At 38.6% G+C, this 72,089-nt stretch overlaps 1 long non-coding RNA gene and 1 pseudogene across 1 annotated transcript; one reads left to right on the top strand and one right to left on the bottom strand.

The window, feature by feature from the left end:
- Window positions 1-34,197: 34,197 nt before the first annotated feature.
- Window positions 34,198-47,361, top strand: LOC110151791 (uncharacterized). Its single transcript, XR_011489956.1, has 3 exons — window positions 34,198-34,307; window positions 35,793-35,855; window positions 47,091-47,361. It is a non-coding gene; the product is annotated as an uncharacterized lncRNA (long non-coding RNA).
- Window positions 47,362-66,489: 19,128 nt separating this feature from the next.
- LOC110151793 (PDZ and LIM domain protein 1 pseudogene) lies at window positions 66,490-67,465 on the bottom strand (annotated as a pseudogene).
- Window positions 67,466-72,089: the final 4,624 nt, after the last annotated feature.

Below are 72,089 nucleotides of genomic sequence, written 5' to 3'. Positions count from 1 at the left end.
TGATATCATTATATTTGGTGAACTTTGAGGAGGCAATTTTCACAAAGAGGTTAAGAAGGAAAGCTGGATGGTAAAGGGATTAGAGGCACTTACTCCAGAAGAATGCATGAAAAAGAAGGAAAGAATTAGGGAGAAACCTACAGCATCAAATGTGCATTGGAAGTAACAGCAGTAGCATATATTTATAGGCAGTTACTTTAGGTCAACCCTTCTTTGAGCATATTTCACTAAATCCTAAATAGCAGTAAAATAGATTTTACTATTTATACTTGATAAATGAAGCAATTATTTCTAAAACTGTTTATTTGTCTTAAATCTCTCAGCTAATGGGAATCAGGGCCAAGAATTGAACTTGGGCATGTATCTTTCCATAGCTTATAAAACTGATAAGCAATATAACTAAACTTTAATAGATATAAAATTCACGATAACAGCTAATATGGCTAATCAAGGTTTCCTGCATATGGATGTATTCTTGAAAAATTATTCCCTCTCTCATTCCTTCATTTACAAGATAAAACTGAAAGCAAATGACTAGGATTTGTCCATCCATGGGTCCTAAGCTAATCTTCACTACTAATGAGCCCCAGGTTCCAGTCAGTGGTGGGGGAATTGAGAATGAACCTCAGAAATTTCTCATACCTAGAGATTATTTTTTAAAATGGACCTGAGGATCAAAAGAGGAAGATTAATGGACCAAAGTTGAGCTTCCCTAAGTATATTCTTGTAACCCTTAGTCAATGAATTTTCACATGCACATAAACACACTCACAATCAATACATACTACAGTTCCATGGATATAATTAATTTTTAGTAATTGCATAACATTATGTGGTGTAAAAAATTGTTTTATGTAAGTAGTAGTCTAGAAATGGTCACAAATTCTCTGCAGATGCTCCCATCAACAGCAGGATCTTCAATCATGGCAGGCCTTAAAACTTGCTTTGGCCAATAAAATGTAGTGGAAATGCTTTTAAGCAGTATCTGAGCCTTTAGCACAAGGTCTTTAGCTTCCCTCTCACCCTCTTGGACACCCCCTTGCCACTCTGTAAAGAAGTTGAGCTATCTCCTTGAGAATGAGAGGCCGCATGGAGATGGGCCCAGCTGCTGTCAGCACCAACCATCAGAGGTGTGAGTGAGACCATCAAACCCCAGTCAACAGTAGGTGATTTTACCATGTTGGTAACCATAGACAAGACCAGCAGAATTGCCCAGACGACTCATAGGATTATAAGCAAATACAAAATAAATGTATTGTTTTATGCCACGAAATTTTGGGCAAATTCGTTATACAGAAATAGTAAATGATGCAACTTTGTATTAAACATCATTTTGCAAACTGATTTCACCTTGAAATACTTGTTTCATTAAATATTTAATTAATATCTTCAGGTACATACTTTCAGGAATGGGGAGGTAGAAGCTTTCCTACACTGTCACACAGCTTAATTAGAATCTTAAGGAATATTGTCTAGGAAAATAAAAGAGAGTTCACTCCTTACTGAAGTAATCCTTCTCAAGATACTGTTCATTATGTTTGAACATAAGCCTAGTATCTGGAAGAATTATGCTAATAATGTTTTTCTTTTCAATGGAGAATCAAATATGGTCCTCATCATCAATAACTTCATAGGTATATCTGTTCATGGACTTCCCAGGTGGCTCAGTGACACAAATTCAGTTCCTGGGTTGGGAAGATCCCCTGGAGAGGGAGATGGCAACCCACTCTAGTATTCTTGCCTGGGAAACCCCGTGGATGAGGAACCTAGTGGGCTACAGTCAGTAGGGTTGCAAAAGACTTGGACATAACTTAGTGACTAAGCAACAATAACAAATATCTGTTCATACTTTTTATAGGTAAAATTTCCAGGTCTAAAAGTAAATATGAATTACCAGTTGTACAATTCTGGGAGCTATATTTATCATTTCTTGGAAAAATATATTGATATATGATTTGCTTGGCTTTTTGTTGCGTGTGCATGCTTAGTCACTTCAGTCATTTCTGACTCTTTGCAACCCCACAGATGTAGCCCACCAGGCTCCTCTCTCCATGGGATTCTCCAGGTAAGAGTACTGGAGTGGGTTGCCATTTCCATCTCTATTTGTAAATGTTTTTAAACCTCATTGGACTCTGTGGGAGAAGGCGAGGGTGGGATGTTTCGAGGGAACAGCATGTATATTATCTATAGTGAAACAGATCACCAGCCCAGGTGGGATGCATGAGACAAGTGCTTGGGCCTGGTGCACTGGGAAGACCCAGAGGGACCGGGCAGACAGGGAGGTGGGAGGGGGGATCGGGATGGGGAATACATGTAACTCCATGGCTGATTCATGTCAATGTATGACAAAACCCACTGCAATGCTGTGAAGTAATTAGCCTCCAACTAATAAAAATAAATGAAATAAATAAATAAATAAATAAAAATAAATAAAAATTTAAAAAAACTCAATTCTATTTTATTTTATCAGCAAGGATTACAATAAATGTCTCATCATTGAAATTAGATAAACACTCAAGTAAATCACTAAAAACTACGGGCAGCTACTAATAAGACACTTGAATAAGAAATTTTCATGGATTACTTTAGCATTTTTTCCAAAACTACATTACACTGACTATTCTCTGTGCTCCAGAGTCCTAGTCATTTTTCTTCACAGTAAGAGCAGTAATATGTAGCTCCAGTCTCTTTTTCCTTCTTCATCTTTTTACTTTTTGAGGAGAAAATGTTTCCAAGTTAAGAGCACTTCCGTTCTTACACAGTAATTTTGCATCTTGATTCAAATCCATATTCTAAGCTTATTTCAAAGTATTTCTCTAAAACTTTAATCTTTTTCCAACACAAGATTGCTGTTTATAATAACTTTAGTGTATTCAGTATGATTGGCTATAAATAGCAATACGGTGTGTGTTCTTCTAAATAATTTCATCTGATGGAGCACTAGACAGAACACACCCAGTCCTATCCAATTTAATTGCAATCATTGTTTACTCTCTCATTTGGATTTGTACTTTATATGCTTAATATAAAAATTCACTTAGTTCTGGAACATATTAATCCTGTTGAGGATTAACCATTGGATTAACACCTGGTTTAACTGTTAACTATATATTTGACAGTCCCATGAGACTACAGGTTTATAGAACTAAGAGGTACACAAGAGGAGGTCAAAGAACAAAGGAAATATACATTATGCACAGAAAAATATCTTAGGCAATTCTATTCCTCTTCACCTCAACTCAGCCCTTTAATTTACAAATCACCTAAAACACTGAGCCAATTTCTCTCTAAAACCTGAATTCTTAGAGAACTTTCCCCATAACGCTAAGTTCAGTTGAGTTCAGTTGCTCAGTTGTGTCTGACTCTTTGTGACCCCATGAACTGCAGCACGCCAGGCCTCCCTGTCCATCACCAACTCATGGAGCTTAGTCAAACTCAAGTCCATTGAGTCAATGATGCCATCCAATCATCTCATCCTCTGTCATCCCCTTCTCCTCCCGCCCTCAAATCTTTCCCAGCATCAGGGTCTTTTCAAATGAGTCAGCTCTTCGCAACAGGTGACCAAAGTATTGGCATTTCAGCTTCAACATCAGTCCTTCCAATGAACACCCAGGACTGATTTCCTTTAGGATGGACTGTTTGAATCTCCTTGCAATCCAAGGAATTCTCAAGAATCTTCTCCAACACCACAGTTCAAAAGCATCAATTCTTCAGTGCTCAGCTTCCTTTGCAGTCCAAATTTCACATCCATACAAGACCACTGGAAAAACCATAGCTTTGATTAGATGGACCTTTGTTGGCAAAGTAATGTCTCTGCTTTGGGATATGCTGTCTAGTTTGGTCATAACTTTCCTTCCAAGAAGCAAGTATCTTTTAATTTCATGGCTGCAATCACCATCTGCAGTGATTTTGGAGCCCCCAAAAATAAAGTCAGCCACTGTTTCCCCATCTATTTGCCATGAAGTGATGGGACCAGATGCCATGATCTTAGTTTTCTGAATGTTGAGCTTTAAGCCAACTTTTTCACTCTCCTCTTTCACTTTCATCAAGAGGCTCTTTAGTTTTTCGCCTTTTGCCATAAGGGTGGTGTCATCTGCATATCTGAGCTTATTGATATTTCTCCTGGCAATCTTCACTGCAGCTTGTGATTCATACAGCCCAGCGTTTCTCATGCTGTATACTGCATATAAGTTAAATAAGCAGGGTGCAATATACAGCCTTGATGTACTCCTTTTTCTGTTCGGAGCCTGTCTGTTGTTCCATGTTCAGTTCTGTTACTTCCTGACCTGCATACAGGTTTCTCAAGAGGCAGGTCAGGTGGTCTGGTATTCCCACCTCTTTCAGAATATTCCACAGTTTCTTGTGATCCACACAATCAAAGGTTTTGGCATAGTCAATAAAGCAGAAATAGATGTTTTTCCAGAACTCTCTTGCTTTTTCGATGATCCAGCAGATGACGACACTTTGATCTCTGGTTCCTCTGCCTTTTCTAAAACCAATTTGAACATCTGGAATTTCACAGTTCACATATTACTAAAGCCTGGTTTGGAGAATTTTGAGCATTACTTTGCTAGCGTGTGAGATGAGTGCAATTGTGTGGTAGTCTGAGATTATTTGGCATTGCCATTCTTTAGGATTGAAATGAAAACTGACTTTTCCAATCCTATGGCCACTGCTGAGTTTTCCAAATTTGCTGGCATATTGAGTGCAACATTTTCACAGCATCATCTTTTAGGATTTGAAATAGCTCAACTGCAATTCCATCACCCCCACTAGTTTTCTTTGTAGTGATGCTTCCTAAGGCCCACTTGACTTCTCATTCCAGGATGTCTGGCTCTAGGTGAGTGATCACACCATCGTGATTATCTGGGTCGTGAAGATCTTTTCTGTCCAGTTCTTCTGTGTATTCTTGCCACCTCTTCTTAATATCTTCTGCTTCTGTTAGGTCAATACCATTTCTGTCCTTTATCAAACCCATCTTTGCATGAAATGTTCCGTTGGTATCTCTAATTTTCTTGAAGAGATCTCTAGTTTTTCCTATTCTGTTGTTTTCCTCTATTTCTTTGCACTGATGGCTGAGGAAGTCTTTCTTATCTCTCCTGGCTATTCTTTGGAACTCAGCATTCAAATGGGTATATATTTCCTTTTCTCCTTTGCATTTGGCTTCTCTTGTTTTCACAGCTATTTGTAAGACCTCCTCAGAGAGCCATTTTGCTTTTTTGCATTTCTTTTCCATGGGGATGGTCTTGATCCCTGTCTCCTGTACAATGTCACGAACCTCTGTCCATAGTTCATCAGGCACTCTATCAGATCTAGTCCCTTAAATCTATTTCTCACTTCCACTGCATAATCATAAGGGATTTGATTTAGGTCATACCTGAATGGTCTTGTGGTTTTCCCTACTTTCTTCAATTTAAGTCTGGATTTTGCAATAAGGAGTTCATGATCTGAGCCACAGTCAACTCCCAGTCTTGTTTTTGCTGACTGTATAGAGATTCTCCATCCTTGGCTGCAAAGAATATAATCAATCTGATTTTGGTGTTGGCCATCTGGTGATGTTCATGTGTACAGTCTTCTTTTGTGTTGTGGAAGAGGGTGTTTGCTATGACCAGTTCTCTTGGCAAAACTCTATTAGCCTTTGCCCTGCTTCATTCCATACTCCAAAGCAAAATTTGCCTGTTACTCCAGGTGTTTCTTGACTCCCTACTTTTGCATTCCAGTCCCCTATAATGAAAAGGACCTCTTTTTTGGGTGTTAGTTCTAAAAGGCCTTGTAGGTCTTCATAGAACCATTCAACTTCAGCTTCTTCAGCATTACTACTCTAAGACAGCATATTAAATGATCACTAACTAATTCCATCACATATGAGCCCTTGATAATGCCCTGCATGGGGGTGTCACATAAGCACTTATTGATGCACATTCTCTTCTTGTCACCGTAAATCTTATAATGCAAATATATGTGTTACTGAACCTAGATTTTGGGTCCTTTTGCCTGACACCCAGCAAAGCCAATCTATTGACACAGGTTTGAGGGAAGGAAAGTGCAGAGATTATTGCAGGACACCAAGTAAGGAAAACAGGCAGCTCATGCTCAAAAGACCCAAACTTCCTAATAACTTTCAGGGAAGAGTTTTTAATAGTCTGTGGGTTGCAGACTGCCTGATGAGGGTGTGGGTTGCAGAGTGTCTAATCAGCTTGTGGACATTTTTCTTATTGGTTGGTGGTGAGGTAACAGGGTGATGTTCATGAATCAGCATCATCAACCTGGTCCCTGAGGTCTACATGCTTGTAGTCAGTAGTTTCAATCTGGTACAGGACTTATTTCTATAAATCCAGTTTGGGAATGTGTGTCATACAATATTATCTATGTCCTTCAGGGGGAACTAAAGATTCTGTGACTCTGCTGTACTGTTTAAAATAGTTGCCAGTTCTCCTGGACCAATTGTTATTCTTTGTTACGGTACATTCACATTCTTCCAATCATTAACTCCTGAGCCAGCATTTTGGGACTCCAGAGAAACCTGAAGCAAAGCCTTAAACTTCAAGAGAAGGAGGACATAGACATGTATACAAATAGGAATGGTTCATAGCCCCAAGAGATGACCCAAAGTGTCCTGCTAAGTTTCATATTCTAAGACCTTTACTATAAAATATTTTCACCATATTGAACAACATGGAAACTGAAAGAAAAATTGAAGGATATTAATGTAGTTTTGCAGCATAAAAAATATTTTCAACTGCAATTTGGCATATGGAGAAGATTAGAGTAAAGCTCAGTACTAGATTTCAAAATAAGCTTAGGATTTTGGATTTAATGCTAGAGACAAAAGTACTCATCTCAGTATAGAAAACTAAGAATAAAAACATTACTGCAGTTGGAAGCAAACCATTTTGTAAGACTATAAGTATAGGTGTAAAAGGCAACCACGGCTTCTTCTTCAAAAGGTTGAAGCCCTATGTTGTTGATTAAAGAATGAAACAATATAAGAAAGCTTTGTAAAATGTAAAATGGCCTTTGTAAAATGGATAAGTGCTAAGCATTCAGTAGTAGATGGAAGTACAAAGTGATTCAAAGAGTTTACTGGGACACTTATAAAGATTACCTGAAACTTTGTTTTCTAGATTTCTCCACTTTCTTTCCTCTCCCTATCCAAATGCTGACTGTCTTTCAAAGTTTAGTTCAAGCACCATCTTCAGAATGAAGGTTTCTCTGAACACTCTAGCCCACACCTAGTGTCCCTCCCCTGTCAACTTGCACACCATACTTATTAAATACCATCTTAGTAATTTCCACTATTAATTATTTCAGAGATATGGATCTTATCTCTAAGGGTGAAAAGTCCCTTTTGGTCAGGAATTGGCAGCCAGATGGGTGCCTGAATAGTCTATCCCACACTCTAGATACATTGTGTTATAAACCATTCCTTGGCCCAGGCATCAGATGGGTCTAAAAACATCATTACTAGATCAAACAAGTATTTGATGTTGGACCACCCACTTAGACTCTGAGCTTTGGTGTCTTCCTCCATAAATAAGTATGGAAGACCTGCACTCTGCCTTCATCAAAATGTTGTGAAGATTAAAAATATCATATTGCCTTTGATTTTGATTTCAAATCCATGAATGAAATTGCTAATGAGCTACAAATAATTTCTATGATGTAAGATTTTGCTAATATGTTTGGTACCCAGAAGTTACTGACTTGAGTAACAGTGCATGAATCTTATTGCTCTGGAGAGTTGTACAGTATATGCACAGTATACCTTCATACTAAGCAAGTTATACTGAACAATTAAGGTTATTAAAATATACAAGTTATTAACAAGAGCTTTTATTAACTCACAGAGCATTCATGACATAGTTAGCACAATTAGGCATGCCACTATAAGTGGAAGAATTAGACACCATTCTCTGAACCAGCTCCAATCCTTACTCCTTTAAGATACAGATAGTTCACCAAGGCAGAATGGTATTTATTCTTAAAGAGCTCCATACCATGAGAGAAACATTCTCTTTATCAATTCATCTCCTGACCCAGGATCACTTCATGGTTTTTGCTTTTTAATTTCTCCCTGCTTGTGTTACCTACTAGCTGTATGACTTTAGATAATATTTTTCTCTTTCAAAAGCTCAGGTTCCTATTTCAAAGAATACTATTTTAAAAGTGTATCATACAAATATAAAAAGCATTAAACTCGTAAGTGACTATAGAGACATGTCTTGCAGATATTGCAGGTTTGTTTTCAGACCACTGCAAAATAGTGAAAATCACAAAAGGCAAGTCACATGATTTTTTCAGTTTCCCCGTGCATGTAAAAGTTAGGTTTATACTATGCTATACCAACCTAGATAGCATGTTAAAAAGCAGAGACATTACTTTGCCAACAAAGGTCCGTCTGCTATGGTTTTTCCAGTGGTCACGTATGGATGTGAGAGTTGGACTATAAAGAAAGCTGAGCGCCGAAAAAATTGATGCTTTTGAACTGTGGTGTTGGAGAAGACTCTTGAGAGTCCGTTGGACTGCAAGGAGATCCAACCAGTCCATCCTAAAAGAGATCAGTCCTGGGTGTTCATTGGAAGGACTGATGCTGAAGCTGAAACTCCAGTACTTTGGCCACCTCATGCGAAGAGTTGACTCATTGGAAAAGATCCTGATGCTGGGAGGGATTGGGGGCAGGAGGAGAAGGGGATGACAGAGGATGAGATGGCTGGATGGCATCACCGACTTGATGGGCATGAGTCTGAGTAAACTTTGGGAGCTGGGGATGGACAGAGAGGCCTGGCATGCTGCGATTCATGGGGTCGCAAAGAGTCGGACACGACTGAGCGACTGAAGTGAGCTGAACTGAACTAAACTGATAGTCTCTTAAATGTGTAATAGCACTATGCCTTTAAAAAGTGTATACATTTAATTAGAAAACACCTTATTAGGAAAATCTGTTAATCATCATCTGAGCCTTCAGCAAGTGATAATCTTTTGCTGATAGAGTGTCTTGCATTGATGGTGATGGCTGCTAACTAGTGAAGGTGGTGGTTGCTGAAGGCTGGCTGCAGCAGATTCTTGAAGTAAGATAATAATGAAGTTTGCCACATTGATTGACTCTTACTTTCAAAAACAATTTCTCTGTAGTATGTGATGCTCTTTGATGGCACTTTACATACATCTTTCAAAATTAGATTCAATACTCTCAAACCCTTCCACTGCTTTATCAAATAAGTTTATGCAATATTCTAAATTCTTTGTTGTCTTTTCAAGACTCCTCACATCATTTTTGCCAGGAGTAAGTTTCATATCAAGAAACCACTTTCTTTGCTCATCCGAAAAAGCAATTCCTCATTTATTAAAGTTATATCATGAGATTATAGCAATTCAGTTACATATTCAGGATTCACTTGTTTCTTTTGCTAGTTCTACCACATCTGCAGTTACCTTCTCCATTGATGGTTTTAACCCCTCAAAGTCACCCGTGAGAGCTAGAATTAACTTCTTCCAAACTCCTCTTAATATTGATATTTGAGCCACTTCCCATGAATCATGGCTATCCTTCATGGCGTATAGAACAGTGAATCCTTTCCAAAATGTTTTCAATTAATTTTGCTCAAATCCATCAGAGGAAATACTATCCCTAGCAGATATAACTTTACAAAATATATTTATTAATAAGATGATTTGAAAGTTGAAATTATTCCTTACATAATGAATATTGTCTTAGCAGACATGAAAACAACACTAAACTCATTGCACATCTCCATCAGAGTTCTTAGGTGACCAGGTGTGTTGTCAATGAGCAGTAATATTTTGAGAAGAAATTTTGTTTCTGAGCAATAGGTCTCAACAATGGGCTTAAAATAATCAGTAGACTTTTTTGTAAACAGATGTGTTTTTCATCCAGACTTTGTGGTTCCTTTAGAGCATAGGCAGGGTAGATTAAGCATAATTATTAAGGGCCCTGTGATTGTTGAATGATAATTGAGCATTGGCTTCAACTTAAAAATCACCAACTGCATTAGCCTCTGAGAAGGAGGCAATCTGTCCTTTGCCACTTTAAAGTCAGGTATTGACTTCTCTTCTGTAGCTATAAAAGTTCTAGATGGCATCTTATTCTAATAAAAGGCTCTTTTATCTATATTGAAAAATTCATTGTTTGGAGTAGCCACTTTTATTATTTCAGCTAGATCTTCTGGATAAATTTCTGCAGCTTCTACATCAGCATTTGCTGCTCCCTCTTATATTTTTAAATTATGGAGATGACTTCTTCCCTGAAACCTCATGAACCAGCCTCTGTTATCTTTAAACTTTTCTTCTGAAACTTCCTGAGCTCTCTCAGCCTTCATAGCATTAAAGAGAGATAGAGCCTTGATCTGGATTAGGCTTTTGCTTACGGAAACGTTGTAGTTGATTTAATCTTCTATCCATAACACTAAACTTTCTCCATATCAGCAAAAAGGATGCTTCTCTTTCTTATCATTTGTGTGTTCACTGGAGTAGCATTTTTAATTTCATCCAAGAACTTTACTTTCACAACTTGGTTAACTGACAAAGGATGTTTAGCTTACTTTGTATTTCAGCAAGCCTTCTCCCCTAAGCTTAATCAATTTTAGCTTTTGATTTAAAGTGAAACACCTGTGACTCTTCCTTTCACTTGAACACTTAGAGGCCACTGTAGGGTTATTGATTGGCTTAATTTCAATGTATTTGGTGTCTTATAGAATAAGAAAGCCCAAGGAAAGGAGGAGAGACAGGTAATGTAGAGCAATAGGAACACAGACAACATTTATTGGTTAAATTCTCCATCTTACATGTGTGGGGTTTGTGGCACCCCAAACATCAAAAATCACTGATCACAGGTCACCACAACAAATATTTAATGAAAATAACTGAATTGTCCTAAGAGTTACAAAAATGTGACAAAAAGACTAGCAGTGAGCAAATGCTGTTGTAAAAATTGCATCAATAGACTTGCTTGATACAAGTTTGCCCCAAATCATCAATCTGTAAAAAATTCAATACCCATTAAGCACAATAAAATGAAGTATGCCTGTATCAGTAAGATGGTAACGCTAGTTGAAAAGCACTTGAAGATCTATTATTTATAGTCTTTTAAAATAATAAGATTAGTTAGTAATATGTATCAGGACTCAGCAATTGTAAGAATATACCACACTAATATAATGTGTTTATAGTTAGGGAAACTGGGGCATGTGGGAAAAGAAAATAAAATTCAAATAAGATTGTGAAGTTATTTATAAAACTTGTTCTACAAGACGATAATCCATATCTTTGGGTTTATCTTTTCTAGGAAAAAATTATTTACATCTCTAAGCAGATAAAATTCTACAAATTTACATATAACTTTCCATTCTCCATATTTTAGTCAAATAGTAAGTAGTAAAATCAATACAGTTTCTTATCCTTTAAAATAAAAAAATTGTGGGTTGTCCACTAAATAAGTCTACAGTTTGATACTGAAAGTATGATACTTCCAGTATCATTCCATGCTTTTGTTTAATTTTAAGTTGTCAATAAATTATTATTATTATAATCATCATCATCATCATGGCTTTCCCTCTTGGCTTTCCTATTTCCAACCATGAACTGACTTGGCTTTTCAGCTTTCTTCACATTCAAGGATGCACTCCAGCCTGGTGAGCAAATGGCTGTCACCTTGGTTTATTCACTTGGCATTGGCATCCCAGGGACACTCCTTGACTTCCATTCTTTGCTGGCCTAGTGCCCAGCCTAACCTGTCACTCAGAATCCTGAGAAACTGCAAAGTCAATATCTTAAAAGAAGGACAAGAGACAGCAAGAGCCACAAATTCAAAGAAGTGGAAAGAGCAGAATTCTACTAATTTTACTTCCTGCCCTGTTTTTATAGTCACCTGCATTTCTCCTTTCTCAAGGAAACTATTAACATCATGGACCAGGGATCCAAAGTATGAACCAAATGAAGCTGGACCTGAAATCAGTTGGTCCAATCAACTTGTTGTTGCTGTTCAGTTTCTAAGTTGTGTTCAACTGTTTTGTGAGCCCCATGGACAGTAGCCCACCAGGCTTCTCTGTCCACAGGATTTCCCAGGCAAGAATACTGGAGTAGGTTGCCATTTCCTTTTTCAGGGGGATCTTCTTGACCCAGGGATCAAATCCAAGTCTCCTGCACTGGCAGGTGGAATCTTACTCCATGCCAACTGTGTTAAATTTTTAGGAAGAGTCTATACAAAAGACCAAAATAACATTGGACATTTAATAAAAGATGAAATAGTCATGACAGAAATAGACTAAAAGTATCATGAACTGCCTGAACAAAAAAAGAGAAGATAACTAGGTTCTAGATTCTATTGCACACTAAGTTAGAGGTATAGCTTTGTGATCAAAGAGAAGTTTGTGTCCTGATTATACCAATTAGTAGATATTGAACTTAGGCAAGTTGCTTAACCTATCCACATCTGTTTTCTCAAAAGTAAGATAAGATAGCATTATTACTTAGGACTAAATGTGCTAATGAAGTGAAGTCCTTCAGACATAATAAACACTCAAATCATGTCAAGATAGTCACAAGGTTGGTCTTGAAAGGCTTTCACCATCCCTGGGCCTCATACCTCTCATTTCCCTAACAAAGATAATGTTCTCTTGACCCTCATTCAAGGCTTATATCAGGATCAAATGTGATATATTCCTCATGAGGTATCAGTCTTAAATAAGGGTTTGCGGGGGCGGGGGGGGGGGGGGGTAGTGGTATTATTATGTAATTGAACTGGTCTTTAAGAGAACCATTTCATGTTACACAAGGATGAATATCTTTTGGAACAGATCCATGCAAATATTGTTGTTGTTCATTCGCTAAGTCATGTCCAACTCTTTGCCATGCCATGGACTGCAGCAGGCCAGGGATTCCTGTCCTTCACTAGCTCCTGTAGTTTGCTCAAATTCACGTCCATTGAACTGGTGATGTTATCTAGCCATCTCATCCTCTTCCACCCTCTTTATTCGAGTGCTTTCAATCTTTCCCAGTATCAGGGTCTTTTCTAATGAGTCAGCTCTTTGCATCAAGTGGACAAAGTATTAGAGCTTCAACTTCAACATTGGTCCTTTCAGTGAATATTCAGAGCTGATTTACTTTAGGATTTATAGGTTTGATCTCCTTGCTGTCCAAGGAACTCTCAAGAGTCTTCTCCAGCATAATAATTCAACATCATCAATTCTTTAGCTGCTCTGTCTTCTTTACAGTCCATTTCTCACATCTGTACATGACTATTAGAAAAACCATAGCTTTGACAATAGGGAAACTTGTTGGCAAAGTGATGTCTTTGCTTTTTAATACACTGTTTAGGTTTGTCATGTCTTTCTTTCCAAGGAGCAAACGTCTTTTAATTTCATGGCTGCAGCCACAATCTGCAGCAATTTTGGAGGCCAAGAATATAAAATCTACAACTGATTCCACTTTATCCCCTTCTATTTGCCATGAAGTGATGGGATGGGATGACATGATCTTAGTTTTTTGAATACTGAGTTTTAAGCCAGTATTTTCATTCTCCTCTTTCAGTCTCATCAGGAGTTACTTTAGTTCCTCTTTAGTTTCTTCCATTAGAGTGGAGTTATCTGCTTATCTGAGGTTGTTGATATCTCTCCTGGCAATCTTGAGTCCAGCTTGTGCTTCATCCAGCCTTGCATTTCACATGATTCACTCTACATATAAGTTAAATAAACAGTGTGACAATATATAGCTTTGTCATACTCCTTTCCCAATTTTGAACAGTCCATTGTTTCCTTAAGGTTCTAACTGTTGTTTCTGGACCCACATACAGGTTTCTCAGGAGGCAGGTAAGGTGGTCTGGTATTCCTATCAGAATTTTCCAGTTTGTTTGATCCATACACTTGGGTTTTAGCATAGTCAATGAAACAGATGTGATGTTTTTCTGGAATTTGCTTGCTTTCTCTATGATCCAGTGAATATTGGCAATTTGATCTCTGTTTCCTCTGCCTTTTCTAAACCCAGCTTGTATATATGGAATTTCTCAATTCATGTACTGCTGAAGCCTAGCTTGAAGGATTTTGAGCATTACCTTGCTAATGTGTAAAATGATTGTGTGGTAATTTGAACATTCTTTGGTATTGCCCTTCTTTGGGATTGGAATGAACACTGATCTTTTCCAGTCCTGTGGCCACTGCTGAGTTTTCCAAATTTGCTAGCATATTGAGTTCAGCATTTTAACAACATCATTATTTAGGATTTGAAATAGCTCAGCTGGAATTCCATCACCTCCACTAGCTTTGTTCATAGTAATGCTTCCTAAGTCCCACTTGACTTCATACTCCAGTATATCTGGCTCTTGGTGAGTGACCTCACCATTGTGATTACCTGACTCATTAAGATTTTTTTGATTAGTTCTGTGTATTCTTGCTACCTCGTCTTTATTTCTTCTCCTTCTGTTAGGTCCTTCCTATTTCTGTCCTTTATCATTCCCAAGCTTGCATGAAATATTCCCTTGGTATCTCCAATTTTCTTGAAGAGATCTCCAGTCTTTCCCATTCTGTTGTTTTCCTCTACTTCTTTGCATTCTTCATTTAAGGAGGCCTTCTTATCTCTCTTTGCTATTCTCTGGAACTCTGCGTTCAGTTATGTTTTTCCATTTCTCTCTTGCTTTTCTCTTGTCATCTTTCCTCAGCTATTTGCAAAGCCTCTTCAGCCAACCACTTTGCTTTCTTACATTCTCTTTTCTTTGGAAAGATTTTGATCACTCTCTCCTTAAAACTAAGTAAGAAATCAATTGGATTTTTAACATGCTTAACATTTTTAGCACTCCTTAAAGGGTACTCTATCCTTCCTCACTCTCTCAATTTCCCTAAAGAGGATAGATTTGCTCTCTTTAACCTTTGAGAAAAGTTGTGTAGAAGAGTTTGAAAGGCAATATTTTACTGAAAGCAACTGACTACTCAAAAATATGAAGTGCTCCTAGATGCAGTATCAGAAAGCATTGAATGAGACATGACTAAATATCATGGACAAAAATAAGCCTTTTTCCCATAACTAATAGGAGTTGTCAGATAGTAGCAACTCTGAAGTCAAGTGGAAGTCAAACTGTGAAAGTGCTAGGATTTGAGGAAATGGTGAAAGCAAAATTTATCCTAAATAAATGAAGGATTTAAAAAATGGATCTTTGATATTCTGCTCTAATAATCACTTGAGTCCCAAGTGTTCATAGGACTGGTGAAATTTTAGGACAAGTAAAACCATGGGAATTTTGTTATTTTTGCTCTCATACATGTTGGTAATACCTTGATGGCATAGTGCACTGTAAATGTTGTTTTCAAGGCATATAATGCAAGGTCAAACATGATACAGCATGTAGTTTGTTTCAGAGTCTCCACTAGAACCTAACATTTTTCCTAGGTGAAATCCTCCTTTCCCAATCAGTCACACTTCACTAATAGAACTTCTCTTTCACTGTTGGATTTCTCAGTGTGACAATTAGTCTCATCATTCAACAATAAACCACCATGCCATCTACTTTAAATGGAGCAGGGTGCTTTCAGGACAGAAATCCTCAAAGTTTCAGAAAATGTACATAAAAACACTAAACAGCAAAACCCAAGTTCACACTAAAAAATGACTCAAGAGACCTTAAGAAGGCTGGATTTGGCTGTATATTCACTCTGTATACTGTCTATTTCATATGCAATACCAAGTAGAATAAGACATTCAAGGATAATGGAAGATTGGTTTAACTGGTTTGGAAAGTAAAGCATTTTGTTCCCTAAACTAACCCATTCTATCCATATGTCATTCTATCCATTGTGTGAGTAACATTATTTCCATGTATCTCACAGTCCAGGTCATACTTATATGAACCAATTCCAGGTTATCAAAGTTCTTAGAGAAAACACATTTTGTCATAAAACCTTAAATAACATATTATCAGCTTTATATTAACCATCCAGAAAAAGTCCAATTAATATCAATTATAGCTAGGAAATTTATGACATTGTGATATCAAGATCACATATCTTTTGCCATATGATGATCTGATTAACGAAAATCAGACCTTCCATTGTGCAAACTTAATTAGAAATCAACACCAGAGAGCAGTAAAGTTTAAAGATCAGAAGCAACAGATTTAAGAACCACATGACTCATAACTGGAGAAGTTTATCTACTTTCTTGAAAGATATTTTCTCTAAATATATAATTCTGGGTTGACAGTCTTTTACCTCTAGCACTCATAAAGATACTGTTTCACTGTCTTTTAGTCTCTGTGTTTTTTGATAAGAAAATCACAGTAATTGGAATTGTTGTTCCCCTATATATTAGTAATTTTTCTCTACCTGCTTTCCTTGTTTTTCTATACTTTTGGTTTTTAAGAAATGTGATGACTTGGTTTTCTTAAAATTTCATCTATTTGGCATTTATCAAGCTTTTAAGATCTATAAATTAGTGTCTTCCGTCAAATTTGAAATGTTTACAGCTATTATTTCATCAGTATTTTTTTCAGCACCAATCTTTTTCTCTTCCTCTGTGACACAAATGATCTGTTTGTTAAACTTTTGATATTGTTCCACAGGTTTCTGTGTCTGCACATTTTTATTCAATATTTTATCTCTGTTTTTCAGACTGAATAATTAATATTGCTCTATCTTCAAGTTAAATGATTTTTTCTTTCATTCTTTGTTGAGCTAATCAGGTGAAGTCTTTAAATTTCCATTTTCCAGTTTTAAATTTTATGTTCAGCTCTTTGTTTTAGTGTCAGTGTATCTTCTGAAAATTTCTATTTTTTAATTCATTTCAGGTGTGTTTATCTTATTAAGCATATTTGAAGTAGCTACTTTAAAGACTTTGTATAATAATTCTAATACATGGGTCACTTCAGAGATAGCATCTAATAAATGCTAATTTTTTTCTTAAAATTAAGTCATGTGTTTTCTGTTATTTTTATATTTCAAATAATTTTGGATTTATATTGATAATTTAAAATATAAGGTTATACAGATTTTTTTACTAAATATAGTTTATTTACAATATCATGTTAGTTTCAAGTGTACCACAATGTGAATTTGTTATACAAATACATATATCCTCTCTTTTTTAGATTCTTTTCCCATATAGGCTATTACATAGTATTGAGTAGAGTTCTCTGTGCTAAACAACAGGTCATTATTAGTTTCCTGTTTTATAGATAGCAGTGTGCATGTGTTGATCCCAATCTTCCCATTCATCCCTTCACTTCCCACTTACTCTACTCTAGTACCTATAAATTTGTTTTCCACATCTGTAACTCTATTTTGTTTTCTAGATAAGTTCATTTGTAGCCTTCTTTTAGATTCCACATATAAGCAATATCATATGATATTTGTCTTTCTATGCCTTAGTTACTTCACTCAGTATGAGAATCTCTAGGTTCATTCATGTTGCTGTAAATGGCATTATTTTCTCCTTTTTATGGTTGAGTAATATTCCATTGTATATACGTATATAGGTATCACAACTCTTTTACCCACTCCTCTGTTCATGGACATTTAGGCTGCTTCCATGCTATTGTACAATGAACACTGGGATGCATGCATCTTTTCAAATTATGCTTTTCTTTTTAAAGATGACAAGGAGTGTGATTCCTGGATCATATGGTAGCTCTATGGATCATGGTAGCTTTATTTTCAGTTTTGTAAGGAATCTCCATACTGTTCTCCACAATAGCTATATCAATTTACATTCCCACCAACAGTGTAGGAGTGTTCCTTTATCTCCACACCCTCTCCAGCATTTATTATTTGTAGGCTTTTCAATGATGGTCATTCTAATGGGTGTGAGGTGATACCTCATTATGGTTTTGATTTGCATTTCACCAATAATGAGTTATGTTGAGCATCTTTTGTGTGCTTTCATATGTCTTCTTTGGAGAAATGTTTATTTAGATCTTCTGCTCATTTTTTCATTTTTTTTTTTTTAGCTTCATGAGCTATATCTTTTGAAGATTAATCCCTTCATTTGCAAATAGCAAAAAGGGGATCACAAGAACAGTAAGGTAGAATGATGTATAGATTGTTAGTCCTACTAAAATCTTACCAAAAGTGTCATTCTACTGCTTTCATTGTTGTGTAGTTATTGTTTTATTTTCATTCAGAGTGCAACCTATGCCTTATCTATTGTGGACCATGGCTCTACTCTCAGTTCAGTTTGTAAAACCTTTGTTCTGTTGTCTTGCTCTCTTCAAATATATGCCACTTAGGGCTCAATCTGAAACTTGGATGGTGACATAAAACTTAGTTTAGTTCTTGCAGCCTTATCTTTGCTGATTTGGCCTGTCTTGTGAATGTATAGTTCAGTGAGCCTGGTACCTGTACAGATTCATGTAAAGAATTGGTTGATCTTCTTCTTCAAATTTCTCCTTACTAGAATTCTCCCAATATTCCCTGACCTGCAGAAACCCATTTTCACAGTTCATTTTTTGATTAGACAGATGAGGATTCAATCAGAGCTTAATTTGCTATGCTGCCACTTCCTGCAACTTTGCTACTGTATCTTGTCTTTGTGGAATGCCAGGAGTAAAAAAAAAAAGAAGAAGAAGAAAATTTAACATGATTTGGACCACAGCAGTGCTTTTGCCCAGTCCCTTTGAACATAGAATTTCCATAAGAATTTTTGCTTCCATACATATCCATTTCTGGGGCCTTCCATTAGAAGTCAAGTCAGAAGAAATAATAGAGTGGGAAATTCACCTAAAACAGGCATGTTCTGATATTTAACTTTTGACTCTTGTGTACAACTCATCTGCTTTTGTTTCTTTTAGTGTTCTCAGGTCATCGTTTTTCCATTTTAAAGAAAATTTTTAGTTTTAATTAAGAAAGAAAATGGGTTTCCCTGGTGACTCAGATGGTAAAGAATCTGCCCACAATGCAGAAGACCTGGGTTCCATCCATGGGTCAGGAAGATCCCCTGGAGAAGGCAGTGGCTGCCCACTCCAGTATTCTTGCCTGGAAAATCCCATGGACAAAGGGGTGTGGCGGGCTATGGTTCATAGCATCAAAAAGAGTTGGACACAGCTGAGCACAACTAATACCCAATAAGGAAAACACACTTTCTGGGCTAACTCTATCTTGGTCAGAACTGAGTAGTATTTTTTAAATTTTATAAAGATCTAGCAAATCAATGATCACTTTGCATGTAATTTCTTGAAAATTAAATGGAGATATTTACCTAAAAACCTTTCTGATTGACCAATGGAAGTCAGCAAGGAAGAGGAAAAATGTTGTTTAGGCGCTAAGTAGTGTCTGACTCTTTTGCAACCCCATGGACTGTAGCCTACCCAGATTCTCTGTCCATGGGATTCTCCAGACAAGAATACTGGAGTGGGTTGCCATATCCTTTTTCAGGGGATCTTCCTGACCCACAGATCAAACCTGTATCTCCTCTTTGGCAAGCAAATTCTTTTCCTCTGAGCCACCTAAGAAGTCCCATGTCCTCTAGGACAGGAAGAGACAACTAAATAGATTAGCTAGTGATGAGAGATTATGTATAATCCTACTCTGAGGCCATAGGTCAGGGAAAGGACTTGGGAAATCAGGTTGGGTAGAGTAGTATAGAGTCCATAGGACTCTGGTATTGATAAGTTAAAGAGTAAAGCTTCTGTTTCCTGTGTCAAGATTTTACATATGATCTGTATTTTCACTCGGCAGTAGAATTATTATTTTCATCTTGAACTCTAATGAAGAAATTATTGTTGCTGCTAAAGCAGTGGCTCTAAACAAGAGCTAACTGTGCCCTGGGGCATGTCTGACAATGTCTAAGCTCAGTTGGCACAATGGGAGAGGGTACTGCTACTCACATCTAGTATGTGGAGGCCAAGGATGCAGCTAAACATCTTACACTGCTCAGAACAGTGCTCCACAAGAATCTTACCTCACCCAAAATGCTGATAATGCCAAGACTCAGAAAATTTTTCTAGAGTAAACAGCATTCAAAGTCTCTGATCTCCAAAGACATAGTTTTCAGATAGCCAACAAAATAGAATAAATTATGACATTCTAGAAAAGACAAAACTATGGAGACAATAAAAAGGTCAGTGGCTTCTAGGAGTTGAGCAAGGGATAAATAGAGCATAGAGAATTTTCAGCCAGTCAAAATATTATGTATGATATTATAATGATGGATATACACTTGTGCAAACCCATAAAATGTACAATACTAAGAGGAAATCCTAACATAAACCATGGACTTTGCATGATTATTATGTGTCAGTGTATTGATAGGGTCACTCAGTAAAAAATTTATTGTTCCAGTGGGTGATGATGATAATGTGAGGGCATGTAAGTTGATGATAATGTATGAGGGCAAGAGGTATGTAGGAAATTTCTGTACCTGCCTCTCAAACTTGTGGTAAACCTAAAACTTCTTAAAAAATAAAATCTTGGAACAGAAAAAAACAAGTAGGCAGCACATAACTTAGGAAAGAGCTCAGAAAAAAAGGAATAAGGGCACCATTCCCAGGAATTTGAAGCTGGAAGTCCACACCGCACATAATGTATTGGAAAGAACCAAAATTCCTGTTGAATGACAGTTATAAAGATGGTAAATAAAGTGAATGTTGGACACATGTGAATGAAAACTATAGTTTTCTACAGAAAATAAATACATTGTGATATAAAAGTGATATCCTATAACAAATAGTTATGGAACAAGTCAAGTACCACATGGGGCAGGAAAATTCACAGAATATCACTGTGCAAGAAGAGACACAAGGCCAGTTAAATCATCATTCATTATTTGGGGCTTCCCTGCTGACTCAGACAGTAAAGGTTTTGCCTGCAATTCAGAGTCGGGAAGATCCCCTAGAGAAGCAAATGGCTATCTACTCCAGTGTTCTTGCCTGGAGAATTCCATGGATAGATTCATTCTTTAAGAGGTGGGAAATGAGAGTGTATGCTGAAGTTTATTGTATATATTTTTGTGTACATTCCCATAGACTTCTACAGTTAGTACCATGGAGGGTAAAGATGGTTGCAAATTCTTTGACTCTTCATTTAGAGATGGGTTCATGTCAATTCCACTTGATATTCAGAGAGGTTTGTGATTGTTTAACCAATGAATCACAGTTTCTGGGTCCAGGCCTTCTACTGAATCATGCTTATTGATTTTGAGTATCTTTTCATGTCTGTTGGACATCTGAATGCTTTCTTGGAAAAATGTCTCTTCACATCCTCTGTCCACTTTTTAAAATTCAGGTTAGGTTTATTTATGTTGAGTTGTATGAGTTCATTGTATATTTTGGATATTAACCCCTTATCAGATATATTGCTTGTAAATATCTTCTCCCATTCACTTGGATGGCTATTCATTTTGTTGAATGTTTCCTTCACCATTCAAAGGGTTTTTAGTTTTATTAGATCCCATTTGTTTATTTTGCTTTGTTGCCCTTGCCTGAGAAGACAGAGCAAAAAATTACTGCTAAAACTGATGTCAAAGCGCATACTGCCTATGCTTTCTTCTGAGTTTTATGGTTTCAGTTCTTACTCTTACATTTAAGTATTTAGTCCATTTTAAGTTAATCAGTTTTTCAGGTTGTATGATATTTGACCAAGATTTGTGAATACAGAGGATAGTCATCACCTAGAAGTTAAATATGGATCATTACAGAGGAATATAAAGATTCTCAGGTTATCACCTAGCAGTGGAAACAACTTTGGTCCCCACCAGCTTTTCTATGAGAAGGGCTTCTTCTATAAAATAGAAACTTTAATAACAGAGTTTTTACCCAAGCTCTTCCTCCTGGAAACATTAATGATTAATGATTTTGAGTCTGAAAACTGTCACAGTTCATTTTTTTATTTTTTAAAGAAAATAGCTTTTGATGGTTTGTGAATATCCTTAAGGAAACTTTTTTTTTCTTTTTCTGTTTTTAAAGTGTGAGATGAAACAGGATTTGTGGTTTAAAAAACTATCTTATTTGGGGTAATATTTCAATTTTAGTTTGTTTCCCAGATTTTTCTTAGAAATGAGGGGATTTGGGTTTTTTTGTTTATTTGGTTGGTTGGTTGATTGGTTGGTTTTAGAGGGTACATAAGATTTTGTGTGTTCCCTCCATGGGCAGAGTCCCTGTTTCCTATAATCCTAGGGTTCTTCATAAAGTAAGCTGTTGACTTTCAAATCCCAACTTTCTGATCTTTCTGATGCAGAACCCCTGGAGTAGGAAACCCAATACGCAGCTTGGCTAACTCATGCCTCAGAGGATATCCCCACATAACCTTCTTCATGTTTTCAGGTTGCTAACCTGGGAGTTTGGGCCCTGATTAGACTATGTCTCTACCCCTCCTACCTATCTGGTTGTCGCTCCTATAGTCATGGAAAATCTCAGCTAGTTTTCAGGCCATCTCATAGATAGTTCCTCTGTAAATAAATTTAATTTTGATGTGCCTGTGGCAGATGAGTTCAGGATCTTCATACTCTGTGATCTTGATCCCCTCGCTCTCTGAGTCTTTTATGCAAACTATTTGGGAAATGTTAATAGATAGTCTTTAGTGTTATTCTTTGTAACACTATCCTTTTCACTTCTAAACTTTGCCAGATCTTGATTTATCTTTGATCTTAACCCCAAAACAGACAAAACAAAAACTTCTTTTTATATTTTCCCATGCTTGTGACTTATGCAAAGCAGTGGTCCTCTCCTAGTTTGTTTGTACTGATGGGGAAATTGATTGTATTCTGGACACCAGAAAAAAGAACCCAAAGAGCACTGGGTGAGATGAGGTGATTGGAACAGCCAAAGAGGTATAGCTGTGAAGCCACTGGCGATAATAACTCTTCTTGCTTTGGCTTGTCCATTGCAATAACTCCACATCTGTAATATATTCCAATTTTACCCACTAGAGATGCCCAGAATAAATTTATTCTCTCTTCTGCCTATAAGAAATTCAGAATCATATTCTCCTTGAATGTTTTCTGCCTAGGCGAAACATTCTTTTTCCCTTGAGGTATTGTTTATGCACCTTAATATTTTAATTGTCACATTTTTTTTTTTTAGAAGCATGAGGTTCATTACTTAGTTGGCCAGTATAGAGTAGAGCAGTATTACCATCTTCCATTTTTTAGCCACAATACATAGGTTAATGTAATGTAAGGTTGGGCTTTGTATTTAATGAGCACACTGCTAACCAATAATAAGTCAAAGTTACCATATACTTTTACACTTTTGTATTTTCCTTCACTATGTATGCAGGAATCTGAAAGGATATCTAAATAAGTAAGGACTTTGTTCTGAGAAGTGATTTTTGAAGCCAGTGTGTCGGGGAAAAGGCAATAAGACAAACTCAGTTCTTGATCCTCAGTTCTGCTGGAAAGACCTGACTACTTCAAGCAGGAGGATAGTTCTTTCAGTTTCTGCACCATGGCTTTCATGTGAGTCAAAAGATATAAAACAAATAAATAAAAATGTAATTAGCATCCATGGCTGTCTTAAGTAGCCACATATAGTTGCAAGCAAATTTTTATTGAATTAATGTAGAATTAATTTTGTAAACAAAAAAAATTTGTAAAAAAATAAAAAGAGGAATGAATAGGTCAGATCTACTATCATGTGTGCTTTATAGATGCAAGCTAGTCAGCATCCACATAGAAGGAAAACTTCTTACCTTCAAGTGGGCAACTGATTAAGTTCAGTTCAGTCACTCAGTCATGTCCGACTCTTTACAACCCCATGACTGCAGCACACCAGGCTTCCCTGTCCATTACCAACTCCCAGAGTTTACTCAAATGCATATCCATTGCATCAGTGATGTCATCCAACCATTTCATCCTCTGTCGTCCCTTTCTCCTCCCACCTTCAATCTTTCCCAGCATCAAGGTCTTTTCTAATGAGTCAGTTCTTTGCATCAGGTGGCCAAAGTATTGGAGTTTCAGCTTTAGCAACAGTCCTTCCAATGAATATTCAGGACTGATTTACTTTAGGATGGACTGGTTGGATCTCCTTGCAGTCCAAGGGACTCTCAAGAGTCTTCTCCAATACCACAGTTCAAAAGCATCAATTCTTCAGCACTCAGCTTTCTTTATAGTCCAACTCTCAAGTCCATACATGACCACTGGAAAAACCATAGCTTTGACTAGACAGACCTTTGTTGACAGAGTAATGCCTCTGCTTTTTAATATGCTGTCTAGGTTGATTTAATAAGCTGTCTAGGTTGGCAGCTGATAGTAAAATGAAATTTTGCTTCTCCTGCTAGATTTATATTTGCTAAGCAGAGGGTGAAAAAAAAAAAAACACACTTACTCTTATAGATAGGTAGAAAGATGGATAACTATAGATAAATAGGGATAAATATGTAAGTTAATATAAATATGTAATAGAATACATAGGCAGTAAGAAATTTTGCTGCTACTTTCACTTCTTGGCCAAAGATGAAAGAAAAGGTTTTAAATGAAACTGTAGGCTAACTTGGCTAGGAATGATGATTAACAATAATTTAAAAGATCCCAAAGACTCTTTAACCAGTTGGAAGGCAATGAAGGTCAATTTCTTTATGTATGCACATACCTTAACTCTTTATGTCTACTAACAATTGAAGTGCTCGGGGCTGGTGCACTGGGAAGACCCAGACAGATCGGGTGGAAGGGGAGGTGGGACAGGGGATCCGGATGGGGAATACATGTAAATCCATGGCTGATTCATGTCAATGTATGGCAAAAACCACTACAATAGTGGTTACAATGTAACATAATTAGCCTCCAACTAATAAAAATAAATGGAAAAAAAATTGTGAATTTCACCATCATCAATATCCTCTAACACTAAGGGATGTGCTTACATAATTGTCTTCTTTATGAAATCTTCCCTCATCTACAGTGTATTGTAGTATTTTAAAACCAACATTGTAACATCATGTTAGAAATGAAGAATAAATGTGTTTACCTTTCTCAATAGTCTTCATTACAATGTTTCTAGGTCCCCAGTAGAGAGCAACACCTTACGTGTTGAATTGACTACAGACGTATTGGCAGAGGGAAAACCAATAATATGGAATGGTTATAACTTACATTTGGAAAAGTTTTAATATTGGTCATTTAATGAACATTTTACAACTAAACACTTTAAATGGATGTTAAAACAATGTAACCAAGTGTATCTGGTGAGGCCACTGTCTCCTGAAACACCTTGTGAAATGTATTCACAAAATAACAAAGTTGAGACTTACCTGGCAGTGCAGTTGTTAAGACACTGAAATTCCACTACAGAAGGCATGAGTTCGATCCCTAATTGGGGAGCCAGAATCCCATATGCCATGTGGCATGGCCAAAAAATAGAAAAATGAATATTAGGGTCTCCTGAACAACCTCAACATATAGCAATCCTTTTGAAGCAGCCAAAAGTCTTTGGAGTTTATTTGAGAAAATGTAATAGTCATCAAATTACGTTCTGATGTTTGGGGGAAAAAACCTAGGATACATACAGACACTGAAGAGACTTTACTGTGTGTGACTCTTCAGATGATTCAAAAGGCAGTTCAAAAATTGATGTTCAAAATACTTGAACTATGGTAACAGCATTTAAATGTAGCCTGCTTCCATGGACTAACGATTTATATGGCTACATTCTGAACTTTTCAAAACTTGTAATTATTTTCAAGCAGTTTCTAAATATACTTCAGAGTCATAACTGCCAAAGCCCAAATCATATATTTCTATTAAAAAAAAAAAAACTGTAGTGTCAGATGACACAGACAGTAAGGAACAGGCAGTACATTAACCAGGTATTAAAGAAAATAATCTCTATGCTCAATGAATAAATCATTTCATTATCAGCCTTGATGCCAGGTTATCTGTATCACACTCTTAGGTAGTGAAATTATTTTCACTTTCTGTTACCTGTAATTTTACTTTGTCTCTTTTGTTCCATTAAATAACACATGTCTTAAGGTCTAAATCTGCTGTAGCTTTTTAGCTTCATTTGCCCAGGTCAATACATTTTTATAGAGCATGTGTTGTCAGTCATTGTTCTGATAGACATACAGCTGAGTTATATAGATTAGGTCTTGCCCTTCTCAAGGAGAGTAAATATTTGTGATCTGATTCAGGCAATAGACAAATGAACAAGGCAACCTCATACTATGAAAAGTATGTAAGAAAGAAATATTATGCCACTAAGGAGAATAATGGTGGATGCTAACCATTCACTGCTCTGTGTATAATTTTACCATGAGTGTTCTGGATGTATTCTCCTACTGGAAATTTGTTCTCTAGTATCAATGGGAAGTTGTGAGATTTTTTTTAATCTGTCTTCAAGACTTAGGATGTATTACTCAAACATCATTAATTTCCATTAATATATTTTAAGAACTTTTAATAATGTTTGATTAACATTCTTTGAATGAATCTACTTTATGTATTCTCTATCAGATTCTGTGATCTATAAAGCCAAGTGATCACAAGTCCTTCAGCCTTCTGAGAATATGATTTCCTTTAATATTTAAAGAAAACAAATGAATCGAATACCCTAATAACTGGCCCAACCAGGAAACTGAGTCTCCTCCCAGATTTTCTCATTATTCCCAGGTTATCTTGTGCATCCTAGTTGTCATTTGTTCACTCATACTCTGAGCTCCAGTGACTACTGTTTTCTCCATTTTCTATCATCTTTTCATTCACTTCTTTACATCTTATCATGTCTCCAGGGTGGTTTAGGTCTCATTACTCTATTTCCCTCAAAGTCATTTTGTTATACCTAAAGGAGGGGCTAACTCAAAGCTGATATGATATTGACTAATAAATCTTTGCTGGATATGAAGATGAATCTGGCCTCTGTACCCCAACACTGAATTAAATCTTGGAACAGAGTTTTTCATGAAGTAGAAAATAATAGCTCCATCCCTTTGCCAGGCAGAAGGGTCCATAGTGTGCTAATGTCCTTAAAACTGTGTGTCCCAACCTGGAGGGAAGTACTAAAGAATTTTCTAGTAATGGTTCAAAAAGGATGCAATCCACTCATAGAGCATTTAGTGAGGACATAATCCATAGGTCATATGGATGTAATCCACTCATATAGTGGATGTAATCCACTCATTTCACCACAATATGGTGGTGAGGTAAGTGAAAGTCAGCATCTGTCAACCTTCTGGTTCCAACCAGTTTACATGCTTGTGGGATGTTTGTGGGCAGCATACTTTTGTTAACTTCTCTTACCTGATGGGAATTTCAGTATAAGCAAAATAACTCAGATATTGTGTGTATACCTTAATGGGGAACCAGGACCTTGCCCCAAGGTTGCACTATTGTTTCTCTTAATGTTTTCCCCCTTGTTTCACATCCCCTCCCTTCGCTAATTAACAACTGTTTGAACCTGCTTAATGGAACTCAGGTAAATTCATGTATGCTGAATGAAGCCTGCTTCCTATAATCAAAGAAATGGAAGACACAAAAAGGTTTTGTGCCCAGGAGCCCCACAGGGTCCTGCTCAGTATCTGATACTTGGAAAGAAAATGAAGGGAAATTACAGGGTAGGGTAGGTGCATATCTGACATCAATAGTCTTAAATTCTGTCAGCCTCGCCCTGTCACTCTTCTAATATAGTGCCTTTCTGGCACTCCTTTCCTCAACAATATTAAGAACTCATTCATAGTTTTGTTTTTTATTAAAATCAAGTTTCTTTTAAGGCAGATTTTCTTGATCTGTCCTCAAAACACCAAGGATCATTTTATATTAGGTCAGCTTCTCCTTAATTTTATAACTTTCAGGGCAAGTTATCTCTGTTTTTCCTTGACCAAAAAACTTAATAAATATTTTCCTAATTGAAAGACTAAATTTATTCCTCATGTAAGTTCTAGAGCTTCCTTTGAATATGAAAACATCAGTAGTTAATTCTTTTCGTTGTTTTAAATTGTGATTTTCTTTTCTGCTACATGCCCAGTAATGCTACTAGATAACTCTGTGGTCCTTTCTTCTAGTGCTTCACCCTAGAAGGTGAGAGAATGCAGAAGGATCAGGTCAGCTGGAAAACATCTGGCAACCACTGTGGGCACACCCCAGACACCCTGCTCACCAGAGTACAAAGGGCTATCACACAGGGAGAATTAATCAAGAAAATTTTGCCCTGGGGCCACAGATTGGAAAATACTAGTAGAGAAGGTAGAAACATTTGAAAAAGAATCTAAGATATACGCAGGAAAGGCCCAAGACTTGGGCAAATGTGGTTCCCGGAAACTATGGAATGCAAACTTCATCATGATACACAGTTGGTACCCCACCAAGATATCACAGCCATGAGAGATATTGGGAAAAAAAAAAAAAATCACCCAGGAGACCTGTTCAAAAGTGGGTTAGTAGATAACCATGTCTCTGTAGGGAGTGTCAGCATATACCAACGATGCCCAATAAACACAGGACCACCCTTGAATATGTTGGGGGCAAAGGCCATGTCCAAGACTACTAATTAGTGGAGTGTGAGTAAATGAGAGAGCCAGGCTTTCATGAATCCCAGGGAGAAAAGGGGCTAGTTGCATAAGGCCTGATGTTACCATTAAACAGTGAGGGATGGGTTAGGACTGGGGCAAGAATTCACACAATGACCTTCCTTCCAGTCGGGCTTAGCTATATCAAGCTATTATCAATCAATTGCCTCACTTTTCCCTGTTTATTATTCCTAACCACAATAGATTATCAAGATAGAGCAAATCATTCATTCTTAAAGCGGACCCTCAAAAAATGCTTCATTGTCTATACAATCAAACCAAATTATTTTTTTTAATGGCTATTTGGCTTGAAACATTTTAAACAAAGAAAAAGGTAGACTTGTGGACAGTTTTAACCTATTAATTTTCTGAAGAGCCTGATTTCTCCAATTTTTAGATCTGTTTGACTATTGCAACTAGTGCTCTAAACCTCAGTTTCCTCATTTCTAAAATTTGGATAGTAACAATATCTAACTTAGAAAGCTTTTGTTGAAAATAAATGAGATAAAATGTTTAAATTTATAGCCAACTTAGTGCTGATATGTAGTTTGTAGTCAACAAATATTAGCTATCATCATCAGCATCATGAAACCGTATCACTTTTTCTGTGTTCAGTTAATTTAACTAAACATGCTTGGTCTTTCCCTATGAAAAACTGGAAATCATAATGTATTCTGCAATGACATCATGATTCCAAATTAAACAGAACAATAACAGTTTCACTGTGGATGAAACTATCTTTATAAAACTCAAGAATATTAGGAAACTATGGTGGTAGGTTTTTTGAAGTAGGAAATAGGCAAATTTAAATTAACAAGAGATTTCAATAAAACTCCAAGGGCAAATATGACTTTCTCCCAGAGAAGACCTTGAAAATAATCTAATAATAAAACTGAACTAGTGAAAAATATTGAATATATGAAGTTCAACAAAACTGTCATTAAAATTGACATCTTAAAACCATGTATGTGTGCCTTAAGATTATACCTAACATCTATTTAGAAAGCCAGTCATCTTTATTTCTAAAAAGTATCATTTAACATATTTACAAATGCTATTACTTACAAAAGGCTTTACACCATTTGTCTACATTTCCTCAAACAACAAATACAAAAGGCAGTAAATATGACTTTTCAGCAGAGGAAATGTAAGTAGAGGGAGGTCAAGTGACATATGTAGGGTTATGTGACTTAAGAAAAGCAAGAATCTGAAGCTCTAGGACTGGGATATTATTAGCCCATGTCTTAATCCTTATAAGTCATGGTTTCTGCCTCTGTGAGTGATGATGATTTAAACTACACCAAAAGGGCTATAATTCAGGAAGGTTGTCCAAATGTTCTTGCTTTAAAGGCTTGGGGGATAGAGGGAAAATAATTTTTCTGAAATTGAAACATATCACACATCAAGTCTTCTTATCATAGTCCAACCATTTATAAGCTCTCATCTTCCAAGAGTCGCTAATTTTTGTTGAAGAAATCCAGGACATTCCGTCATAAGAGAAAATTTGTTATTTTTACTTAGAAGGGCTAGAGCAAGCAAAAATGGGTAATTGTTTGAGTTTAAGACAGCACTTTCAAAAACCAAACAAAAACTATACAACAACCAAAGCAACACCACTACCTACAATTTCACCATTAGAGACACATTTATTTGAATTTTAAATATTTGTGGTTGTATTGAATGTCAACTATACACTAAATGTATTCCTAGACCTTTTGAATATACTACCCTCATATTTCTCTAAAGAAAATATTTTCAATTTATATATGTTGAAAATAAGGCATACAGAGGTTATTTGGTGTGCCTAAGGCCACAAAATCCCATGTCTATAAAAATGTCCATGAACATTTTCCAGATCAAGATGGTGGAGTAGAAGGATGTGTGCTCATCTCCTCCTGCAAAAGCACCAAAGTTGCAAATAGTTGTTGAATAATCATCAACAGGAGGACACTGGAACACACCAAAAAAATGATACCTTGTGTCCAAAAACAAAGAAGAAGCTGCAGCAAGACTGAAGAGAGGCACTATCATGATACAACCAAATCCCATAGCTGTCAGGTAGGTGACTCACAGACCAGAAGACTGGAGAACAATAATATCAAAGAAGGTCTCACACAATCTTAAATGTTCCAAACCCCACATCAGGCTTCTCAGCCTGGGGACCCGACAAAGGGACTGGGAATCTCCAGGGAATCTGGCCTTGAGGGTCAATAGGATTTGATTACAGGCCTTCCAAAGGACTGAGGGAAACAGAGACTCCAGGCTTGGAGGGCACAAACAAAATTTTTCATGATCCAAGACCCAGAGGAGAGGAGTAGTACCCCACAGGAGACAGAACCAAAACTACTTGCTAATGTTTGAATGCCTCCTATGGAAGCATGGGTTGACAGGGGCTCACCACAGGGATACAGGCATTGGAAGGTCCCCGTTGGCATAAACCCTCTTGAAGTTCACCATTAACCCTGCAATAGACCCAGCCCTGGGTCTGGATTGCCTCAGGCCAAGCAACTACCAGGGAGGGAATGCAGCCCCACCCATCAGGAGATAGTTGGTTTAAAGATTTGCTGAGTAAGGCCCTGCCTACTAGATAACCTCATCCATCCGAGGGCAGACAGAAGAAACCAGAAGCACAGTCTAACAGCAGCTAAAACAAAAACCATATTACAGAAAGTTAATCATGATAAAAAAGCAGACAGTTATGTCCCAGATGAAGGGGCAAGATAAAATTCCAGGAAAACAACTAAATGAAGTGGAGATGGGCAACCTTCCAGAAAAAGAATTCAGAATAATGATAGTGAAGATGAGTCAGGATCTCGGGAAAAGAATGGAGGTGAAGACTGAGAAGATGCAAAAAATGTTTACCAAAGACCTAGAAGAAGTTAAGAACAAACAAACCGAGAACAACAACACACTAGAAGGAATCAATAGCAGAATAACTGAGGCAGAAAAACAGATAAATGAACTGGAGGACAAAACAGTAGAAATCACTGCCACAAACCAGAATATAGAAAAAAGAATGAAAAGAAATGAAGACATCCTAAGAGATCTCTGGGTCAACATTAAATGCTCCAACATTTGTATTATAGGGGTCCCAGAAGGAGACAAGAGAGGAAAAGAACCTGAAAAAATATTTGAAGAGATAATAGCTAAAAATTTCCTGAATATGGGAAAGGAAATAGTCAACCAAGTGCAGGAGGCACAGGGCATCCCAGGCAGGAAAAACCCGAGGAGGACACACCAAGGCACATAATAATCAAACAGAAAAAATTATAGACAAAGATAAAATATTAAAAGCAAGAAGGGGAAAATGGCCAATAACATACAAAGGAAGTCCCATCAGGCTGCCAGCTGATTTCTCAACAGAAACTCTACAAGCAGGAAGGGAATGGCATGATATATTTAAAGTGATGAAAGAGAAGAACCTACAACTAAGAATATTCTACCCAGCAAGACTCTCTTTCAGATTTGATGGAGAAATCAAAAGCTTTTCAGACAAGCAAAAGTTAAGAGAATTCAGCACCACCAAACCAGCTCTACAACAAATGCTAAAGGAACTTCTCTAGACAGGAAACACAAGAGAAGGAAAAAACCTACAGAAAATAAACCCAAAACAATCAAGAAAATGGTAATAAAGTCATACATATGGATAATTACTTTATGTAAATGGATTAAATACAACAACCAAAAGATATAGACTGACTGGGTAGAGGAAAACATCCACGTACACACACTTACCACATCACACTGCTTGCCCTCCCCCAAATTGTATGCAATTATTTTATATTGTTATGTTAATCATGTTCCCATTATGGCTTGCAATTGTAATTATCTTTTGTTTTTTGTCTGGCTATTGACTGTAAAAACTGGTAAACATCTTTTACTATCGTGATTACGTAAATATTACTCATTTAATACCATCATATCATGATTGGTCAACAGAAAAATAATAGAACTCTATATCGCCAAAACTAGGACCTAATAGAAAAATCTATAATCACTTTTTAAAATCCAGAAGCAAAAAAATAAAAAAATAAAATAAATAAAATAAAATCCAGAAGCATATCAGAATTATCTTCAAATTTTTTGAAAAATACAAATGCTCAGGTATTGCTTTTTTCTCCAGAGCTCCAGATGTTTCTAATGAGCATTCATATTTAAAAACAATTGGACTATATGATGATCTTTTACTTTTATCTAGTTTTTTCACTTTTTCTATTTCATTTTCGGCGCTCCCATTTCATTTAGTTTATGTTCTCCAATTTATCCATCTCTTTTTTGTGTGTGTTCTTTCTCAGGTCTTTATCAAGTGTAGCAGAAAAGCTTTTGTATACATATATATAAATATATATAATATATATTTTAAAAAACATGAATTTTTGCCTAACTAAAAAAATTATGACAGTTTGATTCCACTTGTTTGTCTTAGCATGAATAGAATGTTAGATTTCTAATTATGAAATAGATATGCAACAAGCAACAAAGGTTTACTTTACTATAGGGAACTATAGTCAACTTCTTGTAATAACATGATGGAAATTAATTTCAAAAGTAATATATGTGTATTTGTATAACTGCATCACCTTGCTGTGCACATGAAACATTGTAAGTCAACAATACTTCAATAAAATATATATACTTAAAGAGAAAAAAATATTTTTAATGTCCATGAAGAGTTTTATTCCTTCTCCACTAATTCCTGATTATGCCTACAGTACTTCTCAAGATTCAGTGAAAGACAGCAGCACTCCAGACAAGAAATGCCATAAAGAAGTCATTACATGTAGACTCCATTATACTGTATGTGATATTTTATATATGTCTTTGATATATTAAATGATAAAAGTGCCATGCTTCATTATCATATTTTTATCATTTGTGTGAAGATTTCCTTGTCTGTACCCCTATTAAATGGAAGGCAAGCATTGCTGAAAGACTGAGATTGTCCCTAGTAGTAATGACCAAGGATTAAGAAAGTACTCAGAGAGAAAACAAGAATTATGAAGAGGGTCCTATAAGGCTTGAGAGAAAATTGGGCCTCTCTGAGGATGGATTTGAGGGGTTCAAATAATTAAATATATACTCCCTATTAAGTAAGCTTAAGATTATACCCACCACTTTATCATAACACAAATGATTAAACCCACATTGTGTGTCACACACTTTTCTAGAAACTGGTAAATACTGCTATTTTATTTGATATTCACAATAGCCTCAACTATTGTATCAATCAACTTAGTCTAGGTGATACTGAATGGAACTGAGTTGAACCTTGCAGGACCTCTCTACCTACTTAGCAAATTTGCAGGCAGACTATGCAGGAAAGAGCACATCCAAAAGATCAGGAGAAGTCAGCAGGACTGCACACAATGGAAAAATGATAAGGAATCTGACCTCTTAACTTAATGACTAACTGAGATTATCTCCTCTTTTTCCTTTTAAAAATTGTCATGACTGTGCATAATCTTCAGAGTTGATCTCTGGACGTGAGTCCACCTTCTCCCTAAATTGCCAACTTTTCTGAAAAAGCATCTTTCTACAGACATTTGTCCCTTGATTATTGACTTCTAAGTGGTGAGCAATTGAACCTGAGTTCAGTAACATGAAGAAGGAAAAGACCCAAAACTTAGTTACATACAACATACAATACAAAGGTTTGTTTTTTATTCTACTCTATATCTAATTCAGATCAGTGTTAGCTCTGCTCCACATTGTTTTGTTATTGTTGCTTTTCTGGAATCCAGATTAGTGTTCCGGAATGTAAGCAGAAAGAACACCTTCTGACTAGAAAACTGCAGAGAAGTGAGAGACACAGTAAATATGTGTTGATTCTTAAACTTCTGCTCATATTTGACACAACACTTCTGCCTTTATTTTGTTGGACAAGTGAGTCAGATAGTCACTCCCAAGTTCTATAGGGAGGAGAAGCATAACCCTTTTGCAGATAAGGAGGTGGGGGGGGGAAATGGAGTACATGGCCAACAGAAATACAATTGGCAGTGCCCTATTCAGTTACTATATACTTGATTCCCCTGTTACATGCAATATACACCCCTTTCCCTAAGGAGACAACCTGAAAGTCCCATTTGGTCACCACTGTTAGCTCAAAATCCAGGATGTCTAGGTGATGCTCAATTTTCTTACCATAAGCCTAGGTTAGTCCTCTTATGAACAAAAAGATATTATCTTCTTTTCCTGATATATAATATAGTATCAACTGTGGAACAAAGAGAATAATTGCGATAGAGCCTGGCATGTGAAAATGTGATACTGTAAGGCACATAGAAGTAACGGGTCCATAGTAATCCCAAAACAGCAGTGGGAAAATATGGGGAACTTTAAACTGGAGATGTGGAATGTTCTTGAGTGGGTCCTCATTCATTAGTTTAGTGCTTTTATTTTGGTTAGCAACCCAGTTTCTCTTGCTTCCCAGGTGGTACAGTGGTAAAGAATCTACCTGCTAAGGCAGGAGATGCAAGAGACATGGTTTCAATCACTGGGTTGGGAAGAGTCCCCTGAAGGAGGAAATGGCTCCAGTATTCTCGCCTAGAAAATTTCATGGATAGAGGATCCTGGCAGGCAGTTCATGGAGTCCCAAAATAAGACACAACTGAGTAACTGAGCATGCACACATCCACCATAGGCTATTTTTTGCTCTGGTAATAGCTGGAAAATCTCCAAAGATGACTTTATAACAATGGATATGGATTAGAATACCAAGTGGAATGCCTGGCAAATAGGATTATGATCAACCACAACTAAAATAAAGTACACTTTGTTATGATGACCACTTAAGCTTGAGAAGATGGTAGCTCAATGAAGTTGTGTGTGTTTAGTCGCTCAGCAGAGTCTGACTCTTTGTGACCCATTGGACTGTAGCCCACCAGGCTCCTCTGTCCATGGGATTTTTCAGGCAAAAATAGTGTAGTGGGTTGCTGTTTCCTACTCCAGGTGATCTTCCTGACCCAGGGATAAAACCTGAGTCTCCTGTGTTTCCTACATTGCAGATACATTCTTTACTCATTTAGCCATCAAGGAAGCCATCAATGAAGTTAACTACCTCATTCAAGGTTAGATAGCCAGAACCAATATTCTGACCCAAATCTGCCTGACTCTAAAATTTATGTCTATTCCACTATACAATGTTTCAGCTACATGGTGAAATATCAATAGTTCTCTGGAGTCCTCTAGAGTAAACTACAAGATAGTTATGGTAACTTTTACAGTGTTAGTTGGAATTATCTAGATTTATGTTGTTACTCTTTTTTCATCTTCTAGTTTTGGGTGAAGCGTCGCTTGAAGGCTTTGGCTATACCTTAGTTGTACTTTCATGGAATTTTCCATTTTTTTCACTTCCTTTTTTTTTGCCAGAGCATTAAAAAAGTACCTCATTGTGGAGGAGACTGGAAACAACAGTCAGGAGAGTTCACAAAGGTAAGGCTAGAAAAGTTTCAGAGTCAAAGATCAACTGTCCCTTCCCACCAGTGTGTTTCTGCTTTAGTGCCAACTTTGGAGATCTGCAGGTTTATTTTCACTTAGGAAGGCTGTGGTGCTGCCAGGAAGTCATCCGAAAGAAACTTATCATCTGTCATAGTTTTATCAGGGGTCAGCTCTGATAAAATTCAAAGTGTTTTTGTATTTTCACCCACTCCCTAATAAGAGAGGTTCTCTTTGACCAATTTAATCTTCAACAGAAAATTGTATCACTATTTAAGAGAGCCTCTAGCCAAACCTAATTGGTCTATGGGAAACAAATGGCAAAGTTGGATAAAGACAACCTGGATTCTTCCTGTTTGTCAGCAAGCCTGTTTTCAAACAGTAATTGGAGTGGAAGCTTCAACTGCAGCTTACACAGAGGATGATGCCAGCATGTGGCATGTGGAAAACTGAGCCAGCTTTCCCGAGATTGTTCCAATGGCTGGATGCCATCCTCCAGTTCACAGCTCACTCTCCTTAGCACCAGCCCTGAAGTTTTTATAGAAATTTACGCTTGCTTCTCATGTTGATTGTGTTTTCAAATCTAGAAACTCTTCCACATCATTCTTTCACTTTGAAAAAGGAACATGTCCTTAGTAAACCTAATTTTTTTAAAATTTTAACCACTTTTTTACAGTTTTGCAAGCAATACAATGCAAAATGTTCATTGCAGACAACTAGAAATACACAAAAATATAAAGTAATTAATAGCCATTCATAATTCCCAGTCTCCCATAGATATCTTTCATTAGCCTTTTGATGTATTTCTTTCTAGCATTTACATACTTTTTTACATGCTGCTGCTACTGCTGCTAAGTCGCTTCAGTCGTGTCCAACTCTGTGCGACCCCATAGACGGCAGCCCACCAGGCTTCCCCATCCCTGGGATTCTGCAGGCAAGAATACTGTAGTGGGTTGCCATTTCCTTCTCCAATGCATGAAAGTAAAAAGTGAGAGTGAAGTTGCTCAGTCATGTCCAACTCTTAGCAACCCCATGGACTGCAGCCTACCAGACTCCTCTGTCCATGGGATTTTCCAGGCAAGAGTACTGGAGTGGGTTGCCATTGTCTTCTCTGATACCAGTTTATTTATTATATGAATCAAATTTTATGTTTCATTTGTAGGTGTCTAATATTTGATTTAAAAAAAGAACACTAGAAGTTATTTTCAACCCAATTCAATTTTATAAAGCTATTCTTTTCTAAGTAATCTAAGATAATTAAAGACTTTCAAAATGTAATTGCTTCAGAAATCAATTTACCTCCCCAGAACACCATTACTGTTTGGCTTTTTGTTTTGCTTTGTTTTATAGAAGTACAGTTGATGTATAATGTTGTATTATTAATAGCTTCCAGAGTACAGCAAAGTGATTCTTTTTCAGATTCTTTTCTATTATAGGTTATTATAAGATATTGAATATAGGTCCCTGTAATTGTTGTTTATCTACATGGGAACAGGACCAAGTCAGGAAGGAACCACTCCTGAGTCTCACATGGAAGGTTCGCTCACAAGCATCAGAGCAAGATTTTAGCTGCAGCAGATACCATGCAGGGCTCCCTGGAAGGTTGCTCCAGTGAGTCACCCTGTACCTAACAGAGAAACTTAATCATATGTGGTTGTTTGCTGCTTTGCTTGTTTTGAAACTACTTATAGACCTTCAGGCCTATGGTAATAAAAGTCTCCTATGATGCTGTTTGAAGCCAATGAGACAAATTATATTTTTGTGAGTTGTTTCATTCCTCTGTACTGAAAAATCACCTCCAAGAGCTTACTCTATGCCTCAGAAGAAAAATAATCTCTTGTCCCAAGAAGAGAACATAAACTGATGCAAGAAAACTTGTAGAAAACTTATAACCAGAAACTTGCAATATTATTGGGGAAACAAGAAAACTTTAAAATGAAAATAAAACTACAAGAGGCCACAGAATGTAGACACTTCGACTCCATGAACCTTTCACTGGTAACAACAAATACAGCTGGAAACTGGAGTCTGGGGATAGTACCCAGAAAATCTAGAGAGGCTGGACAGCAGGGAGGAATGTGGCAGACTGACTCAGGCCTTGGCTTTTGCCTAGGCACCAAAGATATACCTGTCTAGCCTCTTCTGAGGGAGCTGAGAACACACTCACCAATGTGAAGTTCTCAATTCATGCACTTGAGCTGAACATTTTCTAGATACCAAGTTTACCACAAGTTCAATAAAGCTGAGGAAGGGGATGAAGGTATATCTGAAGGTCTAGGTCAGTAGTGTTGTTATATGCATCAGAATCACTTGGATTTTGTCTGAAACAAAGCAGGTCCCCAAACACATCCCAAATCTTCTGTTTCAACAGTCTATGGTGGCACCTGGAGTCAGCATTTTTAAGAAGCACCACAAGTGATATTGAAGTGGTCTAGCCTCAGACTTGAATAACATTCATCATAGATGTTAGAGGTGATGCTACTTTCCACCTGCACTGGAACCAAGAGAGGAAACTTGGACAAAAGTTCGAGAAAATGGAGTAGATTATTGAGCAGGAGGAGGACAAATGGTGTGACTCCAAGTTCAAAGCAAGTGGTTGGTTGAAAATTTGGAGGCAATCGTGAGACAGCTGATGGAGCAGGTACGCAGAGTATCCTGGTAGACCCCTGGATTTGACTGGTGAGGTCAACTGTATTTAAAACAGAGGGTTTAAAACATAGCCACACTGAAATCACCTAGAGATTCTAAGAACACAGTACCAGAGGTTCTGATTTAATTGAACTGGGGTATATCCTGGGTTGTTATTGTTACTTAGTCACTACATTGTGTCTGACTCTTTTGTGACCCCCATGGTCTATATAGCCCACCAGGCTCCTCTGTCCATGGAATTTCCCAGGCAAGAATACTGGAGTGGTTTGCCATTTCCTTCTCCAGGGGATCTTCCTGACCCAGGGATTGAACTTGCACCTCTTGCATTGGCAGGAAGATCATTTACCACTGAGTCACCCAGGAAGCCCATATCTGAGTAGGGGCCTTTCCAGATCTCTTCAAATGATGCTACAGTGTAGTCAGCCTCTGGTTTAGAGGATTAGCCAAAGCATGGGCTCCAGGATTAAATAACCTTCACATCACTTCTGACACTTTAATGTGCACACAATTAAACCAGGGATATTGTCAAAATGCAGATGTTTCAGGGGGCCTGAGAGTCTTCATTTCTCACAACTCCCAGACGATGTGGATGTTCCTGGCCCAGGCTCAACACACTGAGTAGCAAGAATTGGAAAGGCCAGAATCCCTCACCCTTCTCCAGGGCTGGGAAACTTTTAGAAATTTAATTCTCAGCTTTTGCCCCAGATCTACTGAATCAGAAGCCTTGAGTGGGACGCTGGGTTTAAACAAGCCCAGCAGGTGGTTCTGCTCCACACTCAAGTTTGGGAACCTCTGCTCTGTTCCATGACAGAACCATCTGTCGGTGTTTGGCCTGGCTGAGCTGGGTCACAAACACTTCAGTCTCTAAATGTGACTGAACTTTCCCCAGTGGGGCATCTAGGATTTATTTATAAAGGAAAGGGTTTGCTTCTCTTTCTCCATCCTGATGATTGGAAGGCATTATTCTCATACTACCCCCACAGGGTAATGAATTCAACCCACTGCTCTTTGTTCAAGCACTGAGCTGTACAGGCTCCATGAAATGAGAGGTTGAACCCACTCTCCAGGGCCTTTTCTGCTTCTGACAGCCCGTTATCCCACCCTTCTCCAACCAGAGAGGCTGTGATGGTTTCTTTGCTTGTGTCCCTGGACTCCACTCAGCCCACCCCGGGCTGTATTGTGTCTATTATTATACCTCTTTCTAAAGAAAGAACAAGAGAAGCAAAGGCGTCAGCAGGTCTAAAATGTAGGCAGCGGCCAGGCAGTTTCCTTGAAGTCAGTAACCGCTGACAGCTGAGCCCAGCTCACAGTGTGTGGAGACATAGAGAGAAGTCTCTGTGAAGCTCTGATTCCCTGCAGGGGCCTGGTTGGCAGGAAGCACCCTAAAACTCAGAAGGATGAGTGTTAGTGAGTCCATGACAAACTGCCTTTCCATTCCCAGTCTTTATTTCACAGTGTGGGCTTCCTTTCATCCAATGTTTTAAACATCTGAAAGCCTAGGATGACCCCAGCCCTGTGAAGTGGAGTGGTCAACCATCCTGGTTTGCCAGCTGTGTTCCCATGTTTAGCAGTGAAAGTCTCATAACCTGGGAAGCACCCTAGATTCTGGCAAAGAGGATGGCTGGATACCCTAGATCAGGATTTTGTTGTTGTTTTACAATGCTGTCATTATTTGCAATGTGGTCTGGATAATGCTTTCTTGTGAAAGTCTAGCCTGTGTTGTTCATCTCTGGTCTCTATCCACTTGTTGCCAGTTGGACTCCTCCTATTTGTGACGATCAAAAATGTCTCTTGAAGTTGTCAGATGTCCTTTTGGAGGGCAAAATCATCCCTATTTGAGAGTAACTGTCCTAGGTGTAAGTAAAGTCGCTCAGTCGTGTCTGACTCTTTGCAACCCCATGGACTGTATCCTACCAGGTTCCTCCATCCATGGGATTTTCCAGGCAAGTGTACTGGAGTGGGTTGCCATTTCTTTCTCCAGAGGATCTTCCCAACCCAAGGACTGAACCCGGGTCTCCCGCATTATAGGCAGACGCTTTACCGTCTAAGCCACCAGGGAAGTCCTAGGTATAAGTGACTGTGTAATCTGAAACCTCTCCTAGGAGAGATCTTCTCAAATTTTAATGTACACAAAAATCATTTGGGGTTTGGATAGACATTTCTCCAATGAATACAGAAAATGGCCAGAAAATGCATTAAAAAATGTTCAAGCTCATCAGTATTTAGCAAAATGTAAATAAAAATCAAAATGAGATACTACTTCTCATATCCTAGGGCAACTAAAATTTAAAAAGACAATTATAAGCATTGTCAAGGGCATAGAGAAATTGAAACCCTTATACATTGCTAGCATGATTGTTAACTAGAGGAACTACTTTGGAAAATAGTTTAAAAGGTCCTAAAAATGTTAAACATAGAGATATTATATGGTTCAACAATCCTGCTTCTAGGTATGTACCCAAGAGACTGTAAAGCCCAAGTCCAGACAGCACCTGTACACAAATACTAATAACAGGATTACTTATAATAGATAATTGAAACAATCATTAAGTCCATCAACAAATGAACAGGTAAACAACTAGTATGGAATATTGTTGTTGCTCAGTCACCCAGTCATGTCTGACTCATTGTGACCCCCATGGACTGCAGCACTGTAAGCCTCTTATCCCTCACCATCTCCCGAAATTTGCCCAAGTTATGTCCATTGCATCGGTGATGCCATCCAAGCATCTCATCCTCTGATGCCTTCTTCTCCTTCTACCCTCAATCTTTCCCAGCATTTAAGACATTTCCAGTGAGTCAGCTGCTCACATCAGATGACCAAAATACTGAAGCTTCAACTTTAGCATCAGCCTTTCTAATGAGTTTTCAGGGTTGATTTCCCTTAAGATTGACTACTTTGATCTCCTTGCTCTCCAAGGGACTCTCAGGAGTCTTCTCCAGCACCACAGTTTGAAGGGATCAGTTCTTCAGCACTCCGCCTTCTCTATGGTCCAGCTCTCACAACCATATGTGACCACTGGGAAGACCATAGCTTTGAATATTATGCAACCATAAAAAAAGAATGAAGTACTTATGCATGATACAACATGATGCTTCTTTAAAATATTAATATGAGACAGAAACAAGACACAAAAGACCCCATATTGTATGATTTCATTTATATGCAATGCCTAAAATAGACAAATTCCTAGAAATAGAGTAAATCTGTAGTTTCCAAGCTCAAGGAGGGAGAGAAGAGGTGCAGTGTGTCGCTGGTAATGGATTTGAGGTTTCCTTTGAGAATTATGAAAGTGTTCTAAAATTAGATAGAGGTGAGATTTTCCCATTTCTGTGGACATACAAAAACCCACTGAATGGTACATTTTAAATGGGTGAATTGTGTGGCAGGTGAATTACCAATAAAGTTGCTATTTTAAAAGAAGAATTGCTTTATTCACTCATTAAAATGTGCATTCTGATTCACTAAGCCTGGGTTGGGACCTGACTTTCTAGAGAACACATTTTTAGAAACCAGTTCCTAGATGAGTGGTTTCTGAGTATGCTCCCTGACTGGCAGCATAAGAATCACCTGTATACTTACCAGAAACACAGATTCTCAGACTTCACCCAAACCTACTAAATCGGATACTGCAGAGGTGGAGCCCTGCAGTGACCTACATGTGCTATCTAGGTCATTTTGATGTGTGCTAATATTTGAGAACTACTGCCCATACTATCCCCACCTGGATTCTCTTCACCTTGTATGCAAACACACTTTGAGATAAATATTTGAATTTTTATTAAGAAAAAGCAAATTCCTGGAGTAAATCATTAAGTTTAGTAAAGTTTAGTAAATCATATTACTGTAAAGAAATAACCTTCATAACTAAAGAAACCTTAATATAAAGATATTTTATCCTTACAATTTGGGGATCCCAGATTGGCCCCATAATTTTTTTTTCCTACTGTATAGTATAAGACTCTATTGAAAATTACAACTTCCTTGTTTCAAATTTGCTAAATGAGAAAGCATATTTGACTTCCTCTTTGCATAGTGGTATGTGTACTAACATCACATATATGATATTAACTTATGATATGCTGCTTGGTATGAGCAGAGAACAAGAAATGTATAGAGAAGAACGCTTAGAAAGGAAGGGGAAAATGAGAATATTTTGAAGAGAAATGAGAGACTGAGATACTGTCTCTCTCTGGAATAAATTCTCCGCTCTGGAATCAGGGAACTGGAGAGTTCTATCTCTTAGTCATAACATCTTTTTTGTATGTGATGGCTCAGTACTTGATTATTCCTTCCATGCAAGGAAAAGAGAATTTCTATTTTTAATATTAGATCTACTATTATTTTCATTATAAAAAGAAAAAAAATGTTTTGTTTGTTATGTGTTTGTTTTCTGGGTAAGACTGGGGCTGTAATACAGAGATGTAGTACTTAGGGATTCAGTTCCATAGAGAGGAATACATCTGGAATCTCAATAGCAGTCATCCATGCTTCTAAGTGTCCTCACAGCCTAAGTGAGACATCCACTTCATTAAGGCATCCTGAGCTCTTTATTCACTAAAGAGGCTTCTCCTGCCCTGGAGAGTGAGTGTGCTCCACTACATCTCTAATGTGTTGCCAGAGAAGAACTTTAGCTTTGAGAAGACTTGGATGGGTCTGCTCATCATTGACTGACAGCCCCACAAATTGGATAGAACTCCACAACACACAGCCACACGCGACCAGTTTCAAGCTTTGCCCCTCTTAGTCTCTTGGCTTTCCATGAAGCACCATAACGAGATTCATATTTTCCACTTCATTGAAACACAAGCTTCATCTTTTAATAAATTCATTCAAATTCTTTGTACAAGTTAGAGTAACAAGTGGTTTAGTGCCAAGCAATGTTCTCCTGAGAGAAGACTCTGAGAGAAGACTCCAAGCAGGAACTGGCTGATGTAAAAATGTTCACACACTCCAGGATGGACCAATTCACTTCCTGAGCAAGTGCTTTCTAGTTCAGTGAGCTGAGCTAATTTAAATATGAGTATTAGACTATCCCATTCAAGGAATGTTACTCCTCCTGTTGTCTGTGAGGTATCCATCACCTCCTTTAGACTGTGGCTAAGTATCACCTCCTTCAGAAACTATACCAAATTCAACTTTGCAAAGATCTGATATATATGACCTCTGTAACTCAAAACATTTCCATGATTATTATATTTTTATAATTGTATGTAGTGTGTAATATTTGTATTATAAATGTTAACATAATATATTTGAATTCCTAATAATCCTCTACCATGCACATATCTTCAGTTCAGTGAATGATGCTATCATACACTTAGGTACTAAATCATAAAACTTGGAAACAATTTTTTGATTTGTTTTCTTTATCTGATTCAAAGCAGCAGCAAGTCCTAGCAGTTACACTTACTAACATATTTTGAATCTATCCCTTTTGCCCATGGCCAGCACCACCACTTAGACTAAACTACTACCATCTTTTGCCTAGATATCTTCAAAGGTCTGGTCCTATCTTCAGAGCAATCTTCCATGATCAATTATTTCTTACTTTTCTCTATTACTGGCTTCCTTGGTGACTCAGATGGTAAAGAGAAGAGAAGCCTTAGATGCTCAGTTGTTTTCAACTCTTTGCAACTCCACAGACTGTAGCCCGCCAGGGTCCTCTGTCCTGGGATTTCCCAGGCAAGAATACTGGAGTGAGTTGCCGTTTCCTCCTCCAGGGGATTTTTCCAACCCTGGGATTGAACCTGGGTCTCCCTCATTGGAGGTGGGTTCTTTCCCATGGTAAAGAATCTGCCTGCAATGTGGGAGACCCAGGTTCAATCCCTTGGACAGGCATGCACCACACAATTTATTTTTCTTCATTGCACTTTAGTATGATCTATTTTAAATATATATTTGTTTGCTTGTTCATATGTATTTTCCTTACATTAACATATGCTTCACAAGAGAAGGAACTTGTCAATATTTTTTATTTTTTATCCTTGATGATTAGTTCAAATAGCTATCATAAAATAAGCTCTCAATAAATATATATTTAACAAATGAATCAACATATATTTTTGTTCCCCATAAGCTCCTGAAGAAAAACAGTGGTCTATTTATAGTTCAGCACTCCAAGGGTACATATAGTACCACTGGTATAAAGCATATGCTAATTAGTGAACTGACATAAGGAGCGCTCATAGAAGCTGTCAAGGCAATAACGCAAAACCTAATTCTCAAAACTGACTCTGATTTTTGCTCTGCTTTTCCTCTTTTTTGAAAACCATTATAAATATATATGTTCTGTTGTTACAAAATGGTTTACAATGTAGTGTGAGAAATTAAGAACTAGTTTATCTACATCCTTCTTAATCTATGTGGTTAAATTGAAATAAGTATTATTAATGTCACACACTTTAAAAAGGGGTCAGGAACCTATTACTATTAGCTGCAATCGTCAAAATCTAATCAAATAACTGAATCGTTTCTCTTTTCACCCTTGATTATAAAATAAGAGACTCAAAAGAAACATTGTCTCTCAGAACATCATCCATTTTATGTTCAGTGACAACAAGCCTATTTGGACCCTATTTGATTGTTTCGCATGTTTATACAAGGCATGTTACAAAAGGTTGAAAGGCCTGCTATGCACTGCTGTGGCCTGCTATGCACTGCTGCTGCTGCTAAGTCACGTCAGTCGTGTCCAACTCTGTGTGACCCCATAGACGGCAGCCCACCAGGCTCCCATCCCTGGGATTCTCCAGGCAAGAGTACTGGAGTGGGCTGCCATTTCCTTCTCCAGTGCATGAAAGTGAAAAGTGAAAGTGAAGTCACTCAGTCGTATCCGACTCTTCGCGACCCCATGGACTGTAGCCTACCAGGCTCCTCCGTGCACTGAACTTGGCCTTTCTGCAGGACTGTTCCATCATCTCCCAGAGAACTGCCACTTGCATCACACACACATTTATAATCCTGACAATCAAAAACTGGGACAACTCTTTATGGATCCATCCTCATCAGGGCTAATACATGAGAAATGAGGACTTGTCCCTCTTTGACATATTTCATCCTATCAGAGGAGTTGGGGATAGGCTATATTTTCCAATAGTTTATCAGTCTTAACTTCTTTAGAGAGAGAGAATTTGACTAATTGTAGGGTTCAAAATCTTCCCTGACAAAATTGAATTGTCAAATACACATTTCTCTCATATGTATATTTTAAGTAAAACACACTTGCTAGCTAAAACCCAAGCACACTGTGGTAGACAGCTTCTGATCTAGTCCAAAGGTTTCCCACCTTCTGACTTTCAAACCTTTGTGTAATCTCTTTCCTGGAGTGTGAACTGGACCTAGTGACTTTTTTTTTTTTTTAATGAATAGAGTACTGAATAGATGACTGATGTCACTTTCATGAACAGCTTACAAAAGATGGTGAACTTGGTCTTGTTCTCTCTCTCTGAATCTTTTTTTAAATTAATTTTTATTGGAGCATAGTTCCTGTACAATGACGCGCTCATTTCTATTGTGCAGAAAGAGAAATGACCAAACGTGCATAAATATTCCCTTGCTTTTGGACTTCCTTCTCATCCAGGTCCTCACAGAGCATCAAGCAGTAGAGTTCCCTGTGCTGTATGCTGTGTTCTCATTAGTTACCTATTTTATACATAGGATCAATAGTATATACCTGTCAGTCCCAATTTCAGTTCCTCCCACCCCTCTCTCCCCCCTGGTATCCATACATGTGTTCACGTCTGTGTCTCGATTTCTGCTTTGCATAGAAAATAATCTATGCCGTTTTTCTAGACTTCACATATATGCATTAATATATATTTGTTTTCTCTTTCTGACTTACTTCACTATATGTGACTTTCCATGTGTCCATCCACATGTCTACAAATGACCCAATTTTGTTATTTTTTTGGCTTAGTAATATCCAATTATATATATGTACCACATCTTCTCTATCCATTCCTCTATTGATGGACATTTAGGTTGGTTCCATGCACTGGTTACTGTAAATAGTGCTGCAATGAACATTGGGGTGCAAGTATCTTTCTGAATTATGGTTTTCTCTGGGTATATGCTCAGTAGTGGAACTGCTGGGTCATATGGTAGTTCTATTTTTAGTTTCTTAAGTTACCTCCATATTGTTTTCCATAGTGACTGAATCAATTTATACTCCCACCAACAGTGCATAAGGGTTCCCTTTTCCTCACATCCTCTCCAGCATTTACTGTTTGTAGATTTTTTGATGATAACCATCCTGACTGGTGTCAGGTGATACCTCAGTGTAGTTTTGATTTGTATTTCTCTAATAATGAGTCATGTTGAGTATCTTTTCATGTGTTTGTTTGTCATCTCTCTCTCTTTCGAAATATGTCTGTTTAGGTCTTCTACCTATTTTTTAATTGGGTTCTTTGTTTTTCTGATATTGAACTGTATGCTCTGTGTATATATTTTGGATATTGATCCTTTGTCAGTTGCTTTGTTTCCAATTATTTTCTCCCATTCTGAGGGCTGCCTTTTCATCTTATTTTTTCCTTTGCTGTGTGAAAGCTTTTAAGTTCCATTTGTTTATTTTTGTTTTTAACCAGAGCAAACTTGAGAAAGAAAAGTAGAGCTGGAAGACTACAACTTCAGATTATACTACAAAGCTACAGTAATCAAGACAAAATGGTACTGGGCACTGAAACAGAAATATACACCAATGGAACAATATAGAAATCTCAGAGATAAACCCATACGTGTATGGTCACCTAATCTATGACAAAGGAAGCAAGAGTCGACAATGGAGAAAAGACAATCTTCAGTAAATGGTGGTGGGAACACTAGACAGCTACATGTGAAAGAACTAAGAACACTCCCTAACCTGTACACAGAAATAAACTCAAAATGCTAAGCATGCTAAGTTACTTCAGTTGTGTCCAACTCTTTGCTACCCAAAGGACCATAGCCTGCCGGATTCCTCTGTCCATGTGCCCGGCACCTGGGAAAACCTGCTATAAAGTTTTAGAGGAAAACACAGGCAGAATACTCAGAAATAAATTTCAGCAAGATCTTTTTTGACCCACCTGCTAGAGCAATGAAAATAAAAACAAAAATAAACAAATGAAATCTCTTTTGTTCTTCTCACAAGCTTACTCTGATAAAATAACCTAGGGAGACTTACCTGGCAAGAAACTTAAGGCAGCAATAAGTAGTGAGGAACCAAGCCTATCAGTCCATCAGCTCTCAAGAAACTAAGTGAGTGAGTTTGGAAGCTGGCCTTTGTCCAATTGAGCCTTCAGATGAGACCAAAGCTCCAGCTGACATCCTTCTTGCTGTCTATGAGAGACCCTAAAGCACAGGACCTTGCTAAACTGTCCTCAGATTTTTGACCCACAGTATGATTAAATATTAATAATAAATCAGCTACTTTAAGCTGATACATTTAGTAATAAGTTGATCCACAGCAATAAATAACTAATATATATATTATTAATAACTAACATGTACATATATATACATATATATAATGAGGCTTAGCTTTTTTTAAAGGGGATAAAGATATAATAATATTCCATTGGAAAATTTCATGCATAGCTACATAGTCATAAAGAGGAACTTAAGAAATGTTTTATAACAATATGTGCAATTCAAGGAAACAGATGTAACTGTCCCAAAAGGAGGAGTGGAGTAAAAGGGGCAGAGTGTACAGGAACAGAAGTAACTACAAAAATTTCCTTTCCTGTGGCAATTCACAAGGTACCAATAGACACTCTACAAGTGTTACTTTTACTTCTGCTGCTGTCCTCTCTGCCTGGTCTGCCTCTCCATCCCCTTCCTTACCTTATGAGCTCTCTGGGTGGTCTCCAAGAATTTTTTCCTTCTCTAGCTAGCCCTAGTGATCATTTGTCTCCCAAGCACTCTAAATGTGAATATGGGTCAAATAACAAGGTCGTACACAAATCATCTGCAATCTGGTCCAAAAGAGATTGAGAGGAACATGAATATCTCTCCATAGAGAAAAGGGGGGATTAAACCATCACTTTGGGGCTTCCTATAGCCCAACTCTCACATCCATACATGGCTACTGGAAAAACCATAGCTCTGACTAGATGTACCTTTGTTGGCAAAGTAATGTCTCTGCTTTTTAATATACTGTCTAGGTTGGTCATAACTTTTCTCCCAAGAAGCAAGCGTCTTTTAATTTCATGGCTGCAATTACCGTCTGCAGTGATTTTGGAACCCCCCAAAAATAAAGTCTCTATCTGTTTCCACTGTTTCCCCATCTATTTGCCATAAGTGATGGGCCCAGATGCCATGAACTTAGTTTTCTGAATGTTGAGTTTTAAGCCAACTTTTTTACTCTCCTCTTTCACTTTCATCAAGAGGCTCTTTATAAAGAAAGCTGAGTGCCAAAGAATTGATGCTTTTGAAATGTGGTATTGGAGAAGACTCTTGAGAGTCCCTTGGACAGCAAGGAGATCCAACCAGTCCATCCTAAAGGAAATCAGTCCTGAATACTCACTGGAAGGACTGATGCTGAAGCTGAAACTCCAACACTTTGGCCACCTGATGTGAGGAGCTGACTCATTTGTAAAGACCCTGATGCTGGGAAAGATTGAAGGCAAGAGGAGAAGGGGATGACAGAGGATGAGATGGTTGGATGGCATCATCGACTCAATGTACAAGAATTTGAGTAAACTCCAGGAGTTGGTGATGGACAGGGAAGCCTGGCATGCTGCAGTCCATGGGGTCGCAAAGAGTCAGACACGAATGAACAACTGAACTAACTGAACTGAGATCATCACTTAGATGTTCATGATTAAAGTTTTATTGTCACTTGTTTACCTTTGCCCTGGAGTTACATTAGAAAAATGTAAGAACTTGCTTCTTCTCTGAAAAGTTAATTTGTTGACCTGTCTTCCTTGAAAGAAGGGACTAAAAAATGTTGATCCTGGCTAGGTTCTTCTCAATGTTCAACTAGGAGTTATGGTCAAAAAATGTTGCCAGCTACATCAGTACACAAAGGATGTTGTGGCCACCAGGCCAGCAGCCACTGTAGCCGCCCCAAGATGGGCACCATGAAGGACTTTAGAATGAAGAAAAGGAGGATACTGGCCCTAGATAGTTGAGGTGCATATCAAAGGAATGATTTCAATGTGCTCAGACTCTTACATATTTCCATACATAAAAAGGTACTAAATTAACTAACTTGAGATGTCTGGTTTTCTTTAATTAGTAGTAATCTTTTGATGTTTCAACTGCCAGGTTTTTGTTGCAAAACTCCTATATAGCCAGGCTCCTCCCTTACCTCTTCAGAATAGGCCCTCAGAGCTAACTGAGAGACTGCTTCCCAGATTTGATTTCTCAGAAAGTCCACTAAGACATAATTTTCAGCTTTTAGGTTGTGCTTTTTTTCTTGAGTCAACCCAGTACACTAGAATACTGTTGGGATAATTTTAAATGTTATACTTTGCCAAATAAAGCCGTACAACAGCTGGTTAAGAATCCATCTGCAATGCAGGAGACTTCAGTTCGATTCCTGGGTCAGAAAGATCCACTGGAGAAGTGATAGGCTACCACTCTGGTATTCTTGGGCTTCCCTTGTGTCTCAGCTGGTGAAGAATCTGCCAGCAATGCGGGAGACCTGGGCTTGATCCCTGGGTTGGGAAAATCCCCTGGAGAAGGGAACAGCTACCCACTCCAGTATTCTGGCCTGGAGAATGCCATGAACTGTATAGTCCATGAGGTCACAAAGAGTCAGACACTACTAAGCAACTTTCACTTTCATTGGTTGTGAGGATCCTAGACAGGCGTAGTTAATAGATAAATCAGGGGTATAGTACTCTGTATCAGTTTAGTTTCCACTGTGATTCTTTGATACCCTATCTCCCATCCCCCATGTCTTTTGGAAAGTAGGGAGTCTCCAAACAACCTGAAATACAAGTCAGAAAGTTTTGATTTGCAAAGGCCATGGGGACTTTACCAAGGAGCCTAGCTTTTCAAAGACTAGGTCAATTTACAATATGCATTGTCCTCAAAGCAGAGAATTCAAAAGGATCCAAGCTTGCAGAGTTCTGATCTCTACTCTGATACTGAGTTTTTACATGGCCTGGGGCCAGATGTTGAACCTCCCATGGTTCTTCTCCTACTTATCTGTGAAATGGATATGAAAATTCTGAGCTTCAAAGTGACTCAGTGGGAATTAAATAATATCTTAGAGGCCTTTGAAAGAGTGAAGTGATAAGTGTTCCTTTTAAGCTTCTATCAGATGTTATACAATTTTCCATTTAGGTGAAAATTAACTTCAAACATATCAAGCTTCAGTTTCAACCTAATCACTTTTTGACCAGTGGTTCTAAAAATTCAACTGTGGGATGTTTGAAAGAGCAAATATGAGTGACCACACTGCAAGCTAATGTCCAGAGTAGCCTAGGATAAAACTGTGACTTTGATGGCACCCTCCCCCACAGTCCCTCTCACAAATTCTGTCCTCCCAAGAAGATGGTTCATGGAGTTTGCCTGAAATTTAAAATAATGTCTTCTTGGTGATTTAATCATTCCTAGGCAAAACTAGAGTATGTATTTTGAAATTTCCACTAACAGCACAAAATAAAACAAGAGCCATTATGTATTCTATTAGCATTTTTCTTCAAATAATTGTTTTCATTTACATTGTTGAGTAATTCCTATCCATCAAGCCAAGGGAATTCTTTAAATGTTAGAACACAACCCATAGGCAAATTCAAAAGAAGCTAGAAAGACTTTGAGAAGGTGAGGTTCTGATACTTCACTTAAAAGCAGAATAGCAGAGCAGTTAAGACTTTGGATTCTAGGATCAGACTCTGAGCTCAAATCAGTTATACAGGTAGTGTGTACTTAGACAAAGTGTCAGGCGAGTGTATGCTCCTCTATTTTTGTCTGGTCACAACAAAATTTGGAGTGATGGACATTAAAGCTCCCTCAGCATGTTACAGCTCTCGGGTCTTGGACAGACCTCTCAGGTCTCAAACGGACTGTTTTATAGCTCTTAAATAAATCAGTGTTACAGCTCTGTTTTATTTAGATAATAGCAGGAAAATCCATCTTCGAGGCATGAGGGCACGTCGATCCAAAGACGCAAAGAGAAGAGCGCCCCATCGCATGGGAGAGAGAGCGAGAGAAGAGCTTTGGCTCCTATATTTATATGTTTCTCTCTCCCTGGGCCTGTCCTATGTAAATTGGGCCAGCCCAGGAGTGTTTGTTTTACCTGAGGTTCTCACTCCAGTCCTCGGACCTTCCTTTGTTCTATTTTCTTGGGCTTTTCCCTCCCAGGTCTTTGAGCCACCATTCTGGACTCCTTTTCCCTATTCTAACTACCTAACAAAAGGAAACGCTGATATTTTTATTTTATTCTTTTCAGTAGAGAATTTAATGAGGTCCACAAACATGTCTAATTGCTGCTATATCTGAAATATAACACAAACTTGGGCCTTGATAAGCATTTGCAGAACATACTAGATTAATGAATTAGGACTGTGCTGCTTCACAATATTCTTTAAAAAAAAAGAGTGGATTAATTTGACCGCCTAGAGAGACCCAGCATTCAAGATTGGAAAAGGGAAAATGGCTCTCCAGGGTTTTCCCCAAATCTCACAGGCAGTTTTCTAACTATTTGCTTCACCTGGATTTAGAAGAAGCTTCTATCCAGAAGCACATTTGTAACAGATGCAGAATTGCTGCTGAGGAAATCATGTGCCCTAGTAGAGAACACCACAGTGGTTTCTTGAGCAAGCCAGTTTGCTGAGGGAAGTACAAATCTCTCATACAGAAACAGAATAACATTATCCTCAGTCTCGCATAAAACTTAAGTGTAAGCCAAGGCCTCCCAAAGCCTTCTGCTGGCCTATTCCCTTCAGCGATGGAGAATGGTTTCAACGTACCCACAAGGCTGATGTAATGTAATATGCAATTGACTTCTACAGTTCAAAGGGACTCCAGCTTTCAGTTCTGGGAACAAGCTAGGTGGGAAAGGACCTGCAAAACAAACCCGAAACTAATTATGCTGCAGCTGAATACTAATTAAGGCTGAAGCTGTGCCAAAACCTCTAATGCCAACTAAGTCCTATGCCAAGAATCAGAGATGGAGAAGGAAATGGCAACCCACTCCGGTGTTCTTGCCTGGAGAATCCCATGAACAGAGGAGCCTGGCGGGCTACAGTCCATGGGGTCGCAAGAGTCAGACACGACTGAGCGACTAAACCACCGATAATCAGAGAAAGCTCTGTGGGTTACTTTCAGTCAGTTCCGTTCAGTTCAGTCGCTCAGTCGTGTCCGACTTTTTGCGACCCCATGAACAGCAGCACACCAGGTCTCCCTGTCCATCACCAACTCCCGGAGTCCACCCAAACCCATGTTCATTGAGTCGGTGATGCCATCCAACCATCTCATTCTCTGTCATCCCCTTCTCCTCCTGCCCCCCATCCCTCCCAGCATCAGGGTCTTTTCCAATGAGTCCGCTCTTCGCATCAGGTGGCCAAAGCATTGGAGTTTCAGCTTCAGCGTCAGTCCTTCCAGTGAACACCCAGGACTGATCTCCTTTAGAATGGACCGGCTGGATCTTCTTGCAGTCCAAGGGACTCTCAAGAGTCTTCTCCAACACCACAGTTCAAAAGCATCAATTATTCGGTGCTCAGCTTTCTTTATAGTCCAATTCCCACATCCATACATGACCACTGGAAAAACTATAGCCTTGACTAGACGGACCTTTGTTGTCAAAGTAATGTCTCTGCTTTTTAATATGCTATCTAGGTTGGGCATAACTTTCCTTCCAAGGAGTAAGCATCTTTTAATTTCATGGCTGCAATCACCATCTGCAGTGATTTTGGAGCCCAGAAAAATAAAGTCAGCCACTGTTTCCACTGTTTCCCCATCTATTTGCCATGAAATTATGGGACTGGATCCCATGATCTTAAGTCTAATTTTTAAAGCTACTGTTTGGTTTTTTCCTCCAAGTGGAATTAAAGAAAATAAACTTCCAGTTGTTTGTTATCAAATCTGTATTTTGACTCTGTAATGGCTTTGTGAAATAATTCCTAAAAATATAGATGCTCAATTTTAAATAAGAGAACCAACATACTCTTAGAGATCCACTTATACAAAGAGCAATATTGGGTCAACCAATTAAGAAAAAGTCTCATCAGGCAGTCAGGAGTCCTCAGTCTGGGTCCTTGTACCAGCTTTATCCAAGCCATTCTTACAAACTCTCACTGAAGGGACATTTGATTTGTTATAAAAATAATTTTCCAGAAATGCCCGCATTTCATCTTCATGCTCAGTTCTAAAGTAGCACAGCTTTAGGAATGGTATTCCTGCTGTCTTCCCCAAAGACAAGGTAGTTAGACAGTAAGTACCTGAAGAAAGAAAACCAAAAATGTTTTAAGTAGGAGGTCAGCAAAGAAACTGCCTAATATACTGGGGCTATAAAGCAAGCTTTCAAGATTAAGTCTTTTGCTTCCTAGTTAGTTCCTCAAGCAGTTTACCCTCTGCTGTCCAAGATTTTCCCTCTGAATGGGAACTCCAGAAATGCCAAAGACACTGGTTTTCCAATCCCAGGCCTGCCACTCACTACCTGTGACCTCATTTGAAAAGAGAGCAGGAGAACTAATTTACTTGATGCCGGTGAGGGTTGGAAACCACATTCTATAGAAAAGCAATCAGCTAGCAATAGAGCACCAGCACATTTGAATCTAAATCCAGTAAATTCCATTTCCATCACTACTTCTAAACCAGAACTTGTACTGTAAGAGTTTCTGTCAGCATTGATCTAATTGGAGAAAGAGGGAAGAACTTAAATCTCTGTCCCACAGCACTTCTGTAAATAATGCCAAAGAATTTTTGGTCCCAGCAGGGGTTGGGCAATTCTATAGTTGTGGTATAACTGAGAAAGGAGGATAATTTTTGACACAATGTCCTGAAGTTAAACTTCCAGAGTTGCTAGGCTAGGAATATTTCACTAGATTTTTTATTAAACAATTCAAATGATGTTCCTAGATGTATAGAGCACCAATTTAAGATTTGTGGCAATAAAAATAATTTTTTAAATTCTCATAATAGTCCTGATGAGAGCCTGATAAATTTCAAATAAGTGATGCTAAACCCTATCACATATTATTGTAGATTTACATTAAAGAAAACTTTCTCCATATTTTCAGACCTTGATTTCTTCTAAAATCATTTATTATACAATACCTGTATTCTTTGTGAACTGTTTCTTCAAATTCTAGTAGATTTTTCTTATTGGAAGTAAGTAATATTTTGTGTGTAAACTATGTTTTGAAGTATTTATACATTTATTCTATAACTTAGGGAGTAGTAACAATGATTGCTCTAATCATCAAAGGCTTTCAAGTTCTTTCATTTGTGTTCAGAGCATTATTCATTCTTTTTTTGATGACCCAAATGAATATAAAGTGTTATGTCATGCCCATCAAATTAGAAGTTGGTATAGAACAGAAGGAGGAGGGCATGGCAACCCACTCCAGTATTCTTGCCTGGAGAATTCCATGACCAGAGGAGCCTGGTGGACTACAGTCCATGGGGTTGCAAAGAGTCGGACACAACTGAGCAACTAAATACAGCACACAGCACAGCATAGAACAGAAGACCCTAGACCTCCAGTGTGACTGTCAAAAAAAAAAAAAAAAGTATAGCCACAAATAAGACCAGTGACAAGCAGTTCTTAGTTACAGCAGCTGGTTGGTTTCTATTAGTGCCAATATGTGGTGGTTAGAATAGGTTGACAGTATAGTAAGTCTAAGAATACAGAAATAAACAATATTCAGAAATGGAGATAGGCAGTTGGTGATTGACAACTTTGGTTCTCATGACAACTGTTCTGGTACCCCGAAGTGTTATGAGAATTTGATAACTGATTCAAAGGAGTCAATGGATCATGAACTGAGAGCTCAGATTCCATGGATTTAGACTTGTCTGAGTAAGCTTCAAAATACTGTTGAAGTGGGCCCACTAAATGTATATGTGTATCATTAGTCAAGGGGCCTGATGGGAAGTTATCCTAAGGGAGAAGGGTCAACAGCACAGTTTTGACTCACTATCAGTAGATTCTTTTTTTTATTGTTATTAAGTGTTTATTGGAGTCTAGTTGCTCTACAACATTGTGTTAGTGTGCTGTACAGCAAAGTGAATCAGCTATATCTTACACTTCCCCCTCTTTTTTAGCCTTCTTTCACATTTAAGTCACCTCACAGCATTGAGTAGAGTTTCCTGTACTATACAGTAGATTCCCATTAATTATCTATTTTATACATGGTATCAATAGTGTCAGTCACTTCAGTAGATTCTGACTGCAGCAGAGGGCCAATTTAAGGCCAAAGGATGCATTCTATTCATTTTGGCCCACAAAGACAGTTACTGCGACTCATTCCTCAGTGTTTTGAGAAGACTATCAACAATAATTAAAAAAATAATTTTAGAATTAAAGGTCTATCCCACAAAAATCTTTAAAGGAAATTGGGAGTACATGGGAGCAGGACTTCTGACCTTATTAATTAAGTGAAAAGAGATCATTTTTCCCACTTCACTACAAGCAATAAGAAATTGAAAAAAAACATCATTTTTTGGAGTAGAAAAAAGGCAGAAGGTCTTCTGTATATGAATAACAGTATTCTCCAGGGGGCTTGGAGGGAATGAGCTGCATGCCAACACTGGAAGCAAAATGGCAGCACACTGGAGGCATCACCAGTGGGCTGGAATAGCCTTACCTTCCAGCATGTGAGGATGGGGATTGGTGAATCAAGTCTTTTTCCATTGTAAGTCTAGACATCCATTCAGACAAGCACAAGGAACAGGAGGAATGCATTGGCAGATATAGGGGTAGCTCCTGAAAGTTAAATGGGAGAAGGGCCACCAAAATTTACTGGAATGAGAAAATAAAAGAGTTCAGAAGACTGTTCTGTTTTTACCTTTTTTTTCTTCTTCTCAATATAGGATATTTTATTCTCTTTGCAAAATGGCCATTTTTCTTTCAACGAGAGTATTGTAGAAAAGGAGCAACACCATGCACTTCCACATCAACATCTAGCTCCAGAGCCATTAATCCATCAGTATCCCAGTGATGCAAAGAAAAATTCCTATGAGGGAAAATCTAATTATGAGTACAGATGCTACAACATTTACCATCCAGATTTTTCCTATAGTGGTTTCTTCTAGCACCAGTTTAGAGAAAATGGGGGATGGAAAGAATCGGAGGTTTTGCATGCTATAGTTGATGTCTGAAAGAAAGAAAGAAAGTGAAGTTGCTCAGTCGTGTCTAACTCTTTGGGACCCTATAGACTGTAGTCCAGCAGGCTCCTCTGTCCGTGGGATTTTCCAGGTAAGAATACTGCAGTAGGTTAACATTCCCTTCTCCAGAGGATCTTCCTGGCCCAGGGATCGAACCCACAGATCTTACCTCTTCTGCATTGGCAGGTGGGCTCTTTATAACTAATGCTACCTGATACTGAGCACTAATTAAGTAACACATGTTTCTAGAATGATGATCCTCAGAAACATACCATAGAGCTGAGGTCCAGGGGAGGTAGAAAAATCTTTTTTTTTTCTCTTTTTTATTTTTTCTCATAAGTCAAAAAGAAATTAGATACCAGTCTTGAAAAAGTCTGATTATTGTTTAGATATTAAAATGTTAAATAAAGGAATAATTATAAGATTAAACATTAAAGAATCATGCCTTGGTCCCCTTGCATGAAAGTCATATATAAACAAGTGGTTGCTCTATAGACACTAAACAAACCTTCCCATATTTTAGATACATGCTTCACTATATTTTCATGTCAAACATTATGAATATAATAGACCAAGAGATTTTCTAGCATGGTCATTACCATCGTGGCAAACAAAGTTCATATTTTGAGTCTCAGAGAGCATGTATTACACAGCTATTTCATAAAATAGAGTTCACTGGGCCAGGTTTACTTTTCATTTGAATCAAGCCATGGTAGAAATGATGAAATTATCTTCAAATCATATTTATGTTAGAAGTGATTTGAAAGATAATATCTTCAAGTGATTACCAGACTTGTTCAAATATGAGGCACTCTTTCTAAGATCAAAACAAAACAAACTTGTGGATGAGCAGGTGCTGATAGCAATGTAATTGACTGAGAAATTACGTTGTGTGAAATAGCTATCATGAATTGAGAAATGCTTTTCAAAAATTTTTATTATGTTAAATATACTTCATTGAATTGTGCTTAAGTGAGTAAATCATTAGTGAAAATGAAAGTTGCTCAGTCATGTCCAACTCTTTGCGACCCCATGGACTGTAGCCTGCCAAGCTGCTCTGTCCGTGGGATTCTCCAGGCAAGAACACTGGAGTGGATTGCCATTTCCTTCTCCAGAGGGATCTTCCCAACCCACAGATCAAACTAGGGTCTCCTGCATTGTGGACAGAGCCATCAGGGAAACACCCCTCCAAACCTCAACCACTAGACATATCCTCAGATGAAAGTCCACAAGTTACCATACCTCCACCCTCCTCTTGGGAAAAAAAAATGCTTTGAACTAAACTAAGCTTTTCTCCTAGTATTTATTGCCAAGACATCTATATACTAGCAAAATATAATATGATACATAATTTACTTTTATAATAGAAATAATTGCCCAGATATTGAAGATTTTTTTCCTTTCTTTCAAAATGAAAATCAACATTTGGCTCTAATATTTTAAACCCTGCTTTACTATTTGAACCAATTTTGCAAAACTACACATCATCAGAATCATTCACTTCACCACTTGGTAAGCTGCATTCATATCTGCAGCTTATTTTAAAAGATAAGCTTTATGTAATGGCCATGCTGAGTTATAGAGCCTTAAAACATATGAAGGGCAGTGTGGTGAGGCTCCACTTGACTGAACAAGACATTCACATCCTGTTTGTCAAGGTTCCTAATGCATTTTTCATTATCATTCCAGTCACTCATTGACTCCCAGTATAACATATTGATTCGATTTTCAGAAGGAGTCTGGAGATGAGATAATGAAGCAATTAAGTAGTTTTTCAAAGGATAACCACTATCACCTAAAATCATTAAAGAAGAATAAAATACCTACAATCCTCTACCATATCAAAGCTAATTTGTAACTGATTAAAGAGTCAGCTTCCTGAAACACTGAGACTTGGAAAATCAAAAAAATTTGGAAACATATACTAACTGAAATACTTTTTAGAAATGTCTATAGACAGTTAGGATTTGTTGTGAATTCACTTCTGTCCTGGATATGTTCCAATAATAGCTGCAGCTCTGTACCACATCCTTGAAATGTGTTCTTTAAAAATTAATGCCCTATATAAATTCTCTGGGCTTCCCAGGTGGCGCTAGTGGTAAAGAACCCATCTGCCAATGCAGGAGACATAAGAGACACAGGTTCCTGGATTGGGAAGATCACCTGGAGGAGGATATGACAACCCACTCCATTATTCTTGCCTGGAGAATCCCATGAACGGAGGAACCTGGAGGGCTATTGTCAATAGCATCGCAAAGAGTCAGACATGACTGAAGTGACTTAGCACGCATAAATACTTTACACTCTTTGGGCATATTCCTGTAGTAGGGTGTTGCTTTGTGGAAAATTGATGTGAATTTTAAAGCATCCAAATAAGGCTGACTCAGGAGACCAAAAAAAGAAAACAATTATCTCTCCCTAAAAGAAATAGTGAGGCAGAGAGTCTGTTTTAAATAGAAAGTTCCAATATGACTCCTGACCCTGGTACGTTAATTCAAGTCATTGACATGGTTTAAATGTGACAATGAAATGCATAAACAGGAGAAGTAAAAATTTACAAGCTGTCAAAAATGTGTACAACCAGATGAGTTAAAAATCATCCATCCTCTGTAGAATTGCAAGAGAACCCGACTGACCCAGAAGTAAATCTGCTCAGAGCAAGTCCCATGTGACTCTACAAAATTAAGTCTGTTTGACTTTCTGTAAGAGGTAGGGGTTCAGGTACTTCCTTTTCTCAGATGTGGGCAATAATTTACAGGACTGATAACACACATTTTTTAACAAAAGAGAAGGGTGGGTTTCTGTCTAATCAAGACTGAGGCAAGCTTCCATTTAGTCAAACTCTTCCTGCTCTATTCCAAGAATCTTATTCTGAAAAAAATGTCTTAAATCACTAGTAAAGTGGCTTTCAATGTAATCTTTGGATGTGTATTCCAAGAAGTCATGGAAACAAGAATAGGAAAGTAGAGGTAGTTAGAATAGGTAACTGTGCCATGACTCAAACAAGAGCAGTCACCCCAACTGTGGGCTTCTATATAAGATAATAAAGAATGCAGTTGCAAGCATAAGTTTCAAAACCCATTTTTATTATCTTATTATAGATGAAACCTAGACAGCATATTAAAAAGCAGAGACATTACTTTGCCAACAAAGGTCTGTCTAATCAAGGCTATGGTTTTTCCAGTAGTCATGTATGGATGTGAGAGTTGGACTATAAAGGAAGCTGAGCACCAAAGAATTGATGCTTTTGAAATTTCGTGTTGGAGAAGACTCTTGAGAGTCCCCTGGACTGCAAGGAGATCCAACCAGTCCATCCTAAAGGAGATCAGTCCTGGGTATTCATTGGAAGGACTGATGTTGAAGCTGAAATTCCAATACTTTGGCTACCTGATGCGAAGAGCTGACTCATTGGAAAAGACCCTGATGCTGGGAGAGATTGAGGGCAGGAGGAGAAGGGGACAACAAAGGATGCGATGATTGGATGGCATCACCAACTCAATGGACATGAGTTTGAGTAAACTCTGGGAGTTGGTGATGGACAGGGAGGCTTGGTGTGCTGTGGTCCATAATGTCACAAAGAGTTGGACACTGATAGTGACTGAACTGAACCAAATAGATGAAACTTCAGTTCTAGAAGAAAGAAGTTGCACAAAGTCTATTAAGTTATTAGAAAGAGGATCAGGAACAGACGCTAATCCCAGATCATACAGGTAAGTGAGATGGTACAAGGTATGTATATCATCTTTCATGGCCCTAATAGTCTTCAAGTGCAGAACTGTTCCTTTAAGTCCTAGGGAAACTGCAGAAAGCTTTTTGGGACTGAGTAGAGTATAAGTTTTTCTGTCTTGGTGCAGGAAGAATTAAGCAAAAGGCAGAGTGAAAAGTAAGAGTTCATTAGAATAGGATGCTTGTGAGATAGAAGTAGGCAGGCATGGGAGATCTACCCTAAGAACTTCAGTTCAGTTCAATTCAGTTCAGTTGCTCTGTCGTCTCCGACTCTTTGTGACCCCCAGGGACTGTAGCATGCCAGGCTTCCCTGTCCATCACCAACTCCCAGAGCTTGATTAAACTCATGTCCTTCGAGTCGGTGGTGCCATCTAACCATCTCATCCTCTGTTGTCCCCTTCTCCTCCTGCCTTCAATCTTTCCCAGCATTAGGGTCTTGTCAAATGAGTCAGTTCTTCCCATCAGGTGGCCAAAGTATTGGAGTTTCAGCTTCAGCATCAGTCCTTCCAATGAATATTCAGGACTGATTTCCTTTAGGATGGACTGGTTGGATCTCCTTGCTGTCCAAGGGACTCTCAAGAGTCTTCTCCAACACCACAGTTCAAAAGCATCAATTCTTTGGCACTCAGCTTTATAGTCCAACTCTCACATCCATACAGGACTACTGGAAAAACCATAGCTTTGACTGGCCTGACTTTTGTCGGTAAAGTAATATCTCTGCTTTTTAATAGGCTGTCTAGGAACTCAGTGGGCTATAGTTTTATAATCAAAGGAAAAGTGGGGAGGGAGAAAAGACCACCTTCTTCCTCATCCTTGAGTAAACATCAGGCTTAAACCATCAGCTCTTGTTAGGGAATTTAAATATATAGTCTTCTTTAGGCTTCAGAGGCAAAGCAGAGCAGGCCTCTGACCTTGCTTCTAACCTGGCTGGACAAGCCCTGACTGTTAGTGCCCTGACTGCCTGCTGTGAGTGCAAGCCTTGCAACACCATAGATAAGATAAGTGACAAATCTTGAAATTGTTGAGCCCCTGGAAGGACCCTGGTCAACCAAGCCCCAGGCTTAACAACATTCCAAGGTTTACATGACAAAACAAACAGCATTAGCATAAAATCAGAGCTGCAGTTTGCTCACAAGTAGATGATAATATCAGTTTGCATCCTGGGATTGTAAGTGGGAAAATTGAGCTGCAGATTTTGAAATTTCACCCATGGAGCAGACCCACTGCCTGAAACTCTTTCCCAACTGGGACTCCAGATGTGCTTGACATGGGACTTCCCAGCACTGTTTAAGTCTGGATGTTGGTCAAAACAGAATTTGTTGATGTGTCCTGCGCCGCTTCTATTTCTCTTTTCTTTTAATGTTAGTATATTGAAAGTAAGCTAGAAAATTTTCTAATAATTACTGGAATTAATTGTTTATATATAATTAGTGGCTTATTTTGTTAACAAATCCTTTGAACTTGAGACAAAAGTGAAAACTTTTGCAAAACAGCTCCTCCTCAGTGTCAGGTGGTGGAGTCTTCTTGTCCTTACTTGGTCAAACTGGGACTGTCAAGGTGCTGTGGAAATGAGTGAAAAGGGGGTAGCCAGTGCTTAAATATGGTAAATCATGTCAGGTTTCATTATAATGTCACCTTTCACCTATTCTTCCCCATAGTTAGTACATGTAGAACAAGCCCTTTCTCAAGGATCCTTAACTTGCTAACTTCAACAGGCAAGATGCAGGTCATATTCCAACATTGCTTGGTTGTTCGGAGCCATGTCTTGTGTTTCTTTTACATGGTTTTGTCGCCAAGCAAGTCAGCTTGGTTTTGTTGCTAGGCAAGCTTGCTTGGCTTTGTTGTTAAGCAAGACTGTTTTCTTGAGTGATCATTAACTTACAGGGGTCTCCTATATTTTTTCCCTATTTATACTACCCTAGTGGAGAAGGAAATGGCAACCCACTCCAGTATTCTTGCCTGGAGAATCCTGTGGACAGAGGAGCCTGCTGGGCTGCTGTCTGTGGGGTCACAGAGTTGGACACAACTGAAGCGACTTAGCATGCACGCATGCATTGGAGAGGGAAACGGCAACTCACTTCAGTATTCTTGCCTGGAGAATCCCAGGGACAGAAGAGCCTGATGGGCTGCCATCTATGGGGTCAGACATGACTAAAGTGACTTAACAGCAACAACAGTGGAATTAACTATTTAAATAACTTACTCTCTCCCTGTTACTAGGATATAATAATGTCTATCCAACTTCTCCCATGGCTCGCTTGGTTTTATTTTAAATTTTCTTTTGTGAATAATTTCAACCTCATATTCTGATTTATGACTGAATTATGACATATCATTCACAATTTATGTCATTAATTTAATAAAATTTGACAATTCTTAGCTCATTTCCAGTCTCCCACACCCCACTCCTCCAATTTCTCTTTTACACACCTCATATTTCTCTCTTATATACACACACAAACACATGCATTTTATAATTTCATAACTCTCCCATGCCTCTTGCATGTTGTGTTGATAGTATAATAATCTTAACAATAAATTAATATGCTGCAATGTTGGAGAGTATGTGCACTTATTTGGAAAGCATTTGCACATTTTCTCCTAAAAGACTACTGAAAATGGCCTAAAGTTTCTTAGGTAAAACACCCTCCTCAGGATCCTACTCCACTCTTCAAGTCTCAAAATATCACCACTTTAAAGTTATATCTATCTTTCCAGTATGAACTCACACTCACTTCACTTCAGTTCAGTTCAGTTGCTCAGTCGTGTCTGACTCTTTGCGACCCCATGGACTGCAGCACACCAGGCCTCCCTGTCCATCACCAACTTCCAAGTTTACTCAAATGCATGTCCATTGAGTTGGTGATGCCATCCAACCATCTCATTCTCTGTCTTCCCCTTCTCTGCCCTCAATCATTCCCAGCATCAGGGTCTTTACAAATGAGTTAGTTCTTCCCATCAGGTTGCCAAAGTATTGGAGCTTCAGCCTCAGCATCAGTACTTCCTATGAATATTCAGGACTGATTTCCTTTAGGATGGACTGGTTGGATCTCCTTGCAGTCCAAGGGACTCTCAAGAGTCTTATCCAATACCACAGTTCAAAAGCATCAATTATTTGGCTCTCAGCTTTCTTTTTAGTACAACTCTCACATCCATACATGACCGCTGGAAAAAACATAGCCTTGACTAGATGGACCTTTGGTGGCAAAGCAATGAATCTGCTTTTTAATATGCTATCTAGGTTGGTCGTAACTTTTCTTCCAAGGAGTAAGCGTCTTTTAATTTTATGGCTGCAGTCACCATCTACAGTGATTTTGGAGCCCCCAAAAATAAAGTCTGACACTGTTTCCACTGTTTCCCCATCTATTTCCCATGAAGTGATGGGACCAGATGCCATGATCTCAGTTTTCTGAATGTTGAGCTTAAGCCAACTTTTTCACTCTCCTCTTTCACTTTCATCAAGAGGGTTTTTAGTTCCTCTTCACTTTCTGCCATAAGGGTGGTGTCATCTACATATCTGAGGTTATTGATATTTCTCCCGGCAATCTTGATTCCAGCTTGTGCTTCTTCCAGCCCAGCATTTCTCATGATGTACTCTGCATATAAGTTAAATAAGCAAGGTGACAACATACAGCCTTGACGTACTCCTTTTCCTATTTGGAACCAGTCTGTTGCTCCACGTCCAGTTCTAACTGTTGCTTCCTGACCTGCATACAGGTTTCTCAAGAGGCGGGTCAGGTGGCCTAGTATTCCCATCTCTTTCAGAATTTTCCACAGTTTATTGTGATCCACACTGTAAAACACTTTGGCATAGTCAATAAAGCAGAAATAGATGTTTTTCTGAAATTCTCTTGCTTTTTCGGTGATCCAGCAGATGTTGGTAATTTGACCTCTGTTTCCTCTGCCTTTTCTAAAACCAGCTGAACATCTGGACATTCAAGATTCATGCACTGTTTAAGCCTGTCTTGGAGAATTTTGAGCATTACTTTGCTAGTGTGTGAGATGAATGCAATCGTGCAGTAGTTTGAGCATTCTTTGGCATTGCCTTTCTTTGGGATTGGAAGGAAAACTGACCTTTTCCAGTCCTGCGCCACTGCTGAATTTTCCAAATTTGCTTGCATATTGAGTGTAGAACATTCACAGCATCATCTTTTAGGATTTGAAATTGCTCAACTGCAATTCTATCACCTCCACTAGATTTGTTCATAGTGATGCCCTCTAAGGTCCACTTGACTTCACATTCCAGGATGTCTGGCTCTAGGTGAGTGATCACACCATCGTGATTATCTGGGTCGTGAAGATCTTTTCTGTCCAGTTCTTCTGTGTATTCTTGCCACCTCTTCTTAATATCTTCTGCTTCTGTTAGGTCCATACCATTTCTGTCCTTTATCGAACCCATCTTTGCATGAAATGTTCTGTTGGTATCTCTAATTTTCTTGAAGAGATCTCTAGTCTTTCCTATTCTATTGTTTTCTTCTATTTCTTTGCACTGATGGCTGAGGAAGTCTTTCTTATCTCTCCTGGCTATTCTTTGGAATTCATTTGCATTCATATGGGAATATCTTTCCTTTTCTCCTTTGCTTTTCCCTTCTATTCTTTTCACAGCTATTTGTAAGGCCTCCTCAGACAGTCATTTTGCTTTTTTGCATTTCTTTTCCATGGGGATGGTCTTGATCCCTGTCTCCTGTACAATGTCAGAACCTCCGTCCATCAGGCACTCTGTCTATTAGACCTAGTCCCTTAAACCTATTTCTCCCTTCCACTGCATAAGTAAATCTTTAATTCAATATTCTGTTGATAGGTGAAGCTGTGTTCCCTCCCTGCTATTTACCTGGGGCCAAAATATGGTGGAGGTAATGAAGATAACGGCGACCTCCTTCAAAAGATCCCACGCATGTAGTGCTGTATTCAGCATCTCCAACCCTGCAGCAGGCTACCACCAACCCACACCTCTGCTGGAAACTCCTGGATACTCCCGGGCAAGTCTGAGTCAGTCTCTTGTGGGGTCACTGCTGCTTTCTCCTGTGTCCTGGTGTGCACAAGATTCTGTTATATCCTCCAAGAGTGTACTTCCCAGTCCTGGTGGTCTATGGTGGGGTTAATGGTGATCTCCTCAAAGAAGCCTGATGGCATGCCCACGTCTGCTGCACCCAGAGCCCCTGTCCCTGCGTCAGTCCACTACTGACCCGTGCCTCCACAGGAGATGCTCAGACACAGTTCTGTCTCAGCCTCTCAAGGTTTGTTTGCGCCCTCCGAGCACAATGGGATGGGAATGGGGTTTTACTCTAAACATGAATTCGCCTCTCCTACCATCTTGCTGCAGCGTCTCCTTTGCCCTTGGACGTGGGGTATCTCCACATGGCCGATCACCCAGCCGCAGCCGCGGCTCACCGCTGTAGCACCACACTTAGTCAACTCACACTAACTAAACTCAAATGAAAAAACTCTCTCGAGCTTCTGTAATTTAGTCTCCATTGTGAGCCTGTATGTTTTTCACATACAGAGTCTCAGTGAGAGGAGGTAAATGGGTCCCCAGGCTGAGCAGCTGGAGCTTGTTTCCTGCTGACACGCTTGAAGGAAAAGATTAAGGCGGGAACAGAGAGGAGCTGAACTCTGCTTGAGTGAAAAGACAAGACGACTCCACTTTTCCTTTTTTGAAGTCTATTAATTTATTGAGTAAAAACAAGTCATTGTCAAACATATTAAATTCAGTTTTATTCAAATTTGGCTGATGTCCGTTTGCAGCAGAGGTGAATGGGGGGAAAGAAAAGACACAGTGATGCTGGCAAAGGGACACCGAACAAGACCATCTTCCCTTAATTATAAAAGCGGGCATCACACAGCCAGCATGAGCCGTTAGCAAAAGGGAACGTGGTGTTGAATGAACAGCAATAAAACCAAAGTAAGCGCAAGCTCGGGAGAAGAGAAAGGCCAGAGCTTCTAGAAGGCAAAATGCGGCAGGGGCTGCTTGGAGAGCAGCATTGGGCAAGAACTGCCGGCTCACTTGGGGGACACTGTGACCACGTCATAGCCTTCGGGTGGAGTGACCCGCTTCCAGGAATGCTTTTCACAGTAGATCTGATCCTCCACGAAGAAATGGCCCTTCTCTTTCAGGTTGGTGCCACAGACAGTGCACAGGTAACACAAGGTGGCGGTGATGGTCCCGCAGTGTCATGAACACGCCAACGTGGGTGCCACATCTGTCACACATGGGCAGCTTCTGGGCATTTCCAATCGATGCAACCACTTTGGTGACCAGAGCCTTAACACTTCTGAATCCCGAGGACTTGTTGGGATCCCCTTTCTCCTCAGACTCCAGAATTTCCTGCAATACCAGGAACAAAGTGGACTGTTTCAGAGGCTCATTTAACTCCTGTTTCTCCCGGAGCATCTTGTAAACTTCAGATTCTTTGTCGATGAGGAGTCCGCTTGGAAGCTGAGAATGGTCTAAGGCTTTGCCATTTGTCTCCTGCCCTCTGGCTGCTGTCTTTGACTCCAAGGCATTGTTGAAGCTGGAGATATTTTCAAAGGAGTAGGGGCCAGCTGGGTTGTTGTACTGGTTTGTGATGACCCTAGGGGCAGAGCTGGAAGCAAGTGAGGCGGTAAAGGGCCCAGCACTGCGGCTGGGGGTGCTTCCTACATGGAGGGCCTCTTGGGGCTCAGAGGCTGAATTCATCTTGTTTGGGTGACGTCTCTGTCACCAGAGGAGACCAGATTTTCTGTTCAGGTCTGGCTGCTGGGAGAGTCATGTTGTCTGTGCAGCCCTTGATTTTGTTCTGACCTTCCAACTTGTCATATTGCTGGTATGTTCCCCATGGATGGCTGTGGTTACATCTCCAACACATAAATTACCTACAGCAGCCTTCCTTCCAGGAGTGACCCAGGAAATGGAGAGAGGCTGTTCGAAGTCCTTTCCCACCAGGAGGTGGAAGCCCCAGGGTCCTGGGCCCTGGAGGACTGTTTGCTGGGTTGTCATGGAATGGGGACAGTGGGTGGCAACCCGAGGGGACGGGTGGGGCAGGACGCGGAAGGGTGCACTGGGCTCCCTGGGAGCTGCTGGAGAAAGAGCACATGGTGTGGGCCTAGGGAACCTGGGGCGTGTGGGAGCCGGGCAGGAGGAGCCCACATTTTTTTTTTCTTTAGGTCAAAGAGATCTCCCTAACTACCCATTTGCCTAAAGGTTCCTCAGGGGTCAAAAAAGGGAGGAGGCACTAGCCCACATTATGTCTACCAACCTCACAGAGAACCTCATGCTGGAATTCATTTTGGCTAAAAGATGTGAGTGCATATCAGAGAGGGCCCTGAGTCAGACAAAATATGGGCACAAAACAAGATGAAACAACATGGTTGGCCAGAGAGAACTAGGAAAACTGCCCTCTTATAAGCAATTTAAGCCACCACAAAAACACAGCTCTCTCTGAGCCTGCCAGTATGTCTTTCCACATGTACTTTGCTTCTAGTAAATGATTTACTTGCTTCACCACCTTTTGTCTCTTTGATAAATTCTTTCTTCAAAGGAGACAAGCACCAAGGTCCTGCATCAAACCAATGGGTTCTCATGGTCTAATGGTTAGGATTTGGCACTCTCACCTCCATGGCCTGGGTTTGATCTCTGGTCAGGGAACTAAGATCCTGCTTCAAGCTGCCACATCCCATGCCTCCAACCACCCCCTGCAATCAATAGAAGGCCTAATTATAATCAGTTTTCCATTTTATTAATTTAAAGAGAAATATATTGCCTTGAGTGTAGACTCAAGTCTTTTTGGTATTCTGTGAAATAGGCTGCAAAGTTGACACCTTACAGATATAGGTCTATGAAGCTTTGTTCATACCTTTTTTGTTACTCCACAATATTGGGGAATTTCATCTCTGTATTTGTCTTGTCCACCAGACAGTGCAGTGGCAAGATTGGGTCACATAATCTCCTCACCAACAGACCTAAGACTGTTTCTCAACCACAGATTGAGCTCAGTACCTATCACTAAATGAGGTAAAAGTAGAAAAGTTAATTTGAAAGTTAAAGTGGTTAGATATAAAGGGATGCCAGATTAGGTGAGAGTAGAAGGATGAGAGATTTAAAAATCACTATGCTTACCATGCAATACAAGACATAACTAAAAATATGAGTATGAGGCCAGAAAACAAAATTCTTCAGTCATATTTACTCCATATCCAGTCAAAATCTAGAGCACGGGAGCTGTGGCATTTTAAAATTGAGGATGTGCTGAGTCTCTTTTTTATGAACCTGTGTATCTATTCTCCAGTATACAACACAGCACTTTGAGTTGGTTTCAGCCAATAGAGGGCATAGCAGACGATTCAAGGAAAGCAGAAGAATGAGGTTATTGTACCTATTCCTGAGATACCTGGTGAGGGAGCAGGTGGGGAGGGCTCCATGGGCTGGATTTGGCTCATAGCCAATGGTCTCAGATCCTGTCAGACTACTCTCTTATATGCATTTCTCTCCTTCTAGTAAATATACTTGTTTCTATTCAGGGGTAATGTCAACCTTCCTTCACCAGCTCTGGGGTTCTCTGTTACCTGCACTCACTTTTCCAAATGGTTTATTTAAAACACCCAGTTTGTATATGCCATCAGCTTCCTTCTGGGACTCTGAGACTTTCAAGAGTTAAGAAAATAATTACACAAAAATTGTTGCCTACTTGTACTGGTCATCACAACTATGGCCATTTCCTAAGTATGGTCCATAGGATACTCAAGGTTTGGGGGATTGATATACCATATATAATATTTTATATGCTTGGATACATTTTTTACTGTTGAACTTTGAAATTTGGATAAGTGGGATACATTGAAGTTCAGTTACGGATTTGTTAGGGATCACATCCAGAGATTACTTTAAAATGTAACACTCAGGCCTAGAAATATCTGACAAAGTTGAGGATATCTTGGTAAGGAATTATAATTTAAAAAGCAATTTTTTTCCTTCAAGACAAATTGAAATCCTCTGTCCGGGGGAATTTCCAGGCAAGAAAACAGAAGTAGATAGTCATTTCCATATCCAGGGGATCTTCTCAACCCAAGGATCAAACCCATGTCTCCTACATTCCAGACAGATTTTTACTCGCTGAGGTCCTCGAGGTGAACTGGGTGACAAAAATCACTGGATCAGTCAGCCCACAATATCTCCTAAAGCTGAATTGGTCTTTTGCTCATTACCAGACATGGAAGAATGAACTGGTAAAATTGGGAAAGAGGTATATCAAGGCTATATATTTTCACCCTGTTTATTTAAATTAGATGCAGAGCACATCAAGCAAAATGCTGGAAAGGGTGAAGCTCAAGCTGAAATCAAAACTGCCAGGAGGAATACTGAGAACCACAGGTATGCAGATGGCAGCCCCCTAATGGCAGGAAAGCAAAGGGGAACTAAAGAACCTCTTGACGAAGGTGAAAGAAGAGAGTGAAAAACTCGGCTTAGAACTCAACACTTAAAAAACTGAGATCATGGCATCCAGGCCCATCACTTCAGAGCAAACAGATGGGGAAAAAAATGGAAACATTGATAGACTTGATTTTTGGGCGTTCCAAAATCACTGCAGACAATGACTACAGCCACGAACTTAAAACTCTTGCTCCTTGGAAGAAAAGTTATGACAAACCTAGACAGTGTATTTAAAAAAAGAGACATCACTTTGCTGACAAAAGTGTGTATAGCAAAATGATGGTTTTTCCAGTAGCCATGTACATATGTGAAAGTTGGACATAAAAAAGGCTGAGCACCAAAGAATTGATGCTTTCAAACTGTGGTGCTGGAGAAGACTCTTGAGAGTCCCTTGGCCTGCAAAGAGATCAAGCCAGTCAATCCTAAAGGAATAAACCCTGAATATTGATTGGAAGAACTGATGCTGACCCTGAATCTCCAATACTCTGGCCACCTGATGTGAAGAGCTGACTCACTGGAAAAGACCCTGATGCTGGGAAATATTAAGCGTAAAGTGATAACTCTTCTTTCTAATACATTGTTTATGTTTGTCGTAGCTTTTCTTCCAAGGAGCAAGTGTCTTTTAATTTCATGACTGCAGTCACCACCCACAGTAATTTTGGAGCCCAAGAAAATAAAATCTGTCACTGTTTCCATTTTTCTTCCCATCTATTTGCCATGAAGCGATGGGACCAGATGCCATGATCTTAGTTTTTTGAATGTTTCGTTTTAAGCCAACTTTTTCACTCTCCTCTTTCACCTTCATCAAGAGGTTGTTTTGTTCCTCCTTTCTTTCTGACATTAAAGTGTTATCATCTGCATATCTGACGTTGTTGATATTTCTCCCAGCAATCTTGATTCCAGTCTATGAGTCATCCAGCCCTGCATGTCACATGATGTACTCTGCATATAAGTTAAATAAGCAGGGTGACAATATACAGCCTTGACATACTCCTTTCCCGATTTGGAACTAGTCCATTGTTCCATGTCCACTTCTAACTGTTGCTTCTTTTCCTGCATACAGGTTTCTCAGGAGGTAGGTGAGGTGGTCTGGTATTCCCATTCTTTCAGAATATTCCAGTTTGCTGTGATCCATACACTCAAAGGCTTTAGTACAGTCAATGAAGAGAAGTAGATGTTGCTTTGGAATTTCCTTGCTTTTTCTATGATCCAGCAGATGTTGGCAATTTGATTTCTGATTCCTCTGCCTTTTCTACATTCAGCTTGTACATCTGGAAATTCTCAATTCACATACTGCTAAAACCTAGCTTCAAGCATTTTGAACATTACCTTACGAGCACATAAGGTCATATGCTAGTATTTTAGCTCACTTGTACAGTAGTTTGAACATTCTTTGGCATTGCCCTTCTTTGGGATTAGAAAGAAAATTGACCTTGTCCAGTCCTGTGGCCACTGCTGAGTTTTTCAAATTTGCTGGCTATAAATAGCACCAAAAATTGTTCTTCATTTTTTTGCTATTGACAGTAATTAAACTTCTGTATAGTCAGAAGTTAATGTTTTCTTAAGGCCATTATGTTTTTGCAGTAATTAAATAAATAAACATTAAATACAGCTACAAATCAGTTAGAGATATTTTATGTAGGGGGTGTTTTAAGAAGCTTCTAAAATTACATCTTATTTGGTGTTATAGTAAAACAGAGGGTAAATAGGTACTATTTCTTCTGAGAAATCTTGAACTTTCTCTTGTCTCTCCAAAGCAAACTGACACCAGTGTGTGGATTCTGTTGTACCTTACAGGGTCCGGCTATGGTCTCAAATTTTGGCATGTGTTGTGGAAAGGTTTTTTTTTGCCGCCCTTGAAACAATTGTAATCTAGCGAGTAAAAGGATACTTGCTTAGAATGCTGAAATTGCTAATCCTGTGACCTCAGCACCACAGTTTAATCTACAATAGAGCAATTTCATGTTTGTTTGTTTGTTTGTTCCCCCCTGTGGAACGATGGCATAGACAAGTTTAAATATATGGCATACAGATGGAGTACAAGCAGACGGAAATTTTCAAACAGTTAAATAATAATAATTCAAAGTGTGCAGTTAAAAAAAATATTTTAGGTCCACTGCATTCAAGGAAAGATAAAAGAGATACCATGAAATTCTCTCTTCCCAAAACCTATAGCAAACATGCATATGTAAGA

Source organism: Odocoileus virginianus, chromosome 2 (genome assembly GCF_023699985.2).
Source record: "Odocoileus virginianus isolate 20LAN1187 ecotype Illinois chromosome 2, Ovbor_1.2, whole genome shotgun sequence".
Classification (NCBI taxonomy): Eukaryota; Metazoa; Chordata; class Mammalia; order Artiodactyla; family Cervidae; genus Odocoileus; species Odocoileus virginianus.
The sequence above is the reverse complement of the archived record's forward strand: the minus strand, read 5'-3'. Positions and strand labels throughout refer to the sequence as shown.